General features: G+C 42.9%; 1 protein-coding gene across 2 annotated transcripts; it reads right to left on the bottom strand.

Annotated features, from left to right (window-relative positions):
• Positions 1 to 28,015: 28,015 nt before the first annotated feature.
• Positions 28,016 to 71,123, bottom strand: CEP43 (centrosomal protein 43). 2 transcript variants are annotated; one of them, XM_090042891.1, is made up of 13 exons: positions 70,751 to 71,123; positions 65,988 to 66,041; positions 62,958 to 63,012; positions 62,233 to 62,321; positions 61,601 to 61,735; positions 56,452 to 56,535; positions 51,511 to 51,570; positions 40,822 to 41,042; positions 34,642 to 34,754; positions 33,889 to 33,957; positions 32,171 to 32,210; positions 31,500 to 31,593; positions 28,016 to 30,352 (listed from the first exon to the last, which is right to left on the bottom strand). In XM_090042891.1, exons 1-13 carry the CDS (start codon positions 70,832 to 70,834, stop codon positions 30,278 to 30,280), a joined length of 1,173 nt encoding a protein of 390 aa, XP_089899017.1. In that variant the 5' UTR covers positions 70,835 to 71,123; the 3' UTR covers positions 28,016 to 30,277. The 2 variants fall into 2 exon arrangements, with proteins under 2 accessions (XP_089899017.1, XP_089899009.1); XM_090042883.1 differs by lacking the exon at positions 51,511 to 51,570 and having other exon boundaries at positions 70,751 to 71,111.
• Positions 71,124 to 72,089: the final 966 nt, after the last annotated feature.

The raw sequence follows: 72,089 nt of genomic DNA, 5'->3' as shown, positions 1-72,089 counted from the left end.
ATGCAAATAAAGCCCACGTGTACAGTTTTTGTTCTTAAATTTGAACAACCAAGGCATCTTATTTTCATTTCAGTAATATGGTTAGTGTGGTTTCTCAATCTTACCACATGTTAGTTCTTTGCCACCACCAATTAAGCAAAGAAAATTTTAACGGGAAGAGATAAAATCGTCACGCAGATTAAATCCACTGGTTTAGTCTGCAATGACCCAGGGATTTCTTGCTGTTCTAGGAGAATTTTGTCATGTGTATCCCACTCAGTTGCATTGTTTTTAATGTTTATTCATTTTAATTCAGATTTATTTAATCTTGATTCATAAAATAGATATATTCAAAATGACTTCCTATCATTCCTGATGAGTGCAGAATTTAAATTAATTATGCCAACATATTTAAGGGTTTTTTATATTTAGGTTAACAAATCATGCTGTCACTATAGTTTCTTTCAAATATATATTTTAACCTTTATGTCCCCCTTCACCCACTTTCAAAATTATTGGTTTATGGTGCATATTTCCTTCTTTCTTTTCCCCTCTCATTCCTTACCCTTTTTGTGTTGTGTTCTGTCTGTCTTTTCCTCCTCTTTCATCTTCTCTATCACTTAGTCCAAGTCTTTTCAACCTTTTTTAACAAGTGTACCCTTTCTGCCTCAAAGTTTCAGCTCATGTACCCCTGTATATTTTTTTCTTGTTTTTAAGAGGTGGTGGGGGTAGATCAAGGCCCCCACGGTGAGGGAGGGAATGGGGTTGGGGCTGGAGCAGGAGCTGTACAGCCAGGGCGGAGCACAGGATGAAGCTATGAGAGTCCAGGGGGCACAAGGAAGGGGGGGGGTCAGCTCCCGCCACTGCATGCACCCCAGTGGAGGCCCAGGGAGCATGTGCTCCCCAGATTTGTGTGCGGGGCAGAGGCAGCTGCTGCTTCAGGCTGAACTCTGCATCCTGCTGCCCCAAGAGCCACATGATGCCATGTGCCTGCTGCCACTGGGCAGGCAGGGGACAGACAGGCACACAGACACAGACAACCCCCACAGCAGGTAAGTGTGTGTGGGGGGAATGGGCAGGGTGTGGGGAAAAGGAAAGAGCGGGGAGGACAGATCAAGACCCCCACAATGCAGGAGGAAGTGGCCCAGGCCAGGCCATGGGACAATGCGAGCCCAGCAGTGCATCCAGGACGAAGGGGGAGGGCTTCCACCGCTGCGTGCACCGTGGGGGAGCATGTACGCCCCTTATCTGTGTGTAGGGTAAAGGCGGACTGGGCTCTGCTCTGCCGCTGTGCCTCACTGCCACTGCTTTGAGAGCAGTGCGATGCCATGTGCATCCTGCTGCTGGGCAGCTCACAGCTGGGCTGCTACCCACCCAGCAACAGGACGTGCATGGCCATCACACTGCTCTCGAAACAAGCAGTGGCAGCGAGGTATAAAGGGTCTGAATGGGGGGAGGAAAGAAATGTGTCTCTGTGCCCGCTTCCAGGACCAGGGCTGGGGTGGGGGGTGAGGGGAGTGGTGTCCCTCTGTGGGCTGCACAGCACCACCCAGCCAGCTGGATATGGAGGGAGAAGGAGGCCACATGCAGCAGCCACTGCTACTGCCACCCACCACCCCATGCTGCCACCTGCCACTCTGTGCCACCGCTGCCACCACCACTGCCCAATGATGAGACTGAAGTTGGTTCCTTATTCCCAGTTCCTTATTCCCGGTTCCCTATTCCTTGTTCCTAGTTCCCAGTCCCTTTTTCAAAGCTAATCTAGACCCAATAAAAACTTGTTATTAATGAATGCCACATCCTAAAGAGAGATAATTTTATTAGCTATGCATATGTACTAATTAATATGTAAAATTATATTCAACATCAAGTACAGAGCCCTAAATGAAGGTCAGATTAGGATGGGATTATGGGGTAAAATACTTCTTGGGCCACCCCTAATTTCATTGCGATGCCACAGGGGACTGTCCCAAAGAAGCCTGGCCACAGTCCTGCCTGGCTCAAAGCATGGTTTGGCTGTGCCAGGCGGCCAACTAACAGCCCCCATGCCCACTATACTAAGTATAATGGTTTGAATAAGGAACTGGCTTTCAGACTGGGATTATAGCTAGAAATTATGCATGGGCCACCCATCAGAATACTTCTGTGCCACCAAGAGCCTGTCCTGGACATCTGTTCTCAGAGACTTGCCCAGCCCAAAACACAGTTTAGCCGTGCCAGGTTGCCAACAGATACCAACCCCCAGCCACTGTGCTAAATATCTGGAAATGAATAAGGAACTGGATTATAGGATGGGATTATACCCAGAAATACTTCTTGGGGCACCCCAGACCACACCTCAGTGTCACCAGGCGACGCTCCTGGACATCTTTGAATAGAGACCTGCCCAGCCCAAAGTGTGGTTTGGCCGTACCAAGGTGCCAAAACACAGCACCCCAGCCACTGTGCTAAGTATATGGACCCAAATAAGTAACTGGAATTTGGGCTGGAATTATACCCAGAAATCCTTTTTGAGCCACTACAGACCACATCTTTGTGGCACTGGGGGACTGTCCTGGATATGTCTGACCAGACACTTGTCCAGTTCAAAGGGAGGTTTGGTCGTGCCAGGCTGACAACTGCCAGCACCCCAGCCACTATGCTAAACACACAGAACCGAATAAGAAACTGGATTTTGGACTGGGATTGTACCAAGGAATCCTTCTTAAACCACCCCAGACCATGTCTCTGTGCCACTGAGGGACACTTCTGGACATCTCTGACCAGAGATTTGCCAGGCCCAAAGCACGGTTTGGCCATACCAGGCTACCAACAGGACCCAAGCCACTGTGCTAAGTATATGGACCTGAATAAGGAACCGGGTTATTGGGCTGGGATTATACCCAGAAATCCTTCTTAGGCCACCCCAGAACATGTCTTTGTGCCACCAGGGGACTCTGCTAGACATCCATGACTGGAGATTTGCCCGGCCCAAAACGCAGTTTGGCCGTGCCAGGGTGTCAACTAACAGCACTGTGCTAAATTAATGGACCTGAATAAGGAACTGGTTTTTGGGCTGGGATTATACCCAGAAATCCTTCTTGGGCCACCCCAGACCACACCTCTGTGGCATCGGGGGACTCTCCTGGATATCTCTGAGCAGAGACTTGCCTGGCCCAAAACGTGGTTTAGCCGTGCCAGGCTGCCAACAGACACCACCCCCCAGACATTGTGCTAAGTATTTGGACCCGAATAAGGAACTGGATTTTGGGCTGGGATTATATCCAGAAACCCAGAAATGGCTGGGGTGCTGTGTTTTGGCAGCCTGGTGCAGCCACTTTGCTCTATTCAGAGATGTCCAGAAGCATCCCCTGGTGGCACCAAGATGTGGTCTGGGGTGCCCCAAGAAGAATTTCTGGGTATAATTCCAGCCCATAATCCAGATTCTTATTTGGTTCCAGATACTTAGCACAGTGGCTGGGGGGTGGTGTCTGTTGGCAGCATGGCACGGTTAGACTGTGCTTTGGGCTGGGCAAGTCTCTGGGCACAGATGTCCAGGACAGTATCCCAGTGCCACAGAGGTATTTTGATGGGTGGTCCAAGCAGAATTTCTAGCTATAATCCCAGTCTGAAAGCCAGTTCCGTATTCAAGCCATTATACTTAGTACAGTGGGCATGGGGGTTGTTAGTTGGCAGCCTGGCACAGTCAAACTGGGCTTTGAGTCAGGCGGGACTGTGGTCAAGTTTCTTTGGGATAGTCCCGAAGTGGCATTGCAATGAAATTAGGGGTGGCCCAAGAAGTATTTTGCCCCATAATCCCATCCTAATCTGACCTTCATTTAGGGCTCTGTATTTGATGTGGAATGTTATTTTACATATTAATTAGTACATATGCATAGCTAATAAAATTCTCTTTAGGATGTGGAATTCATTAATAACAAGTTTTTATTGGGTCTAGATTAGCTTTGAAAAAGGAACCGGGAACAAGGAAACGGAATAAGGAATAGGGAACCGGGAATAACGACCTGGGAATAAGGAACCAACTTCAGTCTCATTGCCTATGCTGCTGCACCCTGTTTTCCCACAGCTGGTCACACATGCAGCTCTGTGGGATGCTGACAGACCTTGCGCCTGGCCAATCATGCGCTGCCTGTCAGCAGTCGGTGGAGCTACATATACAACTGGCCATGGGAAAGCGGCATGGGGTGGTGACAGTGGTGGCGGCAACTGCGTGCAGCCTCCTCCCACCCCTCCTGTCGGGCCAGGTGGTGCCTGTGCAGCCCAGAGAGGGGTGCCACTGCCCTCTCCCCGCAAGCTCTGCTCCTTGGCATGAGCATAGAAACACACTTACCCCCTTGCCATTGAGACCCTTGTGACTCTGCAGGAAGGGGATGGCTGCAGCACGTCCTCACCATTGGCTACTGGCTGAGGGCGGTGGCCCACAACCAATCCAGACAGCAAGCTGAGGTGGGGGGCATGGAGGCACCATGATGTGCCACATGGGGCCAGAGCATCTGGCACGCCTCTCCTCAGGGTAAGAGGCAACGTGTGGGAATATAGCAGGGGAGATGCTGCTGCTGCAACCTGGGGCCCACTGTGTCTCCACGCACCTGTGCATACCCCCTATGACCTAAGTACCCCTTGGGGTGTGTGTACCCCTGGCTGACAATCCCTCTCTTAGTCCTACCCTAATTTTCTCAGTACCCCAGACAGTCACAGTACCTGTGTGCTGCCTCTTTATGCCCTATAATTCATTTTTTTCCTTATTCCTATCTGTGACTCATCCACACTCCAGCCCCTATATTCTCTTCTCTCTCTGTCACATACACGCACATGCACATGCAGAGATGATCCTTTGTGCTTCCCATATCTCCCCCAGTACTATGGAATACATAGGGGATGCTCCTTCGGGGTAGGAGACGGTAATAGAGGGCACTTCTAACCCACCAAAGGTGAGGAGGACTATACCAGGTCTCCACGCCTAAGCATTGATTGGGTTTTAGTTCATTGATTTTGATTGAATCTCAAACCAAAAATGGAGACTTGATCCCCAACTAGCTTTTTAGAAGAGGTTTTCTTGGAAAAGGAAGAGAGGGAAGCTGACTTGGCCACGGTTGTAGATAAGATACAGAAGAAGGGGAGAGCCTGCAGAGTCAGACTTGTTCTTAATTTAGGCAATATTTACCACGATTGTGTAATCTTATCACACATCAATTTTCTGTCGCTAATGCATAAATCACTTACCTTGGTAACAAACGAGATAAGATGAAAAACAATGTGGATGGAAAAATAGGTCACTTGCTATGTGATAATGGTAAACAGTCATAGAGAGAGTCTCTTTCTTCTAATATTGAATGAGGAAAGTTTAGAATAAGGGGAAAAATACTATTCCTAAAGCTGTTTTCTTTCAATCTACCTCACTGGAGAACTTTTCAGAATCTTGCCCAGCTTTCACCCACTCTAGTTTCCTAATACTGATTTAAAGAAACAATACATGTATGTTATACTCATAGATATCTTTTTAGCAGAGATGGTAAAAAATGCTTATTTTCCTGCAGAAAAAATTAAAACATCCATTTTTTGTCTAAATTTTGTGCAGAGCATTTTGATTTAATCCTTTTTCTAAGAAAAGCACTTAAAAATTATATTAAGTCAAAAATCCTTTTTTTGCCATTGAAAAAAATGTCAACAGAAAAATATTGACCAGCCGTACTTTTCACCCTAAGAGGCACATTCTTTTGCTATTCTATGAGATACTGGTTAGGATATCAGCAACTTATTTGGGGATAATAAGGTTTAAGAAACTGAACTGGTGAAAGTGGGTAATAGGGCAGTTTAGCCCTTTAACAGTGAATAGTCAGCCCTGTTGAGAGAGCCCAAGTGCAGGGCATTGGGATAGGCAGGAAGTATCCAGCAAGGAGCTTTAAAAAGCTCCCAGAAGAGTATGTGGGAGGGGAAGGAAGTAAGCTATAAACCGAACAGCTTGCTACAATGAGGGGCCAGGCTGGTGTGTCTGAGCTAGAGCAGGGGTGGGCAATTATTTGGGCTGGAGGGCCACATAAGGAGTTTTGGTCAGCTGTTGTGGGCCGGGGGGAGGAGCAGGGATGCTTACCTGGCACAGCATGGGAGGCGGGGTGTGATGCAGCACAGTGGGGAGTGGTGCTGACATGACCCAGTGTGGCAGGGTGGTATGGGGAATTCGTCCTATCCAGCCCTGGGCTGTCTGCCCTGCACCTACCACCGGGGGTGTTGGATACAGTGGGTGGGCAGGCAGGTGGGGACCTCAGAGGGCCAGGTGTGCTCAGCTGGTTGGATGGGATGGGTCCATTGGTGGGTAAGGAGTGATATCTGAGTGTGAGACAGACAGATGGGGCCAGGATCGTGCGGCGGTAATAGCGCAAGGCCAGGGCCCAGGGCAGAGCCACGAGCCACTCCCCATATGTGCTTGTGGTAGTTGCTGGTTCCACAAGCAGGGGCCAGCTGCTGCAAGTGGAACTGGTGCCCAAAGAGACATGCAGAAGCAAATTGCAGCTCTGTCCCAGATCTTGGCCTTATGCTGTCACCACCCCTTCATCCTGGCCCTGGGCCCCACCAGCCCATCCCGCTCCCATGTATTACTCCCTGACTGTCTGAAGTCCCATCCCATCCACCTGGCCAAATGTGCCCTGCCCACTGGGGTCCCCAGCTGGTCTCCATGGAGACCAGACTCACCTGTCCTCTCCATCCGGTACCCCCAGTGGTGGGGATACCAGAGAGTCCGGCTACCATACCACCACTGCCCCTGGCCCCTGTTGGGCGAGGTGGGGATGAGGGACCTGCCGCAGGCTGGATAAAATCCCTTGGTGGGCCGGATCTGACCCACAGGCCATATTTTGCTCACCCTGGGCTAGAGCCAAAGAGCTGAATTCTAGTGGCTGGGACAGGGCAGAAGGATTTGGTTTTGCTTGTTTGATGTTTAAAGACTGTTTAAAGATGGTTTTGTTTGGGAGGACTGGCTAAGGAACTCCTCAGGGAGCAACCCACAATGGCAGAAGCTATCAGGCTAGGCAACCCTCTTACAAAGTATCATCTAGATCAGTGGAGGCCAATGTTTATGGCAGGCAGAATACAGATTAGCGTCATGCTTACCACAAATTAGCCTCACACTGTCCCCAAATGCCACCCTGATCCCCTTCTCCTGCCCAATCTACTGTTTTGTTTTCTGCTTCTTACTCTATCTGCCACTCTGCCGCCTGTTTCCCTCCCTGATCTGCTGTGTGCCACACAGAGGCTCCCCATGCTACTTGTGGCACATGCTTCAGGTTGGTCACCCCATATTTTTTCTGTACTTGCAATTAACTACAGGTTCAAGGTATAATTATTCTGAGTATCAATTACCCACCTTGCCCATAAAGGAGAAGCTAAAATGTAGGAAAAACTCACGTGCTTTATGCTGTCAACCACAAAGAAGATTGACATTAGGGTAAATCCCTCGCCTTTAGCTGCCTCTGCTTTGCCTTGCATGTAGATGTGTACCACACAAGGGATTGGCAAAACTTGCAAAACTACCCACATCCTCTACCTCAGTGGAAAGGGAGTAGTTTCATTGCAAAGGTACCCTCTGCAGCTGCAGTGATGGGGGGTCTGGATTTGTTCCTGTGCACATATGTATCAAAAGCAGCAGTTACAATAAGACTTTGCCCAACATGGGATTGGCTTGATTAGCATCACATTTGGCCCTAGGAATTCATAGAAACAAGACAGCATTATTGAAAGACTCTTATACAGTGTATTTTTTGTAAAAGTTATATTAACCTATCAGACATGAAAATAACATAACAGTAGAAGCTGCACTGCTAAAAAGAAGATAAAATACAGTATTATCAAAAAAAGGACCAAAGTGATTGTTATGATCTGAGCTAAACAGTGAAAGATGAGTCAGTTGAATTGCCATATTTAACTCAACCAAGCATGCCTGAGTAAAAGGGGTAGGAAGTAAATGAGTTTCTATATCATAAATGCTGGGAACACCAGACATAATAAAGTAGTTGCCTGCATTTTATAATTGCAAGTGTTTCATGCCTTAGTAATACCATTCTGCTAATGTTTCTTTCTCTTTCATGCCCCCTTGAAATGTTGACCCAGGTTGTTTCCCAGAGGTTGTCATCATATTTCTGCACATGAAACTGATGACCTTTCTATACAGACATGTTAAATACATTGATCTAATTGCAGCTTAGAGTTGTGCTTTCTTTGTATTACTGCTACTGAGTTTTTACAAGAAAAATAGTGGAATGCCCCATTCTCTGTTTCAACAGCAGCAGCATTAATGGGTAGAATTGCCTGAGCAAAGAATGAAGATCTAAAAAGGGACAGACATGTGAAGGTATTTGTCCTCCTAAAAAGACAGATAATGCCAAAGGAGATTTTTCAGAGACATCTAGGTGCCTTACCCTACTGACATCTCTTAAATCTGAAATGGAATGAATGAACATATCAACTGCAGGCACCAGCCACAGCTCAGGCTGGGAGAACCACAGGTAAAACTGAGAGACACTGTGCTGCAGGAGGCACAAGTCCTTTCTCAGATTTTCAGCGTACTGGATGAGAACATTATATACTGCAGACATAGCCTGGATGACAAAACTTGTTCCCCTCACCCATACAGTTCAGCTCAACAAACAGGTGTTGAGGACCAGCTGAGTCATAACTCTACTTTCTCTCCAACCCACTGGACTAATTTGCAGAAGCAGGGTGCCGGAGACACAGTTCAGCAGACATTGTACAATACACTGGTCTTTCCAAGCTGGTTGTACCAAGTAATGAAGCCATAGCAAATCTTAGGAGACAGCGTGGCAGACACCTGTAATCTGCCCCCCACTTGCCCAAAGGAATATAGAGTGCTTTTTACTCTCACCTGATACCACCTTCCTTGGTAGTAACAGCTGCCAAATAAAAGACTAAGCAGTCCTGCCCAGAGCAGGGGGACCTGGACCTGATGATCTCACAAGGTCCCTTTCAGTCCTAAACTTCTGTCAATCTGTGCACATGCATGCTAAAATCCCATTGACTTTAATGAGATGTTATGCTGCATATCTTTAAAGGTACTTGGGTATCTAACTCACATTGACTGCAGTGGAAATTAGTCCCTTTACATCTAAGTGCTTTTAAGGATCTAAACCTATATAACTTAAGTGCTTTGTTAGATAGAGATGGGTATAGAGAAGCATGTGTTAGGTGCTGAATGGTGGCCAGATGAAGCACTTCCTCCAATTAGGTGTTTCTGCTGTCATCAGCTAATTCAGGTTTTGACAGACAGAATACCTTTCACACCACTTTTAAGAGTGGACTCCTACTGTGACTGATGTTATCTTTTGTTCTCTCATCTTGAATGCACATAGACAGCTACTAGATGTTAGTAGATTAATATAACTGATGTTTCCAGAGTGCTTATTGTTACTTCAAAAACAGATCCAGAAATATGGCCTAAAACATAACAAGCTGCAACATTACTGAGTGATTTCTTGCAAGTCATAGGTTAGCAATTGTTTTATGTTTATTTTACATTGTGCACAGAATTAGAGGAATCATTGAGATGCCTTCTATTCCTGATAGATGCCAGCTGTTCTTTTTTCTTAGCCTTGCCATAAATGATAATACTAAATATAGTCTCTTTCTTTTTTTCTCTCTCTCTCACATACACACACAAATTGGCAAATCCACCCATAAAAGCCACTAAGTAGGTAAGCATGAGACCCTGTGGAGAGATTTGGACCATTACAGAGAGTTAAGAAATGTGGTAAGATTGTTAATAAAAATAAATAAGTATTAGTGTAACCCTTGTACCAGGTTGTGGTGGTGGCACAGAGGGATACAGTTCAGTTAGGTATGGGCTCTTTCTGAAAACTTGTAGCACTACTGACTTGAGCCCCTTCTCCAACACCTGGGAAACTAACTTACTTTACCTGAGTGCTGTTTCACAAACAATACTTCTCTACTCACAGGCCCCGAGTGCAAGGGTTTAAAACAATGATATTATTTTTGATGGGGAAAAGGGGGAATCAGAATAAACTTGGGGCAGTCAGTAATTAATAACCAACAATACTTAACTGGGAAAGACTCCCTTTCCCTTAGGTATCTTCTCTTGACAGTGCAGTTGGAAGTAGCTAATGAAGCAATGTGTTGTACCCTTAGCCTCTTCTCTGCAACCCACTCAGATTGTGTTCAGGGTTGACAGAGTCCAAAATCTGGGCAGGTCAATTTTTCATTCTAAAGAGATGTGCCACTGCCAGGGTTTGTCAACTATCCCAGCAATGATACCTCTTGGTAGGGAGGCCCGCCCTTGTGTCCTCCACAGAGGCTGCTGTTCTCTGACTTCATCTTAAATAATCTTAGCTTTATACACTGCCTTGCTACTACACTGAGTCTTATACGGGGATGAATAATATGCACAGGAGCAGATCCAGGGAGTGCAGTGGTACAGTTGCGCCCCCATTTAATTCCTGCTCCTGCCAAACTTTAAAACCAACTGCCTGGGAGAGGCAGCAGCATTTCAATTCAGACAGGCTGATGGGGTCAATTTTGTTGCCCTGTGGGGCCGGCCAACTCTTAGGGTCTCAATATTGCACTGTTAGACAGGAGGGTGACACAATTGCACATATACAAACACACAAATCAGGGCTTCTGGGTGGATAGGTGGTGTAGCATGGTGCTGGTCCAGATGGAGAAGCCATCGCACTGGGTCTGTCTTCACTGCCCCTTTTTATAGGGGAGGACCTTGTGTGACCCCAGTGACAGGAGGCATGCCCATGCAAGGGTCAGCCCCTGGCGTACTGAGCATGTGTGCTCCATGCAGGGATGTGCAGTTTCAGGTGTCTGTAGTGGTGGGGTACAATGGTAGAGTTGCTGGTTCTGCAGGGTCTTTTGTCTTTCAACTGACAATAAGAGATGTACATTTAACTGTAATGATTACAGGACTAGTGAAATAATATTTTTTGACTATTTTTTGCCTACTTTGTTGTGTTTTTTTTAATGTAATTTATCATTTAGCAAAGTAGTGCACATACCAGTAGTTCCTGGTTTTTGTTTTGATATTAAACTGAACAAGATATTGCTAGGCCCCCCTAGCATATTAGTAAAAATTCTAGTTTCTCTTTAACTGGAAAAAAAATGTGTATTATATTTGATGACACACCATACCATCTGCAACCCCATTTTCAAAATCCTAGATCCACCCTTGTATACACAGCCTTTAACACAGGTCCTTGCACCAGGGAGGCATTCCTGGCAGAATACCTCTTTTCTTTTTCTCTTTCTCCCTCTAAGCCTTGTCCAAGCTCCCTTACTTAACCACTGCAACCTGTGGTTTGTTCAGAGTAACACCTCACTACAGGAACATGTAGTGAAAGTCTCTTGTCCACTCATTACCCAAAGGAATAATAACATTGCTTCCTAACTCCAAAAGTATCAGTTTTTTTAACCAACGTGCAATTGTACCCCAAGCTATCATGCAACTGAAACACAGATGAGGCCTGTCCCTATCTGTCCTTTCCCCTTGCTCACAGATAAGCATTAGCAGACAGCTCCCTCCCTCTTGTCTATCTGAGGCTCTTTGGCAAGCCTGGACCACTCTTCTTCCTGTTCACCTGTGTCAGTAACAAGTTCCTTATTCACTAGGGTTGCAGGACACAGGAGGAAAGAAAGGAGATGACTATGTAGTATCACATTTCTAAAAAAAAAATGGATCCACAACTGCAATCAGTTTCTTAAAGTAATGCTATTACATGAAGTTGCTCTTATCAGTTCCCGTTGCCTGGTTTCTCTGTTTCAGGATAAATAAAACCAATGACTTGACTATGAAGACAATTCTATGGGTAATTTTTAGGTTAGACTAGCGAATGATTCAAATCTATGTGATTTTAGTACTTGAGTAGTGACCAAAGCCCTCGGTCAGGACCATTGTACTAACTGTTGCACAAGCATACAAGAAAAGAACCAGGGGAACTATCAAGGAAAAGTGACAAAGACAGGAAACTAAGATGAAGGGGGTTGGCAGAAGAGGGAGCGGTGTGAGACTGCAGCTTGTGCAAGCATGTTGAGAACACAGGGCGAGGGAAGAGGGAAGCGAAACAAAAGATATTTCATGCTTAGCTTGACATTGGTATCAGAGCTGAGATCCCAGAATCATAGAGGATACACAATAGTCACACATTTTGCAGATAGGATGTTACATCTTGTATGTGACAGATTGTAGTGGATTTATGAGAGGGGTCTGTTTATTTGGTTTCCTACCACTGCCTTACCCACAGCAACTAAGTACCTCATGAGTACTATAAAACAGTAAGAAGAACCACCTTTTCATTTTTTCCATTCTCAGCATTAGGGGAAATAAATGATTTTTTAAAGAAATAATAGTGTATGTGTCTATGTCTCTCTGTCTATACACAAAGAACCTAGTGAAGAAAAACTAATTTAAATAGAAGAGCTTTGCACTGAGTTATGAGGGTGTATGTCTACACTGCAGACTTCAGTGTGGCATACAAACACCCAAATGAGCTTTAAGGCAGCATAATTCAGGTACTGGAAACAGTCCAAACCTGTTGTAGACTAGAGCCCAGTGGGTGCATCTACACATGAATTTTACTGTGATAGTGTCATTGTCTACATGTGCATGGCAAATGGGCTAGTGTAGGCTAATTTACAGTGCCATCAGATAGTCCCATCAGACACAGATACTAGGGGTGTGCAAAATGGGCTGTATTTGGTTTGGATTTGGATTCAGCCTGAACTGGGGACAATGATTCGATTTGTTGTTTCAGATCACTGTCCCCGATTTGATTCAGCCAAATCCAAATTTGAAGATTCGATGCCGATTTGGAGAATCAGTGATTCGGCCATAGACACAGCTTTAAATGTTTTTTCTATATACCTCGAGGTACCAGGTGTGGCTCGTGAACTCTGCGATGCTGGGGTGGATGGAGCTTCCCACAGGACCGTGGGGGGAGACCCCCACGAGCACGGCGGCAAACCCAGAAATAGACCAGAGGTACCTCCAGTCCACTTCCTGGTCTTCCACCCCGGGCTCAGTAATTGGCTGTGGGGGGCTCCAGGGGCCCCCCAGGTGCCTCCCCAGACCCAAGAGGCACCAGTCACTGAGCCAACGGGGTATGGGAGGGGCCCCCCACCATGCTCTACAGTGGACCCGGAAATGGATCAGAAGTGCTTCTAGTCCACTTCTGGGTCTGCTGCCGAGTGCGCTGGGGAGCCCCCCATGCTCCTGTGGGACACTGCATCCACCCCATCATCTCACCATTCATGAGCTGCCTGCTACCTTGAGGTATGTAGAAAAAACATTTAAAGCTGTGTCTATGGCCGAATTGTTGAATCTTTCCGAATCTCTCCGAATCAATTTGGAGGGTTCCAGTTTGATTTGGAGAGACTAAAGGGTCCTCTGATTCAATTTAGATTTGGAAATTCAGCCACCGAATCAGGCTGAATCTCCGCCAAATCAAACCAGGGACCAAAGCTTTGCACAGCCCTAACAGATACTACCTGATGGCAAAGTAAATTACTGTGGTTAAATGAATGTGTTGATGATGACATCTGGATTAGTTTACTTCAGCTCAAATTTCTCCAGAGTTTATTCAGTCATATTAATTGCACATGTAGATGCGCCCAAGGTGAGCAAACTTACAATGTTTTCTGGGAGCAGGGTTTGTTTTGATGGCTAAACTGAGATCTTTGTTGCTGCAGCTAAGCTATATCCAGCATGTGAGCTAGCTTGTTAAAAGAGTGCTGGTTTTGGCACCCGGACACACTCTGCATAGGAGCATCCATGGGCTTGAATGAGATATTTCACAAATGAATCAAATACTTAGTAGATATCTGTAATTAAGGCAACTAGCTACCGATTCAGATGTATCAAATTGTTGGGGGTCATTCTACAGTATAGCTAGGTTAGAGAGGTATGGAAAAGTCTCAAAAGACAGGATTTGGGTTCAACTGAGAGATGTGCCCCAAAATTAAGATACATATCTAAAAATTACCCACAGTTTCTGGGTATGCAAAAGTATTTTAAAATACTGTTGAAACAGGCTTTTTTGTTGCGTTTCAGAACAGGCTCAGTACTATCTTAGCTATATGGTCATGGTAACAAAAATTTATGGAGAAATAGTTGAATATAAACAATTATCAGTGCACCTCTGACACATAGCCTGGCTTGAATTTGGAGCAAATATTCAGGTGGGGAGGAGAGGGTGGTACTTTTTATTGGATTATATTATATAGTATATCTTTACTATTGATCCAGAGTTTTACATGCTAAATCGATAGCATTTACTGAACTAAGCACAAACTAAACCCATTATATACTAGCTATCATGTCTTATACTTCAGCTTTTAACCGCAGAGATCTATTTAGGAAAAGACAATCACATAAACAAGGCAATGTGTTGTTAGGGCCCCCCCAAAAAGAAGAAGATTTAAGGGAGATAAAACCAAATGTTTCTAGATGGAGAACACAGCTATCTATACCAGCATTGTATTACCAAAGGACAACTTCCTTTCCTACTTCCCCGTATTTAAACCACAGGGAAAATATCAATTTTCTAAATTTCACAATAACCCATAATAGAATCATAAGTTCCATTTGTAATCTAAGGCTTGAACATAGGGTTTGGTTCTGCAAAGGCGGATCAGTGCTCTGGCACAAATCTAAATAAGTACCTATGTATGTCTTTAAAACTGACCTTAGCCAGTTAAGAGCCCTACTGATTCCATTGGGACTGCACACCAGATTAATGTTAAGTAGAGGTTTAAATGCTTTGCCAGATTTCATCCTTGATGCTTGTTAAAAGCTGGACTAACACTCCTGATGACAGATGTTCCCCATATTAAGGGTTATATTTTGCACTCACCTACTGCCATTGGTATATATACTTTCATAAAAGCAGTCCTTTTGAAACCAGACTGCTCCAGAGACTAAGTTGTAAGTAGTGGGGAAAAAAACGTTGTATGTTCTAGCCTAGAAGAACGCAGGACTGGAATTCCGCAGACTGCCTCACCCCTATATCTCAGGTCTGATCTGAAGTGACAACTGTCTGCCAGGCTAGGAACAGATGTTGCATTTGTCCCTAGACGAGTTGTGCCTGTGCTTGTTTTTCAACACAAATGTCCTGGGACTGGCATGTGCATACATCTAATCAGGGTTGAGTTGAATAGCTAAATGCACTGTCACTTTTCTGCCATTGATTCAATGATACAATCACAGGATAACTGTTCAGATGCACTTTGTGATGCCCCGTTTTAACTGTTAGTTCTTCTTTTCCTGTGAGTCTTTTTAAGATTTGCCATGTGATAATAGACATGGATGTCTGGATGGTTGCACTTTGTCCTGGGATAAAGTTATCTATTCCAGGACAAATGCAACAACTGATTGTAGCCTCAGAGGGCATTATTTGTGCACATTCACTCCTGGGCCCTTCTATACAGACTGGTGCATGGAGAACCTGGAAAGCTCATCTCCCTAGAACTGACTTCTTCCTAATAAACTGAAAGGGTGTGCTGTTGTTTTAACATAGTGTTTGGTATTAATTAAGCCAGGGGTTTTCAACCTTTTCTGACAAGTGTACCCTTTCTGCCTCAAAGTTTCACTTCATGTGCCTCTTCATATGTTTCTCTTGTTTTTAAGGGGTGAGGGGCAGATCAAGGCCCCCATGGTGAAGGAGGGAGCGGGCCTGGGGCTGGGGAAGGGGCAGGGGCAGGTGCTGCACAGCTGGGCAGAGTGCAGGATGGAGCCGTGAGGGCGGTTTGTCTGTGGGATGGGGGGGGGAAAGGGTGGCTCCCACCGCTGCATGCACCCCAGCAGAGGCCTAGGGAACATGTGTCCCCCAGATCTGTGCATGGGTCAGAGGCAGCTGCTGCTGCAGACTGGACTCTGCACCCTGCTGCTGCTGCCCCAAGAGCTGCACAATGCCATGAGCCTGCTGCCGCTGGGCGGGCAGGGGAGAGACACACACAAAGACATGGACACACACAGAGACAGGCAGACAGGCACACAACAACACACAGACACGTGCAGATGCAGAAACACAGACACTCCCCCCTCCCCGCAGGTAAGTGTGGGGGGGCGGGAAGGGGAGAGGCAGAGCCAGATCAAGAATGGCAGGGTGGCAGGGAGTGCGTCTCTCTGCCCGCTCCTAGGAGCAGGGCTGGGCGGGGGCAAGGGCAATGGTGGCCCTCTGTGGGCCACACACGAGCTGCACTGATGGCCGGATGAGAGGAGCTGCCACCACCACCACCCTGTGCCACTGCCACTGCCGTGCCCTATGCCATTTTCTCACAGCTGGTCACATTTGCAGCTTCATGGGCTGGTCACGGGCCTCATGCCCGACCAATCGCACACCACCCATCACCAGCCCGTGGAGCTGCACGTGTAACCAGCCATGAGCAAGTGGCTCGGTGCGCAGTAGTGGTGATGATGGTGGTGGTGGCAGCCTTCCCCCACCCCTCGCCCCAGCCAGCCAGCCAGGCAGCCCACAGAGGGGCATCTCTGCCCTCGCCCCCCTGGCCCTGCTCCTGGAAGCAGGCACGAAGAGCAAGCTGACGTTGGGGGCAGGGAGGCACTGTGGTGTACTGGGTGGGGCCAGTGGTGTCCAGCACACCCCTGCCCTGGGTAAGAAGCAAAGTATGAGAATGTGTTGGGGGAGACGGGACGGCTCTTGACCAGCACCCTGCTGGGTAAAGAATCCCTGCCTGGAGGCAGCTGGCCCAAAGCTGCAGAAAAACAACAAGTAGGACGGCTGCCAGCTAGCCCCTGGCTGAATGGGGAAGCAAAGAGGTCCCCAGAGCTCCTCACAGGAGCTGGAAGCTGAGCAGCCCCAGGACTAGGGATAGACAACACCCCCATCCCCTGTGGCCCCCTGCTGGATTGGCTGACTGAGGGCAAATATGCTCCTGGTCAGCATCTACATGAGCCCTACTGAGCAGTGATTACTGCAGTTAATCTAGTACCTGTATTTACAGGTACTAGCTAACTGCATAGTAGACTAAATTACTGCTCAGTAAATGCTACACACGTGTAGATGGTGATGCATTACTGCATAGTAATTAGTCTAACACACAGTAGTGTCTTGTGTAGAGGTGCCCACTATTTATTTTCATTCTGATCTGTATAGGTATTTGCATGGCCCTCATCACTGGACTCTCTCTTCCAACATTTTGCTATTTCTAGAATGGGCCATATTTTATGATAGTCAGCAACAGTAGGGAACTGAAATCAGTGACCCAGAAAGTCCCTCCCATTCTTGGGTTGCTCTGGTGATACAAATACAAACATAAACTGGAGTTCAATGGGACATGTCCATTCAGTGCATTGACTCCTGTACTAGTAATTTGGCAGTACGGCGCAATTATCAGCTTCATATTCACTGTGCCCCAAGTGCTGCTGCCAGTTATACAACTGTAATAAAGGATCAACTCCACTGAGCTAAAAGGAATTACCTTTAAATCTCAGTGTGACAGAGCATGAATTACTCAAAAGACAAATTCTACCCACCAGGGTATATTACGATATACTATGCTCATCCTAAGTATCTTACTACCTCAGTACTGGCACATCCTTTTCTGAATCAGCTGCATTTTTAAAAAATTTCCTGCTGTGCCAGATGGTAGTAGATAATAGAACTGGTGAACTCAAGAGTCTGCCTCCTCATTGAAATATATCTTGTCAGGAATCAGTCTGCAACAAGCCTTGCATACAAGTGAGAAACAAACCTAAAAAACAATTAGGAAATTCAGGGGCTGTTGAGATGAACTCCTAAAGGTTTAGGGGCCAAATCCTGAATTTGTGTAAATTAACTCAGATCTTTTCATTTCAGCATTACTCACAATCTGATGTAATACTGGCCCAATACATAACTGCGCTGGAAATACCCTGGGAGAAAACTTCTGTGTAGCATTCTGGGACTTCCTATTTCAGCATCACTACTGAGGGTTAAGGATGTACAAAGTATGAAAGAAGAATGAAGGGTATGTGCGGGACCACGATAAACTTCAGTAAGCAGGTGTTAGGGAAAGCCTGTACTGTCACGGTTCTCATGGAGGTTGTCTTATTGCTTTTAAATAAACTTTCTGACACTAATTCTTGGTTTCCATCACCTTTGAGAATGACAGAAATGGAAAGAGGCCAGACAGAATTTTAAAACAAGAGCAGAGATTTTCAGAAGTGTAGAGAGATTTGTGGTTAAAAAAAACACGTTATCTTGAGCTACCACTGTGAAGATAGTCCAAGCTTTTACTCTACAAAATTATGACAAACTATAAATATAGGTATCATTTGAATAAAAGAGAAAGCAGCTGTGAAAGAGCTATCTTATATTTTTGGAAAGTCACATGGCAGAACTTAGTTTTGTCTATTTCAACTACTTAGGACACTTGCTTGCTAAGCTCAATCCTTGTATCTAATGAACAGGAAATTCTACGCTCTTACCTGTCTTCATAACTAATCCTTGGTTGCATTGTTTAGAGACTGCCCACTTTTATAACAGCCAAGCTTTGGACCCGGGCTGATACTGTCCTTCACTAGGAATCTTCCTTCTGGCTCCTTTGTACACGGTTCGTCTGTCCCAGCATAATGAACATTCTGTAGTATCACAATACCTGAGCACCTCCCAATCACTAATTTGTTTATTCCCACAATGCCCCTATAAGGGAGGGAAATTCTTATAATGAAACCAGGCCAAGCTCCCTTTCTGCTCTCAGGAGGTTCAATTACTGTGTGCTTTAAAGCAGTGGAGCTCAATTTTTTTGTCTGGTGGGCTGGATAAGGCGCTGCCTGATCCATCAGTAGACCAGATCTGGCGCAGTGGGGCCCCATCCAGCTTTGGGAAGGGAAGAAGCATGACCCAGGCCCAATCCAGGCACATGGGGGGAAGGGCAGGGCCCAGCCCTACAGGATAAAGGGTGTGTGGCTCAGTCCCAACTGCGCTGTATGGAAAAAGGAGTGTGACCCAGCTCCAATCCAGCCATGGGGCTTGGGAATTTGGCAGCAGGGAATGGGTGGCAGTATTAATTGCCACCACTTCCCTGCCACCAAATTTCCTAACCTGTGGGGAATCCCATGGACCAGATGCCATGGCTCCCTGGGCTGGATTTGGCCCATGGGCCAGAGGTTAAGCACCCTTGCTTTAGACCCCTGAGGTCTAAACAGAGTCCAAGCACTGCTGGTGTCTTCGGATCTCTAGGCACATCTGCCTTGAAGTGAAGCCATTTGTCTAGCACACCCCTCTGAGCCTTCCCCAGATCTCAGTAGTCTGATTGCCTAGTCTCTAGGTCCAGTACTATTCCTATGATCCCCAGCAAGTTAAACCCACACTTTCCCAGATTCCCACTGAAGATCTGAGTCTTTTTGTGTACACTTTAACTCTGCAGCTACATGGTAGGGGTGAGCCAACAGACACTTAATGGTACAGAAAGACTCTGTGCAGAGTTCCTAAACATACTATTGATTTTTTAAATAGTACAAGAAGCATATTTAGAAAAACAAACATCCTGAATGCAATGCCCTTCATGTTAGTTCACCCTTCCCTTGATGGTTCTTGGAGAGCATGTGTCTGTTTGGATAAATACACAGGCTGTTCATGGTTTGTCTTGTCTGGCACTGAGTGTTTTTATACCTATGGCAGACAACCCTCTCCTCCACTACAAAAGCACGCTTACCTAGCTGCTCCCCAAACTCTTGAAAGCATCCTGTCTCTTTCCGAGGTGCTGGGCACACAGATTAGCCTGTGGCAAGTCAACATGCCCTAATTAAAAACACTTACAAATACACAATGCAACCCCCAAAAGCATTACAGCCCCCCACCCCCAACAGTGGCAAATTACCCCTTGACAAATCAAAGGTCATTTTTCATGCTTTCCAATGCACAGCCTGCTTACTTGTGCACAGGATTCATGATCTGCCTTGAATTTCACTTTTCTGTTTGTGCCCATGACCTTCCCCCTCTACAAGTCCTTGTCAAATGCCAGCATCGCCACCTTAGCATCTTTGCTCTTCCACTCCCCAGACTCCAGGGGCAGCTCACCTGTTGTCCTAAAGTGCTTCACTCTGAGTAGGGCGTTTCTGAGGTCCCTCTACTGCTACCAAGAGTGACAACCTGGGAAATGTGGATTCCACAGTGGCAAAGCAGCATTTTAGTGATACACAGGGTGACCATTTGTCCTGTTTCTGCTAGGACAGCCCCATTTTGAACATTGTCCAAGGCGTCTCATCATTTTGGTCAAATCAACCCTTTGGTCCCCTTTTCTGTGGGACATGCAGGGCAGGTGTTTAAGACAGGAATGTCGGAGCAAAAATGGGACTGTTTAACCCACCTTCCTCCTCGCACCTGCTCTCCTTGCACTCCCCTGCTTTCCAGTGCTTTGCACCCCCTCCACAGGGCTCTGCATTTCACGGCATTCCCCCTGGCACAGGCAGCTGACACTAAAGCATGGAGATAGGCGAACATAACAGAGAGTAACATATCCTCTTCTGACATCAGGGAAATATGGTGACACTAGTGACACAGCAATCTTCATCATATTGATTTCACCCTCAGTCTACCAGTTTTCTAAGTTGCACAGACTGATCTCCCAAATCACCATTCTTCTAGCAACCAGATTTTTACAAATAGGAAATTCATAGAAAAGCTAAATAACTTACTCAAGGATACACAAAGCAAAGCTGGGAATCCAGCAAACCTGGATTTCAGCCCCACAGGAACACCCTCCAGTCTTCTCACTAACACCCTTCCCTTGCCTCTGCTTGAGTGGGAGAGTGCCAACTGGACCTTCAGTGTCATACCACTGCTTCTGCTCTTCACAACTCTGCTTCGCAAGTTTTGGTTTGTAGTTCCACGCCACAGACACCATGCAAGTTTGTAAGATAATGGAAGCTGAGGAGGAGGCAAGTGAATTGAGGGAGGTAACAATGGGAAACAAGAAGAGGAAGGGACAGAAAAGGAACAAAGGGAATAGAAAGCGAGGCTGAAGAGGAAAGGAACAGAGCAGATGCAAAGGAAAGGAGTAAGGAACAAGCTGCCCAGGGACTTTTTGAGCCACCAAATTGTGGCTGCAAAAGGGATGCTTGTCATGTCTGAGTTTTCAGTCGAAGGACCTTGAAAAATAGGGGTGAGAGGCATTTCTAAGAATTACAGCCCTCCCCCAACTAATGGCCAGGACGAAGACAATGGAAACTCTTTCTAAAAGCTATGTAGAAAATAAGGCTCCAGTCCACACAATCCCAAATCTTTGTTGGCCTTGCACTGCTGCTGTGCTGGGAGATGATTGTATAGTGATTATAACATTAGCTAAAGACTACACCAAACATGGAGAACCCTCTATTACCTCTGTGCCCTAGTCTTCTCCATCCTGTGCCTCAGGACTGGCCTTCACACCCAGCTGCATTGGGATAATCTATGGCTTGAGTTTTATTTAAAGGTAACTCCTTTACTGTAATGCTAAACCACTATTAGCCAGATTTAAATAGATGTTAGAACTAGCAACTAGCCTCAAGCAGAGTTGCAGCTGCTCAGCTAAACTGGTTTAGGATCGTGTCTTTAATTAACTTGGTGCAAACCTGTGTGTTGTTCAGGCTCAGGGCTCTTAGTAATCAGAATGAGCAAGGAGCTCACTTCTACGGTGTTTGCGGACTGTGGATGCTGGAGTGCTAAACTCCCCAGTTTCTGTAAAGCCTTGGCCAATTTTCTCTCGTTCTTCACTCCCCCACTTCCCTTGATTTTTCTTTTAAGAGCTGTTTGTGGTGCAGCACTAACAACTCAGAAGTTGTGAGTGCCTCCTCTTATCTGTCCCAGCACACAGTTATAGGGTACGCTTATCATAGTTCAGCATCTCACCATGTCATAACCGAAGAGAAAAAGCTCAAATACACCCAAATTAAATTGGGCTGTGAAAGAGCTCTTGAAAAAATGAGAAGAGATTCAAAAGTTCCTAGATAAGTGACAATACTGTTTTACCACTACTTTTTCCCAAAACTGCGCAAGACAGGAGTATAGGTAAAACTAGTCTCTAGTAGGATCAGCTCTACTCCACAGAGAAGGCAGTTGGCTTTGGGTAGCAGTACATTTGTGACAGCAGAATTAATTTGATTATTAGATGTTATGAGTCCAAAAAGATGACAAAGCCAGTAGGGAAATACAGATCACCCGAGAGAGGGACTGACATTAAGAGGGCCACTACAGTCTGTTCAGCCACTACTACAGCCTGTTCAACACCTGGGGCACTATATAGCTCCTGACAACTCTTCAGTTTGCATTGAATCAATAGTGCTTCCTTCCAACATCCAACTCTGAGCTAGCAACAGGTAAGTGTACAGTTATACAACTGTATGTCAGGATGCATCCTCTCTTATTTAAAGACCACAATAAGCAAACCACAAATGGAAGATGAGCAATGTAAAAGAAGAAAAGGTTCTGCAAGATTTCCTGTTCCATGATGCATAGGTAATTGCCCTATATTTGTGACCCCATTTTACTTTCAGGTCTGTAGCTGCAGTATGAAGATTCATTCCTTTGGCACAAATACCATATCATAACTTACTTACTAGAGAAGAAATGAGTGTCCTTTATCTCAGACAGAAAAAAACAACTGCTTTGTTGGGTAACTGGCATGTGTCCTTTCCTTATTCCCCAAAGGCAGCTGTATAAATAATCACTCTAGCCTGAACTTGAATGGAATATCATACTGTTCTTAACAAAGGGACACAGTACAAATTCTTGTCCAGGCACAGAGAGAAGGGCAGGAAGAGATAAACAACATTTCTCCATCTGAGGTGCTTTAGAAAGAGTCAGTCGCAAAGAAGCTGCCTACACAATCAAGGTCTAAGTAGGCCATAGGCAACTGATGGGGAGGGGGGCACAGGCCCACCCAAGATTGGCTTGGGGTCACTGCTCGCCACCATCCAACCCCACTCCTGGGCTTCTGTGGGCAGTTGCCATTCACCAACCCGCCTGTTTCTACAGGCAGTCACCGCTTGCCACTGTGCCATCGCTGCCACCAGCTTTTGCGGGCAGTCACTGCTCGCCACTCTGCCACCATCGGTGGCTTCCGCGGGCAGTTGCTGCTCACCACTCCGCTGCTGCTGGCTTCTGCGGATGGTTGCCGCTTACCACCCTGGCACTGACACTGCCGCCCACAAGCTATGCCTCTCCCAGTCTCAGGAGGCACCAGTCACCCATAAGTGGGGGATCTGATTAGTACCACATCCAGCGCTGACCAGTCCAAGGTTGGGGTTCTCTACCTGGTTCTACCTGCACTGACTGGCAACTAGCACTCAAGCGTAGTGCTGGGGAGAGGAGAGTAAGCCATATCTTTGTAGTAATTAAATAAGGAAAGCACACTGCCTGTGCATCCTAGGAGACAGCATCCTTGACAGACCCAAAAGGTCTGCTGCTTAGGCCCTGAATGTTCACTGCTCTGTTGTATTCCAGTAGCCAATTTATGTTCTGCAGTCAAAACGTGCTGGAAGACATCTATCTAGATGGTCTCTCTGACATTGCAGCACTGTTTTACATAGTTAGCGCTTTGTCTAGTTATTCATGGCATTTTCCAAATAATGTGCAATCTAGCACTTCCTCCTGCAAAACAATTCTACAAGCAAAACTAGCAAGCATCCTATTCCTGGCCATTCTTCAGCCTAGGGCTAGTTATAGTGATCAGTTCTTCCTATAAGCCTTCAGTGTGTGAAGTGTTATTGTTTTCTCTTAGCCACTGTTTTCTTGTCAATTAATTCCTTCATCTCCCTGTCCCTAAATTGTCTAAATTTCTTGAGAAGTCAGTATTTGGTTATCTGTCAAGTTTGGTAACTTCATGCACAAATGTAAACATAGTAGTGCAAGTGGCCTTTCATTAGAGCAGTATAAAGGGATTTTTCAGCCCTGCAATATGACTCTGCATACTGCCCTTCTATACCTTATTGTATTTCACAATAATATATAACTTATTTTCTATCACCCAGTGTATTTTCAGTTCTTGTCAAGTTTCTCCCTGCCAATGAATGTGTTAATTCTAGATGTTTTCTCTCAGATATACAATATTTGCTTGGATTTTTCAAAGTTGTTTTACTTGTCTGTTCTCTGCCTATATTTGTAATATCTCTGAAGTCTGACTACCCAAGGAAGTCAGTGTGGAACAAGCTAGGAAATGAATTTAAAGCACAGCTAATTTTTAGCATGAACCTCCAGATACTGACTTCAAGTGGAGAGAAGAAACGCACTCATTTCACAGTGCAGGTGCCTTATTGCAGTTTGGTCTAATTCATTTCCATTCTTAGTCTGACTGAGCTTGTAATTCTTGTTAGCTTATTCTTCATAGATTTCATAGACATTAGGGCTGGAAGGGACCTCGGGAGATCATCGAGTCCAGCCCCCTGCCCAGAGGGCAGGAAGTCAGCTGGGGTCATAGGATCTTCATTCTCTCCCTTATGTACACACCCTTTCTTTCCCTTACATTCATTTCCCTGACCTCAGTAGCATTTGCAGCTCCTCCCAATTTAGTACCATGTGTGAATTTCACAGAATTGACATAATGCACTCCAAGAAAAATGGAAGAACAGAATGTAAGTGCACTTGCATTGCCCTAGATTCTTCCTCCTATGTAAGCCTTTGTCATTTATCATGACCGTCTCCCAGTCTTTGATTCAGGTCCCCATTTATTTTTATTATCCATGCCAATTTGAATCAATTAGGGATAAGGTATTGGAAATGTTTTAGTTAATGCTGAAGGTATCTTACAATATTATTTCTACTTAGCTCCATTCTTTTTGAACCTATACAATATAGTCCTCTTACATTTAAGGGATTATGGATGCCAAAATTGATTGCTTCTTTAAAATAAATAAAAAATCAATACTACACATTTGACACCTTAGTTTGCCTGAATGTTTCAAATGGGCTGTCATACAGATCACAGCATTTCCTACATTTATAGGCAACTGATCTTGGTTTCTGTAGCACCTCCTTGAAATTCATGAGATCTTTGCCTTTAAAGAGATAGTAGACTCGTAAGACTCCAAAGCCATCTTCAGTACTTCTAATTTTGTGTGTTATTTTGCATGCAATTATCCCTGCTCTCATACAAGTTTTGTTCAAAGGTAAGCATGCCAAGTTATATGTATAAAGTGGTATTTTGGGTGCTCTGCCATTTATATGCAACTAGTTCAAAAGCAGACTTCAGACCTCACCCACAAAAAAAATTCAAACTGTATAAACCTTCAAACTTACCCTACCTTAGACTGTATACCTCCCCAAAAACAAGACTCAAAGCATGCCCTGAAAGACACAGCAGTATTAACACACTTCTCAACCAAAAGCTACAATAAACAAATGCATAAGCCCAAGGTGGGAGTTTTTCCACTTAAAAGAGCAAAGGCACTGAGGCACATCTCCCCCTGCTACAAGAAAACATGTGGTACTTTTAGAGTTACTGTGTAGATGACCTGATTTTACTGCTAGTATTCGTTGTGGTTTCCTGATTGTATTAGAGCAATTCAAACACAGCAATTTGTGCCAGAGAACAGCTCAAAAACAATCTCTAGAAGTTATTTTATGGTAAATTGTCATTTTTTTTTAACAGGGCCCAGATGTGAAAAGGGATATATGCTCACTGGTTGCTTTAGTTGCATTTTGTGCATCTTTTTGGTCAAGTGCCATACAGCTGAGTCCCACTTAAGGCTGGTACAAATATAAAGTCCCAAGCATATCAGTGAAGATCTATACTTTCTAGTCTTAAGCCAGAATGTACCTGTGTACTTGAAAACATGGCTGGTACACATGGTCAGCAAGTCTTGTTCTTTTGTATGAATGGTATGCTTTAGGGTTAGAATCTGACCTGTGGACCTTTGTTATACAGTAAGTAATTATAAAAAGGTACGGCTGGAAGGGACTTCATGGCCACATTCAGACGAGTGCGGCTGTGCAGTATGTGGAGCCACAGACACGTTCAGGTATTTTCTATGTTGCAAGGAAGCAGCACAAGGGTGTTTTTTGACTCCTGGATATCCAGGAGTCAACCCCCACTCCCCTAAAAAACAAACAAACAGTGCATGCAAGGGCAGATGTACCACTCAAAACTGGAGCCTGGCCAACCAGAGCTGCACTCCAGTTGCTGGCCAGGCTCTGCATGGCAGGATCACCACTGTTGCAAGCCTGGGAGACCCCACAGTAAGCCATCCCAGTGCTGGCCCCAGCCTCTCCTACCCCACCCAGGGTAACCTGCCATGCAGTAGAGCACATGTGGCACAGGTGTTTCCCAGGGACAATTAGTGGCAGCACATGGCACGCTGCTACTAATTGTCCGCAGGGAACTAAACATCCATGTATGCGTGGACGTGGCCCATGGGGTTATCTAATCCAGCCCCTTGCTCAGGGCAGGATCATTCCTGACTAAACCATCCTAGTCCAGTGCGTATCTAACTGCTCTTGATGGAGTTTCTATGACTTCCCTAGGTAGCCTGTTCAAAAACTTAACCATTCTCAGTGAGCAAGTTACTACTATTTTCCAGCCTAAATTTCCTCTGCTGCAGTTTTCTTGTGGCATCTTCTGAGGGCCCTAATCTGTTAGGTGTATGCAGAGTATGCTAGGTGGGGCTGTACAGAGAATAAAGCAGCACAGACCATGAGATTGCTTCTGTGGTTCACAAGCTGGTGTGCGAACCAGCACTGCTGTGCAGAAACAGCATCTCAGACGCGTCTGTCAGGACAGGCTCTTTGAATGCAAGGCTTTAGTTTCTTCAGGACCTTCCCTGAGAGTTTATTACGGCAAGATGAAAAACAAACAAAAAAACCCCATACACCTTCCATGTCCTTGGCTTGCTTAGGAAATACAGTTAGAAAGCATTACTTCCTAACCAACTCATTGTTGGTTAGGAACCAGCCCTTGTTCATCAGTAGGAAAAGACCATTGACTGAGGAGACTGCGCTGAAAGATAGGAGGCATAGCCAGCTTCCTCTCCCTCTAGTCACTGTATTGAAGGTATAATGCAGTGGTGGCCAATCATTTCAACAGGCATGCCACAAATTAGCCCCATACCTCCCTGAATGCCACTCCTTCCCCTTCACTGACCCAACTGGCTAATCTGCTTTCTGTTCCCTTCCTGTCTGCCATTATGTTGTCTGTCACCTCCCCTATCTGCAGCATGCCACACACAGGGGATTTCAGTGTCAATTACGGCACATGGGCTGCAGGTTGACCACCTCTTGTGTAATACGCAAGGCTGTTAACAGGGGAGAGCTGAGTCCCACGCTTGCAGCAGCTTAGCCAGAGAACAATCCACTGGCTAACAGGCAAAGACAGGACGGTCTTCAGCTGTGTTAGTTCTTAAGTGTTGCTCCTCCCAAACACAACCAGATGATACGCATTTTGAACTGCATGGCTAACTTTAATGCGATTAAAATGCCACCTTAATTATCATAAGGTAACTTGATTATGGTACTATAAAAGAGAAACCCATGCCTTTTTTGCTCATTCAGGCATGGCCTGTTCCAGTTTAGTGAACTACAGACTCTGTGTCATACTGAGAATGGTATCTGGTAGACCAGTAAATCTTGTCCTGTACAGATTTTATGAACAACTGTCTAGAAGTGAAGAACGCTGTGGGCTTTAAAAGGAAAAAAAAAAATCAAGTAATTTCCAAACAGAGCTTTTGGTTGACTTTAATTAAATACATTCTTTAATCCCTCCACCCCTCCCTCCCCTGGACCTTAGCTATTTTCTTGCCCTACCCAAGCCTCTAAATTTTGCAGCTGATATTTGATAAGATACTCTAAGAATCCAGCCAATGCAGTAGCTTTATTTTTCAACAAAACTATTATATACATTTGAGTTAAAAAGAAAAAAAAAAAAAAACCACAGGAAAAACAGCAAAGAGCTGTACCCACATTTGGTGTCTGCTTCAATTATAGTCTAAAGTTCTCTATCCCTTATCAACCCCCAGAGGAAGGGGAATAATGCCTATTTTCTCAAATACTAACAGCTAAAATATTTAATTTGGTGTTCAAGGGAGGAAAAAAGGCCACATTCTACAATGCAATTTATAAACATATACCAGTAATTTATTACCTATTAGGATGACAAAAACTACCATATTCAATATAGCTTACAGAGGAACATAAGTGTTCTGTTTTACTGGAGATATGGGAAATGCAAGTGTCTCTAAATGGTTCATGCATGTATTCAAAATGCTGTACAAGCACGTGTTCCCACAAGTTCTTGCAAAAGCATATGCAGCTTCTCTTTTTTCACATATTTTAAACACCCCCTTTTATTGACAGGAGTCTAGGCACAGGCTCTCCCACACTTTAAAACCATCTGATAGGGTGTGTATGATGCTACAAGATCTTTGCTACTTTGTGTCTGTGGCACAGATTTCAGGATGGTCTGAGCAGGGAGAGTCTCCTTTCTCTGCTCAGCTGCTACATGGCAACCCACTGTTGTGGTTCAGTGGGAGAATCCTTGTCTGCCACATGGGAGACCTGGGTTTAATTCCTGGACACACATATAACTACAACCATTGAGGCACTGAACATCTGGACTTGATCTGGCTTTTGGATCCTCAGTAGCCTAAAGAAGGGGGATAAAAGGCCTGTGCAGCCTCCATTCCTCCATACTCCTGCTCAGGTCTGTGTGTTGAAGGTCCTGGTGACTTCTCATGCATATACCACAATACAGGAGAATCAAGTTGTCTACAATATGGCACAAGGTCATGGGAGTTAACTCCATGACTAATTCAGCTGTTTTATGCTGGCTATTTTCAGGTGCACATGAATAAAAAGGCACACTTACCCTCCTCTCTTCTTAAATGAAGACTATACAAGCATAACCTTCCAACACTGCTCCATGCCTGCTGGCTTAGTGCATAAAGGTCTATGGCAGACTCAGCTCATAGTAACAAGTCTATACGCTTAACCAATGGTGGTGCTGTAGGATATTGCTAGTTTTGAGATGGCAATTAAAGAGCTCACCAGAAATAAAATTACAAATCTTTAAGAAAAAGCAGTCAAGTAATCTTTATCCATTTACACATTTCTTTTCCAATGAGCCAGTGTTCATAATGTTAAAAAGTGCACATTTTGAAGGCTTGTTTCAATATTACAAATGTCTCTGACCTATATATTTTAGCAGCGCCATGCATGACAGTATATTTAAAGGAACTCAGTATTTCCATTACTGACCCTGTTTTTCAAGAGTTTATAATGAAAGTACAAAAACTAGCTCTTGACTAAAACTTAGTGTGCATTGTGTCTTAGGCATACTATTTCTTTTTGAATATTTGGATTTAAACCTGTTCAGACAGGTTAGTGATTTCAGACTTTTTGGCGCTCATTTTCAAAACCATATGAATTTTAAACAATGAAAGTGAATCAACAAATAAAGAACCCTCAATAACATGAGCTCCACAAACCATTAACCAGGTCCTCTTGTTGTTAACAATCTATGGATCATTAAGTGAATAACGCATTTATTGCGATTTTAACAACTGTTAACATTAATGAAGATCATCACACAGAACAGTACTTTAGAGTAACCTGAATGGTCTAAGAAACATACTAGAACAAGAAAGTTCAGAGTTAGAAATAAATATTATAGCCAAGTTTTCTAAAGCACCTAGTGAGCATAGGCACTCAATTTTGGGAGCTTTAAGTGAAGACACCTTAAAAGAGCCTGTTTTTCAGAAAATTCAGATATTAGTTTAGCTCCCCAAACCTAGCCACTTTTTAAAAAGTCCTAACCACTGTTTTTATAAAAGTAGGGCTGGAGTAACCAGGAATTACAGCAAATTTACCAGATGTTGTATCACTCAGACTGGGTTCTTTACTACAATAAAGTCAACAGGAGCAAGCTGAAGGGCTACCTCTGAATTTTCTTGCTTTGGTTAGCTAAAAAAGTTAGCCTGTTATCATAACAGCATTAAGTTCATCAGAAAAAAACCACACATTTCTGTGTAGAAGTTCTGCAAGCTTTTTTGATCTCATCCGTTATGCTCTTATATAGACCAGCATTTTGGTATATCCATCGCCAGCAACGGACATCCTGTTGGGAAAATCCAACTCCAGGTGTGAAAGTTATAGCTGAACCAAATGACGAACAAAAGTTCCAATATTCAACTCCAACTGGAATGAACAATTTCATTCAATTCTTGTTATGAATTCGTAAGAGCTCTCTACACCTGCAGTCTTTTTGAAACACAAGGCACATATAAGGAAGTGGACATTTCAGCAAGGAGTGATTGTCTGAAAATAACTGTCCACAAGAATCCTCAATCCAGCACACAAGTATTTCTGCTGTCCCATTATGCCACGTCCTCCAGATAATCTGCACCATCACTTAACTGAGAAATAGTAAGATCCTGTGTTATATCGTCAAGCTAGAAGAGAAAATAAGTACAGAATAAATTTAGAAATCTGACTAAAACATATATGAAGTTATGCAGTCCTACAAAAAGGGTGCTTTTTAGGTTAAGGGCCAAGGGGTCAAGTTCTTTGAAATGTAAAGCCTTCCATCCCCAATGAAGTTGAATAACATACATTTCTGGGATTCAGTTTATAATGACAATGCTTTTACTTTATCAACTAAAACAGTAAATCAGGCCAGGAAAAAAAAAAGCAGATTAAATAGAATAAATTCCAACAAATACATTTTAACAGTTTTAAAAAATTCACAAAGATATAATTTTGGAGAGCAAATCTGCTGTTTGCATGCAGACTGCAATTTTATAAACATAGTAATTCTGCTTGCAATAGCAGCTCTTTGACTAGATATTGAAACTTACAAAAGAATCACCCCAAAAGACCCTATAGTTTCCTAATTTATAAAGGGCAAAAGAAATTAAAGGTGTGGAAATACGACAGCCAGCATCTCTTTCCCCTGTTCCCTTCCCTCAGTTATTCAACTCAATTGGGGACAGTAAAAGAACACTTGCACAGGCAAAGACAATAATTCAACTTCTCAAATGTCAACAAACTTAAATCCTTTTACATGCCTACAAACTAGATCATGGCTGTTTAACTGGCAGCTGTCAGGCCATATGCAGCCTGAAGGATGAAACTGTGGCCCCCAGGCTCCTGGTCCAGGCACCACTCACCCTGCTGCTCAAGTCTCTGGGCTCCCCAGCTCTCCTTCAGCTTCTGCTACCTGTCTCTGCCCCTGGGGACATGGTGGGGCAGCCTGGCCAGTGAGGCTGATGGGTCCTATGGCTGGAGGCTGGGGGAAAGCCAGTGTGCTGGAGCACCAGGGATGGAGGGAAGGGACATAAAAGAGTAGTTCTGTGGACCCAAGCCACTCAATCTAGATAGTCTTGAATGACACAGTAGATCAAGTTGCCTAATGATTAGATCATATGGTTAATTTTATCCAACCTTATATTAAAAGATAATGGTTGCAAGTGACAGTTTAATGGCAAAACTATAACTGCTTGTGCCAAAAGAATCTCTAGCAGTACAATATGACTACAAAAAAGACACAAATCTATGCAACACAAGATTAAAAGCATGACCACACAAATAAAGCCTTACTTTATCACTGGCATTGAGGTCTTCCATCTCCACAGAAATTTCTTCTATATCTTCTCCAATACTGACATCACTTTTCTCTGAACGGTGACTGATACTAACAAAGAGAAAAAAGTATTAGGTAGATAGAACTGGACTTTTTTCTGATGTGTAATAATCTCCTCTACTCTCACACAACTTTAAAAGAAAGACTGTTTGTATTTAAATCACTCAACACTGAATTTTAAAAAGAAAATTAAGTTATAGAATCTATTTTTAAAACTGAATTAAGCTGTAGGAATACTGATTTAGATTCTAGTACTGCCTATGGCTTTATGCTGTGGGATCAGGGCACTGAATGTTATGTTGAATTCCTTACCACTTTAGAAAAAAATGCTAATTATAATGTTAAAAAAAGAAGTTATAACACTGTATTGCTCCCAAAGGGGCATTTTCTCTTAAAATCTTAAAGCTTATCTGTATCCTATAGATAGTAACGTATGAAGTGTTCACGTTCATCCAAAGTTTTCCAACTTTTTAAATAAAGTTGAAAGAAGTTCAAAGACATACAGAAGATAGCACTATCAAACTGAGATATTATTGAGCTATCTCTGTTCTAATAGAAGTGTGTAATTGTGCATCTTTACAATGTATTAAATATTAAGCTAGAACCACCCAAGTATTTTTCTTCTTACCTGTTGAAATCATCAGCATAATCATCTTCATCTCCAGCTCCTAAATAATAAAAAAGTATTTTACTGATGAAAACAGATTCTCTCTGCAAGAAATGCAAAGTTCCAGTTACATTTCTGCATCAAAATACAGGGTTTACTAATAAGCGAGAACTAGCAGTAAATATAGATCTTATCAACACTGGGGGGCAAAAAATCAAGTTCACATAAGAATTAGCTAACCTCAATCTCTTTTCTGAATCTAAACATCAACATCAGTGTTTCTCAAATCACTGTCCATGAACTGCACTGACACCCACGCTTTTCAATTAAAAGTTTGAGGAGAAGGGTACACGGTGATCTGCAAGAAATGTTGATGGTTACAAGTGCTCTACGGTCCAAAAAGTCTGGAAATCACTGCCTTAAGTTAAGGCCAACCTTTTGGGATGTTGGCTACTGAGCTGAAAGTCAAACAATTTATAGTTCTTTTTGGGCACATCTCCAAGATGTTTACTGTGCAGCTAATTAGTCAACTGTGCAGTAAATATCTCAGCTTCTACACATGGGTCCCTATTAGGCCAATGTAAATTAATTTACTCTGCAGTGGGATAGTAGTAAATACAAGTACTATCCTGCTGCAAAGTAAAAAAGTTCTGCAGCAGTCCACATGTAAACACTGACCCAGCTGGCTGGGGCATGAGGCTGCTTCAGTGTGGGGGCTGCCTGCAGGCTAGCCCCATGATGAAGCATCCCTGTGCCCCAGCCAGTCCCTCTGTGGCATGGTGAGCCAAGAGCAGCAGCCCCAGGCTAGGAGGCTGGCCTTTAGGGCCCCCTGCCAGCCAGGGCTGCTCTGAGATGGCTTATGTGCTGTGCATGAATAAGTTATGGAGCTTATTGCTCTGCAGTTAATTGCTCCCAGGCACGTGTTCAAATGGTGTGCCCAGGAGCAATAAACTGTAGAGCAATAAGCTCTGCAGTTTATTCATGCACAGTAATAGCATGTGTAGATGCATCCTATGGCTGTAAATTTGTCGTCAATTAAATTAGGACTTCATCCTATTAAAAATGTCAAAGGCACAAGTGCAATTATGATCCTAATTCCCACTGCAACCCACTAAAATTAATTACCTAATTAATATTTATATTTTGAAACTTTCTCCCCTATATCCTTTTAAAAATGACATTTTCAAATTAATATCCATTTTAGAACACAATTCTGAACTATGAGAACAGTAATTTAATATGTGGATTTGTCACAGAGTAGGGAACAAGGACAACCAGCTACTGTTATGGTATAATGCACACAACTGAAGAATTAAATACTGTACCTGAAATAACACTAACAGCAAAAGGGAACAATATTTCACAGCAGCTCTATGCAGATCCACTGCTTTACAGGACAGATTAGTTGCTCTTACTTCAGGCTCCCCCTGGTGGTTCTAGTTAGCAGCATCATTGTACCAGACTAAGATGTAAAGTTATTACCAAAATTGAAATATCAAATGGCCTGTTTCTGTTTTATATGGCATACAGACATCCTAACAGTATACTGAAATTATGTGCACCATATAACAGACCACACAGTACTGTCGTAACTTAAGGAAGAGTTCCAGTGACAGATAATAGAAGACTAAAGGTTTTGACTGGTTATCACTGTTTCAGAGTCTCAGAATTTCTCTCAGGAGCTGAGCTAGAACTTGCAACTAGGACATTCAAGTTTTCTTGCTCCAACTATTACTTACCCAATTCAAGCGATCCAAGTTTTGCATTGACCAACTGCAGATCTTTCAAAACAGAGTTTCTATTCGAGTCTATAAACAAAAATATCTGAATTATAAATTGAACACGTTATTCTTTGGTATTGAGCCTCTACTTAAACATACCCAATCACCAGCTAAAAGTAGTAACATTTTTCCATATATGCAATAAGCCAACTGTGCAAACACTTAGATATGGTAAATAACTTTATATATGTGGACAGTCCAGTTTAGGGCAGCAAGACTGGTCATTTATTTTCACATTGCAGTACTCAGTCAGTTTCCTTTGATCCACCAAGATAATACCCCCAAATATATTTATTTTTGCATTGTCTGTGAAAAAATATTAAGTCTTATTTTCAATTAAAATGACTGGTGAAGCTTTATGAAGCTGTTTTGTACATAAATCACAGAACATAGCTAAAGTAGGTACTTTGATTTAAAAACAAAACAACACAAAAAACCTCCTTAACAAATCCTGATTGGTATAGGTTGACAGCTAAAAATCCAGGCAAGAGACCCTTCCTACATCATACTGCCTGAAAGAATATGGGATGATGAAATGACCCCCCCACCAAACCAACCAAACAAACAAACATTGTAACATACATTACAGCCACAAGGAGGCAGAGTACTAGCTTATTATTCACCCTTATACCTAAATTTCTTTTATTAAAAAACTGAAAAGTACTCTCTACTTCACTTGAGATAGAAAAGGACTTAAATATCCCCACTTACTGTCATGTTCCTTTAGTGAAGGCGCTCCAGCTAGGGAGCTTAATCCACTTTTCAGAGGTGGTACATCAGAAAGAGATGCTATGTTTCGTCCTTGTTTGTTGGGCTCATTTTTCCTAAAGAGGGAAATAATTAAGACTATACATGTGACTTTTTTCTACTGTCCTTAAATATGCAAACAACTAAAAAGAAATACTGTCTTCACCAAAACACAGGCAGGGACTATTTATTCTACAATCTAAAAAATAAAAAAAGGGTGAAATATTTCTACTGGGTCATTGCTGAGGCAAGTACTGAGCAAGAGATTCACTTCTCACCTATGCAAAGATTGCTGCCTGGCTTTTGTTACAGACAGATCTCCTGCAACATCTTCAGTGTCACTATTGTTATCAGGGGGCCTTTTGTTACCCCCACAAATAAAATGGAGCAGAAAGGGGAGGGGAGGAAAAAAGCAAGCATAAATAAATATATCAACCCATTCCTGCTTTATAACCAAGATGAGATTTGCTTAGCAAAATTTGTATCTCTATGAAATCATGCCCCTGACATTAAAGCAAAATGAATTTATTTCATAACATTAAAATCACTTTACGTGAATTTCATATGTAGGAACAGAAATACTAAATACTAAGCTAACACTTCAATTATGAATATAACATTATGAAAAGTGCAATAAAGCTAAAATTAATCTTCAACATTCCCCAAAGTGTATTCATTTCCAAGCTGTTAGTGACCTTTATATATGGTACCTATTGCTCATCCAACAGGATGATTATGGACAGAATTTTATTTTGCACTTAGGCTTTAAATATGTTGGAAGACTAAGTAGGGTGGGGAGGGAAAGCAGGGGGAAAAGAGGAATGATGCTGGAGGGCAACAACAGACAGAGTAACGAGGGGAGCAACCAAGCAGAAGCCTGGGGGGGGTGCAACTTAACTTCTTCCAAGCCACAGGGCAGCCCATGGGACACCAGCTGGAGAGTCCTATATTCATAGATGCCAGGGTTGGAAGGGACCTCAACAGATCACCGAGTCTAAGCCCCTGCCTAGGCAGGAAAGAGTGCCAGGGTCAGATGACCCCAGCCAGATGCCTATCCAGCCTACTCTTAAAGATCCCCAAGGTAGGGGAGAGCACCACCTCCCTTAGCAGCCCATTCCAAATTTTGGCCACCCTTACTGTGAAGAAGTTCTTCCTCATATCCAGCCTAAACCTGCTCTTCGTCAGTTTGTGACCATTGTTCCTCGCCACCCCAAGAGGTGTCTCGGTGAACAGAACATCCCTGATCCCTTGCTGCATCCCCCTAATGAACCTGTAGGTGGCCACAAGATTACCTCCCAGGCTACTCTTGCGGAGGCTGAAGAGGTCCAGGTCCCCCAGTCTCTCCACAGGGCCCGTCCTGTAAACCCCCAAACATATGAGTGGCTCTCCTCTGGACCCTCCCAAGTCTATCAACATCCTTCCTGAAGTACGGTGGCCCAAAACTGGATGCAGCACTCCAACTGTGGTCCAACCAATGCTGCACAGAGGGGAAGCATCACCTCCCTGAATCCACTTGTCATGCATCTGCTGATGCAGGACAAAGTGCGGTTAGCTTTGCTGATGATTTCGTCACACTAACGACTCATGTTCATCCTGGAGTCCACCATGATTTGGAGATCCCCTTCCGCTGCTGTGCTGCTGAGAGGGTCACTTCCCAGCCAGTAGGTGTGCTAGATATTTTTGTGCCCTAGGTGCAGCACTCTGCACTTGTCCTTGCTGTACTACATCCTACTGTGTACCACCCACTTTTCTAACCCGTCCAGGTCTGCCTGCAATCGTCCCCTACCCTCCAGAGTGTACACTCCACCCCACAATTTAGTACTGTCTGCAAACCTAGACAGAGTACACCTCACACCCACATCCCAATCACTGATGAAGATACCGAAAGTACAGGTCCAAGGACTGAACCCCGCGGGACCCCATTACCCACATCCCTCCAGGTCAATACCGACCCGTCTACTAAACTGCAGATACACCTACACCATAACATTCCTTTTTGAAGGAACGGCCCTGAAAATAATTTCTTTATAGCCTTATTAATTAGCATTTTGCCAATGCATTTACTAAAGTTTAGACAAACAAAAAACACCTTACTTGCTACAAAGGCTGCTAATTATAGAAGTCATATTCTAAAATAATAAAGGGCTTAGTCTGTCCGTCTGTCTATAACATTTTTGGTCAACTACGCATATGCTGCCAAAAGGGCAAACAGCAATCGGCTTTGCAGGCCTGGGTGGGGAGGCAGCCAGGGGGCAGAGGCAGGTGCACACGCACCCACCCAACAGATGGCAGGGAGGGGGAAGCTTTGGGGACAGAGGGGAGGCAGGGAGCCAGAGGGAAGCCCGGCTCCTCAAGGGAGGTGGAGGCGGGCAGTGGCTGGAGGAGGTGGCAGTGGCAGTGCAGGGAGTGTTTACACGGCCAGCCCTGAAGGGTGAAAGGGTGGCGAGGGGAAGCAGGGATTGGCCATGTAAATGCTCCTTTGTTATTTTAAATCTGTCATGCATGATGGACAATTGGCTAGTATTAAAGATAAGAGTCTATGAAGGTATGTGGAATAGATAAGGAAATGATCTGAACTAAAGATATGTAGTTTGGAAAACCCAGTTCACTTGATAGATTAAGATTTATCCTGCATTAGGCAATTCCAACTTTTGCTGCTTAAAGATTATTTTCTTGGATGCTCGTATTTTTATTTTATCAATATTATTTTAATAAGTGGTAGTGACATAAATCTATCTTGATGCCATTTCAGGATGCAATGTTTGATTCAATCTATTGTCTTTCAAGCATTTCCAGGTAGGAAATTAAAAAGTATTTATTATTCAGGGATAAATTCAACTTAAGCTGCTTTTGAATAGCTTATTACATTTTGCCTGCTTGTGTAATCCTGGAGGAGAAATGTTGTTTCCAAAACTTCATTAATAAAAACGGATGAAAAAAGCTAATACCAATCATAGAAAATTAGTGTTTGGAAGGGACCTCAGGAGGTCACCTAGTTCAACCCTCTGCTCAAAGCAGAAACATCCCCAACTAAATCATCCTAGCCAAAGCTTTATTTAGTTGCGTCTTAAAATCCTCCAAGGATGGAGATTTCATCACCTCTCTGGGTAGGCTGTTCCAGTGTTTTACTACCCTCCTTGTGAGAAAATTCTTCCTAATATCTAACCTAAACTCCCCTTGCTGCAACCTGAGACCATTGTTTCTTGTTCTGTCATCTGCCACCACTGAAAACAGTCTGGCTCCGTCCTCTTTCGAACCCCCCTTCAGGTAGTTGAAGGCTGCTATTAAACCCTTCTCAGTCTCCTGTTATCTAGACTAAGTAAGCCCAATTTCCTCAGTCTTTCCTCCCAAGTCATGTCCCCCATCCCCCTCACCATTTTTGTTGCCCTCTGCTGGACTCTCTCCAATTTGTCCACAGCCCAAAAGGGGCCCAAAACTGGACACTGTACTCCAGATGTAGCCTCACCAGTGCTGAAAGGCAGGGAATAATCACTTCCCTTAACCTACTGGCAACACGCCTACCAATGCAGCCCAGTATGCTGTTAACCTTCTGGGCAACAAGAGCACACTGCTAGCTCTTACTCAACTTACTGTCCACTGTAACCTTCAGGTCCTTTCTGCAAAGCTGCTGCCTAGCAGTCAGCCCCCAGCCTGTACATGGGACTGTTTTGTCCTAAGTGCAGGACTCTGCACTTGTCCTTGTTGAACCTCATGGGATTCCTTTTGGCCCAATCCTCCAATCTGTCTAGGTCACTCTGAATCCTACCCTCCAGTGTATCTACTACTCCCTGCAACTTGGTGTCATCTGCAAACTTGCTGAGGGTGCACCATCTTCCAGGTCACTGATGAAGACTGTGGCAGGGCTGGTAAAGGAAAGGAGAGAAAGACCCCGCTTGCACCCCAGCCTGAATCATTCGAGCACCTGAGACTTACCCAGGCACTCAAACCAGCGCAAAGTCGGAAGAGTTGGGGTGAGTACCTCACCTAGACTTGGCTGAACCAGGAAGCTTCACAGGGAGCGAGACTGATGCTGGCAATCTATGCTGACGTAAGTAAGGGTCCAGAGAGGGGGCAGGACCAGAACCTCACACGGGCTCTGCAGTTAAGCCAGGAAATAGCTGATCATGACTTGGTCGTTTCCCGCAAAGGGAGCACAAGCCTCAGCTGTGCAGCTGCAACTGCACCAGTGGTGGGATAGCCCACAAAGCCCTAGGAATTTGGGTTCAGCAGTGAACAGACAACAAAGCAAGCCAAGCATGAGATGGGTGAGGAGCAGCTGAGCTGCTCAACTTTCATTAGTCTTCTAAGCAGGGATCCCAGTTTTCTAATTTCCCAGCACACATTTTCAGGGCGCAAGGGGGACCCATGCCCCCCAGATTTGCACACGGGGCAGAGACAAGGCAGGTGCACACTGGGGGCTCATGCTCCCCTCCCTGGTGCCCTTCCCCAGGGCCTCTGCAATGCAGCATGTGCAGCCTGGTGCAGCAGGGCAGAGTGGGGCTGCTTGCCTCTGCGAGCTCCACGCTGCCCCGGCGACACTTCACCTGCATGGGCGGCAGCAGCGTGGGGTTGTGCCCCTCACTGCTGCATGCCCCTGCAGCGTGCCCCCACCCTGTCTCTGCCCTGCACACAGATCGGGGGGGGGCCCCCCACAGGTCCCCCACTGCCTGCCAGGAGTGCGAGCTGCAACCAGGAGCCAGTCCTACCCCCTCCCAGAGCAGACAGAGCATGGAGCTGGCTTCCCCCCTGCTGCCTTTCTCCTGCAGCAGCCGCTGCCTTCTGTTGGGGACAGGAGGCTGAGGACCTGGGCACCTGGCCCTGTAGCTCTGGCAGATGGGGGCCTCTCTGGCAGGGCTGCGGTCAGGCAATGAGGAGCATCAGTAGGGCTGGGGGGGGGGGGGGGGGGGGGGAAAACAGGGACACTTTAATTTTAATTACAGATTTGGGGGGGGGTTAGTCAGAGAATTTGCAATTTTTTTAATCAGGGAAAAACAGGATTCCTGCTTATAAGGGATGGACTCTCAGGTATCCCATGAGCTAAATATGACACCTACAGCAACAAGGCTGGTTGCAGATATGACTTTAAAGTAATTAAATTACTAGAGGTATGACGTGGTAGTGTAGGGGTTGGAGGAGTTCCAAAAATGGTGCCCTTAAGGCCAGTCCCAAATGACACAGTGCTGTACAAGACTCGGATCATTCTTGCTACTCTTTTCCCACTCAAGGATTGACTGTTCCCAGACCGAACAATACCTCCTATAAATTTGCCATCAAAGTTGTGGCAGGCAAGATTAAGCAAGGACAGGAGCAGTCTCTCCTGGAGCAGAGTGAGCACCAAACCTTTTCCCGGTCAAAGGCCAGGGATTACCCAAGTAACTGAAGCTTACTAGCCTTTCACAGGCAGCAACTGTGACTCGGTGACAAAGACACTGAACAAAATCAGCCCCAAGACCAAGATTATTATGTTAATATATTATTGTTTTTGAACAATAAAAAGGTTACAAATAGATGTTAAAACCGTAGAATTTGCACTTGTGCCATATGTTGTATTTAGTTTTCTGGAACTAATTATTACAGTTAACTGCAATTAATACAGTTAGAAATGGGCAGATTATATTTTTTTTAGTATTTTCAATTATTATCAGATCCTACAAGAACAAGTGCCTGAATGCACAGAACCTTAAAAAATTTCCCCAAGAAAAACAATACACTTCTTAAAACAAACAAAAACACAACCTACAAAGAGAGAAAGTTGAATGTGAACATTGATCCATACAATTCATAAGGGATTTTTTCCCGTAAGCAGGGAAGTATCTTTCCCAAGATATCAATGTTATAATCCTTCTTTGTATATATAGGTTAGATTTTGCTCCATCTTAAGAGGTAAGGCTTCTCTTCGCCCAACTATGCAGCTACTGTAGGTCTGATTACAGCACCAGTACTCAGGCAGCATAGATTTGTACATCATGTTTGGCAAGCAAGTATGCAAAGGCAAGGCTCCATCTTTTCAGTATGCTGGATATGTTAGAGGAATTAAGTGACACTTCATAAGGCTATATGCAAATTTGACTTAACCCTGAATATTCTGCAAGCCTTTTGAGCATGAAAGAAATGTGCATTATCTTGTAAATATTATTTACTTACCAGCCATAAGTTCTCTCTGGTTTGGGTATGGGATCATCAAAAAAAGAATCTCCTTCCACATCATCCTCATCCACACCTGGATCACTTTTCTCTTTGGTATTCAAGTCTTTGTTATGTACTTGCAAATCTAGCTTTGTTTCATTTGGCAGAAAGTGAATGCTACTTTTGCTCTTGGTTTCTCCTGATGAGATGCTTGTATCATTTACACTGGCTTCAGCAACCTAAAGAAAAAAAAATTGCACTTAACAGATATTTTTCTTGAGCAACTGTAATGCAGTTGTTAAGAAAGGACAAATCAGAATATACAGCATTTAGCTTCTCCATGTAATTAATTCCAAGAAAAAAGGGAAAAAGTATTTTTAACCATAACTATCATAGTTATAAATAATCTAGTCCATCATATTGCTAAGGAGAGATCATTCTTTATCTTTTCCCATTCTCTGTTGGACTTGTGCTACTAGTCAAGTCAAACCAGCCAAAATAGCATAATGCAAAACATTTACTACAATTTGATAAGATTTACTAATTTTGTATGACAGTTTTATTTGCAGTCTATAACTAGCCAGATCTTCCACATTTAAATTAATGAAGAGTACATCTTCAACTTCTGTTCCATGCCATCTTACTAAAAGCTGACTAAAAAGGAACACATCATGGGGGGGGGGGGGGCAGGGGGATGAAAAAAACAAACCACACACCAAACATGAATACAAGCCCTGACTATAGCCAAACATAAATATTATTTTCAAAAGCTGTAAGTTCCACCATTTGCTGGAACATACAATTAATAACAATATTTTTAATACTGACAATTTGGGGTGGTCTACATAAAAACAACTGTTGGTTAAACTAAAACTACTTTCAAAGTTAAGTTAGTTACACTAGTACAAACACCCTAATGTGTGTTCATGAAAACTCGCCTTGATAACAGTACTTTAATTCCAGTAACAGACTACAAACTATGTGCGGGCATTATAATTTTCTTGCTTAAAAGAAACTCAAAGAAATAAACAGCAATTTTAGCACTGCTTTAATTTTTTCATTCCTTTTTAGACCTGCTGCTTCTAAAGTTCCCATCTTCACTCTAATTTTATTTCAACTGAATCAGACTGCAGAATACCGAGCTCTAAACGCACAAAACCAGAATATTGCAGAAGTGAGATCAACCACAACTTTCCCTCCAAAACCAAAGTCAATGACTTCAAAATGTAACAGATTTCTTCCAAAACTGATATTATCAGCCTTTGCCCTCTATAATAAAGAGCAACCCACTTCAAGCCCAAGCCCTACAAACACTGAAGTCACGTTTTGTGAAAATACCTCACATGGAAGGTAGTTTTATTCTCAAGCCAGAGAGAACTCCTGAAGAACAGAAAATCTGAAATAAGCAAACAATTTCAATTTCCTTAAATGATCAAATAGTATACACTTTAGCTTTTAAATCTGTAGACAACTACACCTTACAAGATATCAAATTCAGCCATTAACTGCATGTTCACCAAAATTTCACACTAGAAGTAAACTTAACACTTGCATTTATTAAAATTAAAAAAATAACAAGCAAAGAAAAAGTTTTTTTCCTTCATGCCATAATAAAGAAAGGAAGACAGCTTGGCAATAGATTTAAGAAAATCACTCAAACTACATAACTAAAAACCAGGATGGAACCTCTCATATGTTTCTCCATTAGCCTCTCTTTCCTCAGAGTCCCAAATCACTGAATAGAAATATTGCCTGTATGTTAAAATGACACAAAACTGTAGCACACTACATTTTCCTCTTCATATTTCTATTGCTTTTTCAACAAAAGGAAAGAGGGGTATAAGCAGAAAAGGCAGGCTGAGAACTTAGGTTAATCAGAAATAACACATGTACTAAGTCAACTTAAAGTAAGGCAACTTAATTAAGTCGACTTGAGTTAAGCCACATAGAAATGTACACGTGTACAGCTCCTTGACATGGTGGTAGCCATCTTGTAAGTCAACTTAACTAATTATTGTGCTGTATTTACGTCAACTCTGCTTCACATACGTGTGTATGCTGTGACGGTTAAGCTGATTTAAAGTTAAGCTTAAATTTAAAATAAGCAGCAGGGTTCAAGGAACTTTGATCTTAAGTTCCAAATCAATTGCTAGAATTTACATCTCATTTATTTTCCATCAAACCTATGTGCTAAGGGTCAGCGTGCAAATAGCAGATACAATGGGCCTGGTCATAAATACCTGCTGCTGCTTAATGCCAAAGTACATGGCCCTGTTACAGATCTCTGGTTCTGCTATGCCAAACATACACAGACAGCCCAGCATAGATGAGAAAAATATGATCTGATGTATGATCACTTACTCTCCTTTAAGGCTTTTTGCCCAATGTAAAGCAATAGCTATTTGGTAATTTCTTTATTAAAATGCAAAATCTAGAACTCAGTTCCTAGTTAAATGGTACCCAATTACTTAGCACTAGCAAAATAAGCACTGAAATAAAGAAGTGTGTTAACTCAGACCCGATCAGAGAAAGTTGCTATCATTAGGCTAAATCTTGGAGGCATTTTGCATGTTCCACTTGGGAAAGAGTATACAAATAATGTTTTGCACAGACACCACTTTTCTTTATCTTGCATACTTTCATGAATGTCCTAAGATGCCTTTTCTAAGGTAGCGACTGACCCAGAAGCACTCCAGAAGATGGCTGGCTTGTAAATAAAAATTAACCAAATACCACTACGTGCTTTTCTTGCTTTCCCTCATAAAACAGACCACAAACGTGGGTGTCAAACACTGCACAGAACAGATTATCAGATTCAGATGATCACTGTACAAGTTAAAGAACACACTAGAAGATTGGGGAGTTGGGACAGGAAAAAGAAACCAAAAGCTGCTTTTTATATCATACGCCACTCAATAATACAGCAGCTGTGATGACTGAGATGGTCTAGTTTTCCTTGTAAGGCTTGTAATTTTGCCAAACCTTAAATCATCCAAGGTTTGAAGTATGAAGTTACTCCAATTTTATTTATTTTTTTTTATTTTGGAAAATTATATCAAAAGCAGTTCAGCCATTCCTCAGAATAAATTTTAGGGAACAATTGTATAGATTTTGCACATTATACATTCTTGCAGCAGTTTTGTTCAAAAACTCTAGTATAACAATAATTTTGGAATAGTCTCTTAAAAATTCATGGATTTTAGTTTTGATCAATTGGTAAAATTCCAACATAAGTTCTAATGGAACCTTTCTAACCATGTCAACTCAGAAGCTTTTGATTTTTCGGTTCTCTTACAGCAGTCTATGGGTCCAAGGATCTGCATTCTCCTTGGTGCACAGCAGGGATATCTAATATACAGCCAATGGGCCAGATAGGGTCTGTGAAGTCCTATGATTCAGCCAGTGGGTCTCAGGCTGACCTTATACACAGTGCAGAACTGGTATGGCATGAGGGCTGGACCTGGCACTATGGATGCTGCACACAGTACAAGGAGTTGGTCCAGGGTGAGTCAGACTGGCCCCATGCTGGCTCTAGGTTCAGTCTAGAAAGGGCCCCAGGCAGTTTGTGCATGCCACAGCTAGCATGCAGGGCTGCGCTAGCACAGTGCTGCACGCACCACAGATCCAGTGCTGGCTCCCTGTACCACATGCAGGGTGCACAGCTGGCCCAGACCCCTGCACTGTGTGCAGCATGCACCAGCCCCACTTTGGGACTTCCTCTTCATGGGAAGCTCCAAAGAGAGCCAGTGGGGTACACTCTGCATGCGGCATCCTACCAGACTGGCCCTGAGTGTTGCTTCCAGCATGCACAGATGGCCTGGGGCCTTATGTGGACTGGCCACAGAGCCTGTGCCCCAAACCCACTGGTGTTAGGATAGTTTGTCATATCTTATGTTTTAAAGTTACATCTATTTATAGAGTGGTAAAATTGGAGTATTGTTTAAAGTTTTCTTTTATATTTAGCCTTATGTAATCATTGCTTAAAGTTCTAAATAGCCTCATTGTTATCTGAAGTTTTCTGCAATATCAGCTAGCCTTGCCTCTTGCAAACAGCTTGTGACCTTGAGTTGGCTCACATACTGTTTCTTTCCTTTTCTATCATCCCAACCAACAACACACCCTTTGTTTCAGGAGAGCTGATCTTCTGAACACCTGAGTGTCCCAAATCTTGTGCTGCCTGCAAAAGATACTAAAGATCAAGTGGCAGGACAAGTAGAAGTGGTTTAGTTTCTTGGCATGACACTTAAACGGTCTAGGTTTTGCAAGCATAAAGGAGAGTTGGAAGGATGATGCTTTGTAAACCTTCAGTTTTGTGGACATTCTGATGCCTCTGCAGTCCCAGACTACCTTACATAGTTTGCCGAAGGCCACACTAGCTTTTGCTAGTCTTGCATTGACTTCATCATCAGTGTGGACAGCACAGGAAAACATGCTACCTACACAGGCAAACTTAAAGGCCAACAACTGTCAATGATCTACAACTGAGATGTATGGTTCCTGGGGTGCTGTGCCAGGTACAGGTTGAAGCCAAGATGATACTTGTTGTTCTACTAAAGTTAGACTTTGATTTAGGACACTAAGTTGTCTGTGTTTGTATTTCACGTTCCATTTAAGTATTAATTGTGCTTTAATGATCCCTAAGCTCTACCTAGTAGACAGTGGTGCTAACACTGTGCTGCACGCAGACAAGATTCTTTGGGTGAATCTGATATCTTTTATTAGACCAACTTAAAATCTAATAAATGGGTCTAATAAATCCTTAAATTAAAATTAAATTATTAAATTATTTTAATTCAACGGTTCTAACAAAGTCTAATAAATAATTAGTGGGTACACGCAGCACCCATGCAGCCAGGTCCATTCCACATGTTGCATGCAGCACAAGTCCTGGAGCAGGCATAGCAAGCACTGCACACACATGCAGGGCTGGATCAGGCACATATTCTGCATGCAGCACAGGGAGCTAGTGTGGGGTATGCACTGCATGCAGGTCTCCACTGAACTGGCCCTATACTCTAGCTCCATTGCATGGACCTGAGCCAAGCCACAGACCAGCTCAGCCACCCTCCTTCAGCCCTAATGATACCCCTACTGTACAAAATGAAATTATGCAAGAGACTGGGGAACTGGCTGTTTAAAGGTAAGCTTATTCATATGCTATCTTATTAGGCAGTCCAACCAGGAAAACTGTTGGACAAAATACATGCAACCTCCCGAGAAACTCCTGATCCATTGTTTAAAAAAAAAAATTATTTTATATATATATATATATTACACACACACACACACACACACACACACAGAGCCTTTCAGTGGTCTTTACACCTCCAATGTGTTCCATGGTAGCCATAAAATGCTCAGATAAAAGACAAATGGTAGCCTGACAAGAGGATTCTGACAATTCTCACATAGACCTGAATAATGTAAATCTCCAGGCAGATTAACACATAGGCCCATGAGGCCCTGCCAATCAGGGTCCCCGGGTTCCATTGGGAAGTGGCAGGTTTCCTCTTGCAGGCAGGCAACATTCTAGCCTACAAGGGGTCCTGCGTGCATGTGCACGGCTGCACACATGGACGTAGCCAGGAAAACAGCCAGGCAGCGTGCAGAGTAGCTCCCTGCAGATAAGGTAATGGGGGGGGGGGGGAGGAGAAGAGAGGAGGGATGTGGGTAAGCAAACGTGTGGGGGGAAGGGGAGCAGATTGAGGTCCCCATACTGAGGAAGTAGGGCAGAGCCACAGGTGGGAAGGAGCGGGGTAGTGTGGAAGAGAGGAGTGGCTCCCTGCTGTTGCATGTACCCCCAGGGGAGGCATGGGAAAGGGCATGTGCCCCGGTCCCAGATTTCATAATCATAGAAGTAGGGTCAGAAGGGACCTTACAGATCTTCAAGTCTGACCTCCTGCCAGGGCAAGAGAAAAAAAAAAAAAAAAAAATTGGGCTCAAATGATCCCAGCTAGGTAGGCATCAAGCTTCCTCTGAAAGACCCCCAGGGTAGGAGCCAGCACCACTTCCCTTGGAAGTTGGTTCCAGATCCTAGCCACCCTGACTGTGAAGTAGTTCTTACGGATGTCTAATCTAAACCTCCTCTCCAACAACTTGTGGCCGTTATTCCTTGTTATGCCAGGGGGTGCTAGGGGAAACAAGGTCTCTCCCAAACCCTTCTGGTCCCCCACCCCCCTGAGTGAGTTTATAGACAGTCACCAGGTCCCCCCTCAGCCTTCTCTTGTGAGAATTTGTGCATGAGATTAATCCGGGCTGCTCACTGTGGGCTTGGGGCTCTCTGCTCTGGTGCCTTTCCAACTTTCCCTTGGGAGACCTGTGCAGGCCATGCACTTCCTGCCCACCTGACAGCAGTAGGGGCAGTGAGTTGTGCCTCCGGCTGCCAGTCAGTCAAGAGCATATGCATGGTATGGGGCCCTTGGGGCAAAGGATGAAGAGACGTAAGCCCACAGCAGACAGACCATATCTGCCCCTGCCCTGCTCAGCTCTGCTTCGGCTATAGTGGGGGGAGGGAGGGGCAGGGAACAGGGAGGAGAGGTGGGCACATGCCATGCCACCCTCAGCCCAGCCAAGTCCATTCAGCCTCCTCCGTGGAACAGGAAAGCCCACCCTGCCCAGGCTTAGCAGCAGCGCCGAGAGGAGAAGACCTCCTCCCCTGCCGAAGTCCAGCTCCCAGGAGCTGGGGCCCAGTTTTAGGGGAGTTGTGGCCCAGAGACCATCCAGCCCTGGGTAGCCACAAAGCCTCATACTTTCCTCCCACCACCAGCCCTGCTGGGAAGGCTCAGACAGCTGCCCCTTGGCACCTTTGTGTGTGCTCCAGGGTGGGGGTAAATAATGCTTAAATTAGAGTAGCTCTGAGAGCAGCTCTAACTGAAATGCTACACAGTGTCTCATGTATTGGCATCCCTGAGCTTAAAAATGGTGGTGGCAGCACTTAAACTAAATCTCATTTGATGAGCTCTAGTTCAAGCACACCTGCCACCATGTTTAAACATTGGGATGCTGATAATGTGCTGCAGGCAGCTGTTGGACCATGCCCCCCCCCAAAAAGGAGGTTTATGTCAGTAGTTTAAAATTATTTGCATTATTACTAAATAATCGGTACACCCCTAATAAACATGGCCTGTATTTGTATTGAAGTAGTTTACCATAGTGTAGGTACAAGGTACATTTTTAATATAGAAGTCAAACAAAAAAAAAAAAAAAATCTACATGACCACTAAACTAAAACATTATTCCTTTTGTATTATTATACGTTTATGGCAATTTTCCTAGGGCAGTTTTATAGAGTTTTGTGCCTGGCAAAACTGAGTAGTTAATTTCAATATTGCATGTTGGGCTTTATTTATTAATGCACACTGTAAACATTATAATGCATTTATTTATTAATGCTTTTTGATGCATTCATGTTTATAATGGGATGTAGGAGGCCTCCAACTTTCTGTTTGCCCAGGGCCCCAGTAAATCTTAATCCACCACTGTCTAAATCAGGGGCATCAAATTGGTTTGGCTCCCAGAGCCATATCTTGACTTACAGGGGTTCTCAGGGGCCACATTTGGACCCACCTTCAGCAGCAAGGTAAGCAGTTTCAGGGAGGCACCAGGGTTAAAACCTTAACGTGTTCCTTGCCACCAACATCATCCCCAGCAAAGCTCCATATCCCAATTTCAGCAGCAGGCTCTACCCACAAATTCCCAGCTCCTAAGAATCAAACAACAAACAGCTCCATGGGCTGGATCCAACCCATAGACCATATATTTGACACTCCTTACCTAAACTACATGCAGTCCCATTTCTAGAAAATTACACTTTTTTTTTTAAAATGCCAAATAAGTCAAGTCTAATATTCCTGGGCCTTGAGAATCATAGGAGTTTAGAATACAACACAACACTGAACAAGATGGGTGCCCCGCATCATTAGATTCCATGTAAGAAATGCGTAAGTTTTCCATATACATTTTCCAGGCCTAATTTTTGGAGTGTTGTCTTGATTTCATCCCCCTCCCACTGCTATAGCAGGGAAAGCAGTAGCTAGGGTAGGGGAGGGAAGGGGGAGGATCACATAGCCCCCTTGCCCTCTGCCCCTCCCCCCTTCTCTCTGCAGCCTTCCTGCTCTACCCCACTTACTGCCAGGCCCCGTTCAGTCTCTGTTCCTTCCCCAAGCCAAGCACAATGTAGAAGCAAGCTATATGGAAGGGGCAGGGAGAGGGAGGAGAAGGCAGGGAAGCAAAGGGGCAAAGAGAAGGGCAGAAACTGCAGAGGGGAACAGGAGGCTGTTGTTAGCCCAACTCTGGCCTCAACCCCGACAGCTGCAACTTCAGTACAAGTATTCCAAAAAACACACTTCTAAGCACCACTTTTGCACCTACTTATATCATGCACAGTTTGTATTATGTATTAGTCCAGAGATAAAAAATCTCAGGATTTACCATTTAGTTAATCAGGCTCGGCCCCAGTAGAGCCAAACATATTTCAAGCCATGGTGACCCCACAGCTCAGCACTGCTTAGTATGTGTGAGTATTCTAGATACCCTCCACAAAGGATCCACATGCTAATTAGCCCCACGCTCACAGGCTGCAACAAGAGCACCTGGTTCCAATCATGGGACCTCCCAAAAAATTATATGCAGATGAGGCACAGGGCTGCCTGGTTCATCTCCACCCCACAGAGAAGCCACGCTAATCACATGACATGCAGAGAAGGGGAAAGCAGAGCTACTCAGCTACACAGAAGTTTGATGATGTCTACTAGACATTTAAAAGATGGTAAAGAAACAGGAAACTTTGGAAGTGGGAAAGAAAAGGCACAGCTCAGCTGTGGGAGTAGTGAGGAAGTCCAAGTGTACTCAATGCAGTGGCTCACAATGACTTGAAAGAGTTAGTACTGAGGGGGAGTAAGCACAATGGGCACCATCTTTTTCAGATAAACTGCACTAATCTATCTTTGTAGTAGGCTCCTATCAACATTTCAGGCCTTTTCAGTTATCAAATGTTACATTTTATTCTTAGGGGAGGGTGTCTAAGCTGGCTTGGGCCCTTCTGGTACAGGCCCAGTGCCAGGTTCCTGCAGAGGGAACACCTGCCCCCTCCCCCCACACACACACACACCAAGAGGTTCCCATCAGCATGTCTGGCATTAGAGGAGGGTGTTAGAGCTTTCTCCAGCCTCCGAGTGCTGCCCTGTGCTCATTCCCTCCTGGGGGAGCAACTGCCCTTCTTTTTGGTTTTGTTATTTTAAAGGCCACACAAAAACAGTTTCCATCAGTATGTTTGATCAATATAGACCATGTATTATGGGTACGCTTAGCATGGACTGCATTCCCTTAACTTCATTAGTTGGTTTCCATGACTGAGACCATACTGCTTCTAGTACCAATTTGATGATAGCCAATACATTTAAAAGGGGTGGTTTGCTGCATGTGAATAAGAGGAGCTTTCCCCCTCCCCCATGTTGATTATGGGGGGGGGGGGACAAAACAAACAAACAAAACTACCATATTTTATTGAATAAGATGTGTAAGTGTAGCCAAAGGAATTGGTAATTCCTACAGTAATTCTTTACATGCTTCCTGTACCTCATTTTTCCCCTACTTCCTCCTCAGAAACATCTCAAAACATGTCAGAAGATATACTTTTATTCACAGCCCACATTCATGAAGAAACATCTCTGAAGGAACTTAAATGGATTTCCAATATTCCTCTTGAAATTAAATTATGGAGCTAATCTTCCCCATACTGACACCGCTATTCCAGAATACCTGTTAGTGGGGAATTTCAACATGCAACTGAAAACTTCATTGTTTTACAATTATTTGAGGTAGAGATGAGAAGATATCTAGTAGGCATGGCTTTAGCATGCATATTTATTTTAATCCTGACCAGCTTTCCCCCCCCACAAATTAACTATCCTAAAGATTTGACATATTAAAATTTGAAACTGAGAATGATATGCAAGAAGGGCAAGGTATATAGTGGTATTTTATTCTAAAACACATTTGTGTTCTTTCATCCTATAAAGAATGCTATACATGATCCATTTCTCTTTATATTGATAACCGTGATAGATACCTTATAACTAGCCCCAAGAATTTCAGTGAAGTCTAATACTTCACTTCCTAGAACACCACAGCAGAATTTGTCTATCACTTCAGGCAAAATATTGCATATTGCATTAACCTATGAGGAATCATGAGAAAACAGCCATAAAGACATTCTTAACAGGTCTCAAGTGGTTCAATTAAAATAAATAAATAAAAAAAATTATAAAATTTTCTACTTATCCATTGTCACCCAGTTATTCCTTTTCACATTGCATACAAGGAATCTTTAAAGGAGAGGGTAATGGATTCACAGATTAGTTTGTGGAAAGTGTACAAATTAATATATTTAGAAAAAGCCCTGGGAAATTCAAAGCTAAAGTTATACTCTTGGCTCTTATCCCCAACTACATTAGTTAACAATTAAATGACCAAGACCAACATGAATATCCTCATCTTTTAGTAATGATTTCAGCACGCTCTTTTAAACATTTACAATAATTTATGTATGGTGCCTTAAGGTGTTATTTCTATGGCTACATAGTATAGCACTAGTTATAATTTTAGTGTATGCATCAAGTCCACTGTACGGCTTTTTTTTTTTAAGTTTTAGTATAAGCTTTTTTCCTAAAAGAAAAACACCTAAGTGCCTTCTCTTGGGCATTTTACCTGCTCACCAGCCTTGTCCAAGCACTTTTCCTGCTTACGAAGTCCTTTATACCTTGGTATCTGAACATAAGAATGAAATAACAGCACAAAAAGAAATGAAAAACAATTTGAGCAGTTTAAGCTACTCCAGTTTCTATTTATATAGCATGATAATTTAAAACAGCAAAACAAGGCAGCTAAGCCTCTCTTCTTCTAAAGCTATACTCTTCCCCTGACTTGTTGGAAAATTTCAAGAATATTTGAATTCTTCTACCCACGGACAGTTATTGATGTTAAATAGAATCTGTCAGGTAACAGTCGATATAGCGCTAGTTTCTAGGAGCAGAAAGTTTCCACCGCTGCAGATGATTCCTGGAGAGGGAGCAGTACAGTCTGCAACTGTACTCTCCCCCTTGTTCCTTACACCATCCCAAAACCAGGGTGATCTGTCTGGGGAAAGCATAGGGAGCAGCAGCTGATCCAGCCTTCCTGTTCCTAGGAGAACTAAAGCAGTAGGGAAAAACCCCTCCCTGCTCTTTACACAAGAGTTCCCTGGTATAAGAAGCGGGCATGTGGAACTGCTTCTTCCACTTGGCTCCTAGCACCAAAACCATGAAAAGCGTACAAGGATTCACTCTCCTGTGAGAAACTCCCTCAGAAGCACCTTCTACTGGGTTGGAGTTGAGCCATTTTCTTGCCCCAGAATCACCATTTATGGTCCTGGAGAAATAGTGTGAATGTGTATATGCTTGTTGTATTTGTATTGGGAGAATCGCCACTTTCCTAGTAAAAACAACACTTGAACATGGCCAGGGGAGCTAGAGTAAAGAATGCAATTCTTCTTAATGGAGGAACTTGAGGCTTTTTAACTTAATAATATACAAAAGGTATACAACATGAACTGTCAGCTGAGCCTAGCATTCAAACCAGCAAAAATTGTCATTTAATTTCCATTTATTATGGATGTAATATGTTAATTTGCACAAAGTTATCAATAGTGTCTGAATATACAACTAGAGAGATGAACGTTAAAGCCACTCCAGTTATTCCAAAATAGCACCGGCCAACACAACAGTCATCATTTAAGGTTGGGAAAAAAAAAAAAGACAAAAAACCGCCCCAAAACATATTTAGAACAAGCTACAGAAACAATAAAACAAAACAAGAAACACAAAAGAGGAGACAGGCTGCTCTTTTAAGATTTTGGATGCATAAGTATATACCTACAGATAGTTTTATAAGTATTTTTTTCTATAAGCTGTTCCAAGTAATGGAGCTTTCACCATATCCTATAGGAGATTATGCCAAAGTTTAAACTAGTGGAAGGTGATCTTTTTCGCAGGTGTGCTACAAGGTAGAGCCCTACCCCATCCCCTGTCCAATCTGCTGCTCTGCTCTTTCCTCCTTGAGGAACTGCTGCTGTTCTCCCTGCCTGCTGCATACCAAAGAAGCAGTGCATGTCACTTGTGGCATGTGTGCCATAGAGTGCCCCTCCTCCCAATTTAAAAGAAGTTAATTTTTGGAAATTCATCTCAGAATGTTTTTAACCCTTACTCTGAGGCTATGCGGAGACATGCATTTGTAGCACTGCAAGTACTGCAGCACTTTGTGGCACTACAAAAAATACACACAAAAAAACCCCACAGTGCTGGGGGGCAAAAAAAACCTCACAGCCCCCTGGCTAGAAACGTACCAAATAGCTGAAAAGATAATGGCCCTCCAAACAAGGGAATGCTTTTGCTCCCGACACCCAAAGACAGCCTGCTTTCTCCCTTACTAGGGAAAGGAGATCATTGGGCAGGCTGCCAGCCTGTGGAGAAAGTCAGCAACACATTGCGATAGCTTGCTGCCTCAGCATGCCATGACAGAGCTACAGCCAGTGAGCAGACTGGAGCAGCAGCAGGCACTGTGGCAGCTTACCAGCCTCCACAGGAGGATAGTGAGGAGTACTTGCTGCTGCCCCATGGATAGGACCAGCAGTGTACTCTGACATGTTGCCCAGCTGTATATGCAAGCAGCCCCCAGTCCTGGCTGGTCTGCAGTTGGTCCCCAGTAGCCATCATATGGCTTACCATATTTTTGCTCCCCCTTGAGGTGGAAAGGGGAAAGAGTAGAGCACTACAGGGATGCAAGAGACCCCCCCTTTAGAACTACATGCAACTGTATAGATATTACATGCAATGCTACAAAATTTAGCACAGCAGAAGACTCCATTTGACACAAGACTTTTTTTCAGCTTTGAACTTGATTCTGTATTTAGTTAATTAGCCAAATTTATCAGGTACAGATTCAGGGCTTACTGGTAAGCAATTCTCCAAATCACCCATGATCTTTTAATAAAAATTCAAATCGGCTACCCTCCAACTGTGATATACCACTGCTAAAACTTTTGGACAAGAAGAATCACTGGAATGAGGAATCAAAAGTCTCATATCTGGTAAAGACTTTTTTTTTCAGACCAGTTAAAAGTAAATGCAACTAGGGCATATACAATGAAATGTCTTAAGACTGAAATGCAAAAAAAAAAAAAAAAAAAAAAAAAAAAAAAAGGTTAAAGTACACTAACTTTGAGAAATTAAGACTCTTTACTTACAAATAATTATGAAGTTCTCTTCTACTTTGTTTTAGGTATTTTAAATGGAGACCAAACATTATGCTAGAGAAGTTGAATAGAATTAAATAATACTTGTTAGCTGGCCAAAAGTATTAATAATACCTTCAGATACTACAGAAGTGAGAACATTATTATTAGTTTACTAGGTAACCACACACTGTAAAACAAAACTGACACTTTACTAATGTTCCTCTAGCTTTCATGCAAATCAATTGCTACTTGTCATAGGCCAGAGGTTTCCCAAAACCTCTTCTTATTGCATACCCCCTTCCAGATTTACCAGCTGCCCATGTGCCTTCACCAGCATACATTTTATATTTTAACCCTTTAAATTATTATAATTTATAAATTATTATAATGGCAAGGTTCTTTGAGTAGATGTGATAACTTTTATTAGACCAATTGAGTAGTTGAAAAGTTCTACTTCCCCCACCACATCTACTCAAAGAACCTTGCCTGCCTATGTCCTTAAACCAAACAAATACAAATACAACCAAAAACCCAGCAATTATTATAATGAAAATTAAACAACTTTTCCTGCGTACCCCTCCTCGGGTACATGTACCACAGTTTGGGAACCCCTGCCCTAGGCTGATGCTTTTAAGTTTTGTTGTAATGTGTATAGGAATAGCTGAACACCTAACTGAAGGCACTTAAATGGGGCTGAGTAACTGGGGAATCTAACTTCAACTCCTGAAAACAATACTCTACGATAAATGAGTATTTTGTTGCTTTAAAAGGATCATACTTGCTACAACTTGCTTTGCTAGGATGATGTTTGGTCTAAGTACCGCATTAATTACAAATGTTACACAACAGCTAAAAAGTTCATCAATTTGCTTTTGTTTTCTGTTACACAGAACAGCCAGGAAACACTCAGTAATGCAGTTTGTCAACTTTCATCTTTTGACCTTTTAAAATGGGTCCATTTATTACAATTAAATTCTAAACAAGAAGAAAGGATGCAACAAAACCAGGCAACAGAAAAAAAAAACAAACAAACACATACACAGCTTTAAGTGAAACAGCTATTTAATTGGGACATAACTCAAATTGCCCCAGTTATGCAACATCTACTATAATAGTTCTCTTTTTCTACCAGGCTATACTGCTTTTCCTATTCTGCCATATTGCTTTTTTAACCTCCACTGCCTTTTAAAAAAAAAAAAAAAAAAAATCACAAGATGTTTTAACATTCAGTTTTATTATCACATGAAAGACTAATCTGATTTCTGTTGCTCTCAATAACAGTATTTAAAGAAAAGATGATGTATGTGATCCAGCAGCTTTGAATGTAGTAACACAGATAGGAAAGAACAGCAAGCAAAGTATGAAACTACTGCTGCAATACAAACACTGTACACATTCAACTCCTGATGCACATTCCAATTTGGAGAACTGGAATAAAAGGAGAGAAACGAAACCAATCTAGAACTAAAATCAAGAACAACAATCATCTTAAAATGAAGAAAGGATAGCTAGAGCTGGATTAACATAGACAAGAGTATTTTTATCTTCTTTAAACAACTGCACAGGGTCTTATGCAAGTTACTCAAATCAGTGTATGCCTCATGATATAGTACCGCTACCTGCAGCATATCAACCCTTCCCATTTATGCTTAATACATTGCGACATCTATCTCTACCCCCAAAAGGGATATGTGTAACAGCACACTGAAGTTCTTACCAAAAAACCCTTTACAACAACAGTTCCCCAAACTGTGGGCCACGACCCCAAATGAGGTTACAACAAAATCAGCAGATGGGGTCATGCTGAGGGGAAAAAAGTTTGGGAAGAACTGCCTTACAACATCCTGTTACCAAAAAAGCAAACAAAAACACAAAAAACAAACACCACATTTGTCGAAAGTTTAAGTGCAACAATTAACTTGCATACGTAGTAATGAAGTTTTAGCTTTAAAATTTAAAAACATGGATCACAAAGCGCTGCAATTTCCACACACTACAAACTGATGATAACGAGATAATTCCCTTTCACAGCACACCCATATGTATATATGCATTAATGTATCTATTCATATTTGTATATGCATGTACTGACTTGACAACTACTTTCCATTTAAGACTATAAAATTAAAAGAAATGGTTAAATGTTTTAACCCGTTACTGCCGACATGCTTAATATGGTTCTTCCATTTAGATCTGGATAAAGGAAGGAGAGTCCTTTAAACCAGCTGAAAAAAAATGGCTGACAAATTCTTGATAAATACCTGCCAACACTTCTGCAATAAACCATCTTTTTAAAACAGAAAAGTCCTTTCTAGTTTATTTTAACACATATTGGCATATTATTTTAGCCAGCGATTTCTTCTGTGTAGCAAACTTACCTTACTCGGTATTGTATGAGCATTTGATCTCTCATCAGGTGATTTTGGTGGCGAGCGCACAATATCAGACAGAACTGGAGCCACCTAAAAAAAAAAATCAAGATTTCCCAAAGAAATAATGTATTTAAGATTTTGTAAGAATGTATCATGCTACAGTTCAGCATAGGAGGGTATAAAAAAAAACACCAAACACAACACAATTCTCCCTACTTCCATTTCTTCCAAATTGTAGCAATAAGTTCCCATTTTCAGAAATCCGTAACTATTTTGAAGTCAAATTCTCTCAGATTTTATTTATAAATAAGTATTTAAACTAAGGTTGTCAAAACTATTAAAAAAAATTGTGATTAGTTGTGCAATTAAAAAAAAATTAGTGGCAATTAATCACAATTTTACATCACACAGCTAAAAACTCAAAATTATGCACAGAAAAACTCAAAAGTTATGCAGGCACTTTGTATGGTTATGGTTAGGGTGTGCGTGTGTGTGTAGGAGTTTGGAGCCCAGGGGTTAGGGGGTCCCCACATGCCCTGACAGGATGCAGGGTACTGTGGGTCAAGAGTGAGGAGAGGCAGCAGGGCTGGGGAGTGAGGGCCAGAACATGGGCATATCACTGCCACACCCAATCATATTATTCCCCCGCCCCTAAAAGGTGTCCTTTTTAAGACAAAATGTGGTAACCCTACAGAATGCAGCCCAGTGGCTTGTAAAGCAGCACCCGGGAAGTAAGACTATGGAGGGGAATGGGAAAAAAGAAGGAAGGGGCAAGGGGTGCAAATCAAGGCCCCAGAAAGGAGGAAGGGAGTGGGGCAAGGACGGGCCATGGGACAGAGCTGTGGGCAGTTTGTCTGGGGGGAAGGAAGGAGGCATGGCTCCCTGCCACTACACACTTCCATAGGGGAGGCATGTGCTCCCCAGATTTGGGATTTGCGAGTGGGGCAAAGGCAGACTGCCCTCCATGGCCTGGAGCTCTGCACTCTGCTGCCTTTGCCTCGAGAGCCGCACAACACCAATTTGGTCTCCTGCTGCTGGGTGGGCAGGGGACATGCAGCCAGTTTATGGCTCCCAGGGCAAAGACAGCAGGGCACAGAGCCCCATGCCTTCCCCAAGGGTGCACAGAGGCATGGAGTTGCGCTTCTAGATGAGCCACCCACAGCTCCGTCCCACAACTCGCCCCAGCCCCAGAGCCCCATTCACCACAGTCCCTTCCCCACTCTTCCTCACAGTGGGGGCTGCAATCTGCCCCATCTGTATCTGTCTGTGCACACACATCCCTGCCTCCCCACCCAGCCTTCCTGCTGCAGCAGCCTAGAGCCCGTGACCAGACTGCCCTGCAGCTCCTCTGCACTGCCACCACTCCCTGCTGGGTGGCCCAGAGACTGTAATGAGAGAGTGGTGGAGCAGAACCTGGGAAGAGGCTCTAAAACCACATGGGTTGACTAATGTGGTAAAACAAAGTTAATGCACAAGCCAATTAACATATTAATAGCGATTAATATTCATAAAATGTGCTCTCCTACATTTCTTTCATTGTGCTTTTAGCACACATGCCATTAATTTAATTTTACTGCTTCAGTCTGCATGCACACATTCAAATGATCTACAAGAATTCTCCTGGGTTTGTTTTCCTGGTAGAAAAAAACCCAACAACAAAAGAGCCTTACCTAGAGACCCTGAACAGACATTTGAATGATGAGCCCCTAAGAAGCAGAGCTTGCAGTGCTGACACTGCATAGTTAAAAGGGCTTCTATACACACATCCTAGTATGCTCTGCAGATGCCCCGAGTCTGCCCACAGACAGATGACAAAAGTGCACAGCAGTCCCAACTGACTGACCCAGACTGTTCAGGGTCAGCCAATATCTCCCAGCAGCAAAATATAGGGATTGTGTTCTGCTCTCTGCTTGGCTGGAGCAATTCAGTCCAGCAATACATTGTCTCCAGGGGGCAAGAACAAAACACTGTGGATGCTGGGGGACTTTGCTGGAGCTTCTCTCCAAAGAAAAGATGTACAGGAATTCACTCTCCCAGGAGTGTCTTAATCCCGATTGTTCCCTAGTTATTTTTGTCCTGGAGCCGCCATTTTTGCTCCGAGAAAAATCCTGAGCATCCAGTAAAACCTGTGACTGTAGACCTATGTTGCCCCAGTCTCTTCCGTAAGTTAATGTTTTGTAAAACACATTTTAGTGATCTTTCAAAAATACTTCCAATCAAAAAGTGAAGGAAAAAAAAGAAAAGAAAAAAAGCATAAGTCACAAGCGTACCAAAGACCAGCTGAGTACTAAAGTTGGAAGCATTATTTGACCAATCCTCAGTTCAAAGTCAAGGTGTAGGAAGAACAATAAGTTATATTAGTAATAACAAATAATTATGTAATTTATTGTAGTATCCTATTAAGATCTGTTTAATAATTTTCCTATTAACTTACTGTTCCTGTATTTACTTGCCATTCTAACACTTTGAAGCAGCATGAGAAAACACTTGGTCAAAGCTGTACCAGAAATCCATTCCATTTCCAATATTATTATAATCCTAATATTATGGACAGACTTAAGCTTTTATAATGCTTTATTTGTGCTCCGATTGGCTGACGGAAACAGCCAGAGTGCTCCAAGCATGGGGGAGCATCACCACGATTCCAAAGCTGCACTGAGGACTGGACAGAGGATGGGAGAACTGAGGCCAGCAGTGCTGGCCTCAACTCCCCACTCCCCTCCTTGCAAGAGGCAGAATAGTGGCAGCACGGGCCATTAGGTAGCAGCACTCTTTCCTATCCCCCTCTCCAGTGTCCACCTCATTCTTGCCAGGTAATTAGCTAGTTTTCTATAAAAATATTCTGATTCCTGAATTTATTCTAAGGAAAGTCACCTTATAAAAATGAACCGATATACTTGGAAGTGTAGAAGCCCTTACCAAGAACATTCATCTCCTTACGTTGCTTTGTTTTGCAAACATTTCTGGATTATTTTGTAATATGGGTTGCAAGAGACAAGTACCTCAGAAAGATACAAAAAAAAAAAAAAAAAAATCACAACTTTAGGAATTCCTAAACTGGTTCTCAAATAAGAAACAAGTTTGACATTAGGAAATCATAAGAAATGCAGTTGGAACATCTGCCATAAAGGAATCATAGAGGAAAGCAGCCAATCCTCCAACTTGAGGGTTAGAGCTGACAATCAGGGTTATGCAAAACAGCAGCATTCCACTTCGACATAACAGTGCTTTGTTTAGTTTCGAAAGCATTGTGCCATTCTATCAAAACTGTTTTGCCATTTCACCCATAGGCTATAATGGGGAAGCATGAAACAGCCTATAACTTCGTCATTTTTTGCTCGATTCCGCTGAAACTTGCAAGGATCATAGCCCCTTCTGAGGGCATGAAGCCCACCAAGTTCCAAGGAGATAGGTGTAGGGGTTTCTAGGAAACTACACCTCAAGCTGCTGACAAGCAGAAGCCAGGGAGCAGGAGCAGCATCCTGTGATCCAGCAGGCAGATCAGGGGCCTGCACCCCCAGGAGGAATCCAGCAGAGCCCCTGCAGCCCTTCCAGCAGCGGGAGGTGCTTCCCCCAGCTGGGCTTGGTTCTCTAGCACTAGGAATGGAGCCCGGCAGCAGGAGGCACTTCCCCCTGCTGGGCCCAAATCCCAGCAGCTCGCAGCCTTGGGGAACTCAGCCTGGTGGCAGGAGGAGAAGAGTAGCCACGTGGAACTTAGCCCCACCTTCCACCACTGGGCTGAGCAACATGGGGCTGGCAGAGCCAATAGGAGCACAGCCTCATGTCAGGAGGCAGGTAGAGCCAACTGCATCTTATCAGCTCCGCCAGGGCTGCGCTCCCTGCTGGGCTGAGCCACACGTGGCTATGGAGCTGCTCAGACTGCAGCCGTGGCTCTCCCCTGCCTCCCACCACCTGGATGCTGCTTCAAAACATTTTCACTGGCCGCATTTCATTTCGAGTCTGTTTCAATTTCACTGTTTTGAGCTCAAAACAGCATCAAAACAAAACAGCTGGCAAAGCTTTGCACAGCCATAGGCTTTAGCTGGTTGGGGGAGAAAAAAAAATGGGCATAAATACACACTCATATTAGAAAGATTATTTTACTTAAATGTAGCAATATTATTCTGGGCAAAGGTAACCCGAGATCCACAATTCTAATGTAGAGCTTGGCTAGGTAGACTACTTTGTCTTCTTACTTAGTGGTCAAAAGTTGCAAACATATACCAGTACCTCAATAAGCACAGTATAAGTGCTAAACATACAAAGTGTGCATTTGTCTGTACACTGTTTGCAGTGGCTTTCTTACTGATGCTCACTGCAATTCATCCTTCCCCGCCACTTTTCTGATAGCCCCTAAGCAGTTTATACGGAAGTAATTTGTCATTATTTGCATCCCATCCTAGAGCCTTGCACTTGTGTAATAATAATCTGCTTCTCTAAAGATGCCATCTAATGGGACTCTCACTTGCACCACTCAGTTTAAACATGTGTATGGATAGTTTTTAGTTCCTGTAATTTGTTTTTATTTTAAAGTTGAGTCATTTGACTCTGTTAATCATTTTACATTGCTTTATCCTGGAGGTTTTGCCTCACGCCACACATAGTGATGCTTATTCCATATCTATTATCAGGCAATAGGCTTTGAATTCACTAACTTGGCAGTCAAGATACATTCACCAGATATCAAAAAAATCACATCTGCCAAATGACTTTTCATCCTAAAAAGCATGTCATCTTGGCATCTGCACTTTCTTAGTAGTCACTACCTACTCAATAGCTACCTAGCTGTGCAGCACACATGGACTCTATTTTAATAACCAGTAGGAAAATACTTGTAGTGTACAGTGAGAATCTAATGCATGGCAGAAGAGGGCTATAATACAATGCTTCCTGTTTTGTTTTTTGATTGAATTAGAAAACTCGCTTAGATCATACCAAGCGAGATTTTAAATGCATGTTGTTTGTCAATTATTCAATTTTAAGAACTACTGAAGATCCACCAAAACAAACACCAAAAAGCTAAGATTTAAGAGTGAAAATTCTGCACAGATAGTAACTTTGGAGAAAGGTTCCTCATCCACTGTAATTTGTTCAAATAGTTTATTCTTAAAGAATTAAATGGGAAAAAAGCATTACACATCTTAACAATACTTACTTCAGCACTGCTGGAACCCTTTTTCTGATAACATCTTCTAATCACCTCCAACAATAATGGGCCACCTACAGTACCTTCTGCTTCTATAATTCCCAAGTCTCTGGCTAAATTCTCACGACTGTCAAGTCCATTTAGCTGAAAGAGTTATATATAAAGTACATGTCACTTGAGTGTTTATAACATAAATGATAATGTTTAAAAGTTGGAACAGAATAGCCTGACCAGCACAAGTTGATAGACACATGATAAATAAACCAATTTGTAAAATCTGACCTAGATAAGCCCATTCTAGTGAACACACATAGATAGCTCAGACAAAACTTTAAAATAATGACAATTTTAATAAGTGACATACAAAAAGAGACAAAAGAACTGGCAAAGCATTAATTTTCAGCTGAGTCAACTTTCCTAAAAAAAAAAAAAGCCACCAATCACATAAACCTGATTTTTTCCAGTGCTGAACTAGGGCTAGTGTGAACTAACAGGTAGCTCAATAAAAGATCCTATAAAAAAAAAAGTTACCTTATAAACATGAATGGATGTTTTAGACAAATCCAATGCAGATTTTGTATTTTTTATTTCAAGTTCTATCTATCAGTCTAGCATGTGATTAAGAATAGTATCTTCCTTACTGTGCTTGATTCAGGCTCAAAAACAGCTAACGTAAAGTCAAGATTGAAAAACTGAAGAAATTCTACAACAAGACCGGCTACCACACGACCTATAAAGAAAACAGAAAAAGTTATTCAAAATGTTCATCTAAAGTTAATGATCCTGTATCCTATAAAAACTAAGGAGATCCTCAACACAGATTTGTATTTTATACCAGTGATGTCAACATTTGACTATACAAATTTTCAGTTTGAATAAATAACATATCTAAATCAGACTGTTTTCTCCAAAGAACTGCTTGAGCAACAGTTAAGGCAGCTTCCAAGACTCACACCCTAAGAATCATGGAACATCTCCCATTCATACTTTTAGCACTGTACATTTGCACTTTAATTTCACAATTTCAGGCTGTCATTTTCCTGCCCTGGACAGGCTTGACTGAATTGGAATTTTGTCATTTGTTGACTTGTTTTCCAAGCAATTAATTCAAATACTTTACTTATCTCTAAAGAAAAACTGTTCATCCCAATTACAAAAACACAACCATATATTAGCCTTGAAAACTCAAGATCAGAGCTTGCCAATGGTAGCACTAACTTCTCCTTAACAGGAACAGGAATTGACACTATAAACAAGCATCAAAGTTAATATTAGAACAAGAACAGATTCAACTTCCTATTCCTCAAACATGTTTTTAAGAACGTTAAATATTTGAGAGGTGTAAAACTTAATAAACAAAACTTACCATCTTTTGTACTTAAAAACTTTTTCAAGCTTTCATTTACCAAGGGTGTTTTGTTCTGTTAAAAGACAAAACGTAAAAAGGTAATTAATATAAATTCCTTTACACTGCTAAGAAACTCAAGACCTGAGCAAGTGTTTTGGCATATGTAACAGATTACTATTATACCTAGGATATATAAAATTCAGTTTACCAAATAAAAATATACTTTGATATTATATATATTAGTAATAATAGCAAAGTGGCATAGCTACGTGGCCATAATAAATATGGTCATAAAATTTCATTAAAAAAAAAAATTATGAGCCTTTGGGCTCATAATTTCACTGTGAAAAAATCAATTTTAAAAGTTGGAGGAGACTCGGGTTAGATGACATTTTCTTTGCATTTAAAGAAAAGCTTAACTTCATTTTTTATATCACCATATACTATGTTCTGTTTTAATATATGCCATTTTCTGTTTTACAGATGTTGGTTGTAGCAGTGTTCGTCTAAGGCAGAAATGGTTCTTTGGGTTAATCCAATATCTTTTATTAGACCAATAAAAGATATCGGATTTACCCAAAGAACCTTGTCTGCCTATGTTCCGTTTTAAGAAGTTTTAGAACAAATTGATCAGTTAAATACTAATAAGTCACCAGGCCTAGACGGCATTCACCTGAGAGATCTGAAGGAACTAAAAAAGGTAGAACTGCAGAACCACTGGCAATATTATACAGTAGCACCTATCATTTCAAATAGCCTCTGTGCCAGAAGATTGGGAGTATACCAACATAACACCCATCTTTATAAAGGACTCTGCAGGTAATCCTGGGAATTACACACCAGGTAGTCTCACCTCCATCCCTGGCAATTGGGTGGAATCTAATAAAGAATAAAATCAGCAGTCACATGGACAAAAATGATCTGCTGGGGAAGGAGTCAGCAGTCTTTTGTAGTGGGAAATTCTGTCTCACCAATAAGCTGGGGTACTCTGACAATGTTAACAAGCATGTAGGAAGATCCAGAAAGATCAAATTGACATAATATATTTGGATCCCCAAAGTTTTTGACAAGGTCACTCAAAAGTTTTTGAAAAAACAAAACACTGTGTAGCCACAGAATTTGAGGGAAGGTTCTTTTATAGGTTGAGTGCTGGTTAAAAAGACAGAAAGCAAAGGATAGGACTAAGTGCTGTCTCTCCAGGATGGAAGGAAGTCAAAAGTGAAGAAGTTCTGCAGGTATCTGTGGAAGATCTAATTTTATTCAACATTTTCATCAATGATATGGAAATGATGGTGCTCAGTGAAATCTCCAAGGTTGCAGATGATACCAAATTATTCAGGGCAGTCGAATCCCAAAACAGAGAGGAGATGCAGAAAGATTTTACCAAATTGAGTGAGTAAAATGAAGAGGCAGATGAACTTCAAATATCAACAAGTGCAAGGTAATGCACATGGAGGAAAAAAACTGAGCTATAGGTATACAATGCTGTATTTTGAACTAGCTATTACAACTCAGGAAAAAAACTATGGAGTCACTGTACACAGCTCTAAAAATGTCAGTTCAATGTGAAGCAGTGATCAAACACCCAGTAAAATGCTGGGCATCATTAAAGGTAACTGAAAACAAAACAGAGAATATCATCATGCCATTACACAAATCCATGGGAAGCCACATCTTGAATATCAAGTGCCGTTCTGGTTCCTACACTTCAAAAAGGATGTAGCAGAATAACAAAAGATACAGAGAAGGGCGACCAAAATGATTATGGATATTGAGCAGCTGCCATACCAGGCAAAAGTAAAAAGGCTAGGACGCCTCAGTTTTGAAAGAAGAAAGCTAAAAGGGTGGGTGGTGAGAAAAGAGACATCTATATAAAATCATGAGGTATAGGTGAAGCGAACAGGGAATTTATTCATGAAGTCCCAGAATACTAGAACGGGGGGGTCACCCACTGAGATTAGGCAAGTTTAAAAACTAACAAGAGAAAGTACTTTTTTGTGCAATGCATAATTAACTTGTGAAATACACTGCCACATCAGATGGTGGCAGAGGCAGATAACATAGCCAGGTTAACAAAAAAAGAAAAATGCACTACGCTAATTCACAGGTGACAGATCTAACAGCTGCTGAACAGGATGGCTAGGGATGTTTCTTCTGGAGTCTCTAAACCAATCATGGTGGATGGCAGGGAGGGTAATAAATAGAGGACAAGTCACCTATGTGTTTAAATTTTGTGTAAACTGGTAAAACAGATAACCTTATTGTATGCTTTAGCATATATTATATAATGTAATTTCATTATATATACTGTGTACTGAAAACTGTAACTAAACTATTATACCATTTTCGTTAAATTCATATTTAAGATGGAGAGGCTCTAATTTTAGATGCAAATAATTTATCCCTAAGTAAACCAAATCATGTTCCTACAGAAAATACTAGCTTGCACACACAAGCACAAGGGTTGAGTTCTTGGCAAATGAATAATTTTTCTTGAAACTGGCATCATCTTCTATATTTCAGAAGTAATTTATCGTGATTTAGTACAATATTGGTCAAGACAATAGCAAACATGTCAGAAGAAACGTTTCCTAGATTAGAATCTCTTCTTTACAGTCATTCTGGTCAACTGGATATGATGCAGATATTGTTTTGGATAAATATATGAAACTGTTCCAAATGAGATTTTGTAAATCCAAACAGGTCTTACAAGACACAAAGATTTTATGATTCAACAGAAAGTGTTCTTTAAAAATGAAAAAACAAACAAGAACACCCTAGCTTTTCATAACTTTAGTGTGAACCACTATTCAAGAAACAGTAAGTCTCAATACTCCTGTTCTATTATTTTAAAAAGTCTGATTCTAATGCTACTAAAAAAAGAAAGAGGGAAGAAAAACCCCAGACCACAACAATAGATTGAAATGCATCAAAACACCTTAAGGAAATTGGTGAAGAATAATGGAAACTACTACATTGTTTACGTGCATAAATTTTACTCACAAAACAATTATAAAAAGCTGAAAGAGAAGGTATTAGTCTCCTTACCTCTACTTTTTCTTGCTCTTCTAACGCCAAAAATACAGCTGCTCGTAGTTCTGCCTACCAAATAAAAAAAGACAGCATTTCTTCAAGGACTCTTTTTCCCCCCCCGGCAAACAGAACGCAAGCAGCAAACTACCTACCACATATTTGTTTAAACTGAAAGCTGCTTCTTAACAGCTGTACAAGTTGTTCAATATACTCTGGTGTAATTAATATATTTGAAACAATATGCAAATGACTTGGAAAGAAAAATCTAATCTGAAAGTGCAGACGCAACAAGGAAAGAAGGATTTTGAACAGCATGGCCTATTGCATCATTTCTATATTCAGGATGGGACTTTCAAACTGCCAAAAGGTTTGGCCATCTAATTTGTATGCAGGTTTTGAGAGAGCCAAAAAAAAATCAACTCCTTCAGCTGGCCTTGAAACCCCATGCTTAATTTACAATTCTGCCGTGAAATGTAGAGATCAACTTTGATGACCTGTACATCTGTTGTTCAGTAATGGTCCCAACAGCCTTGGGACTGACTTGCCCAAATTGAAATTTAAGTAAAGATTAATTATAAAATCCACAAATTAATCTAGTGGTCAGCACATTTACAAAGGGGGGGGGGGAAAAAAAAATCAAATCTTTCAAGTTTTATCCTTAAATACCGCTATAACAAGAATTTGTTTAATAATTTATGGATGCATTGTAGAAATCTAAGTGGACTATAATTACATGCATCTTTTCTTAAGCATTCAAAATAAAGGCTTGCCTAGAGTGGAATATCTTCCTTTATTATAATTTTATTTTCCCTCGTCTTTCATTCAGTGTTCACATACCCTTCAAATATTTTGTTCTACGCATTTCTGGCTAAGAATTTCACCTCTTTAACAAGTCCTCATCTAGTTAAATGGATCAATAGCTAGCAGGTATATTTAATGAGTTAACTTCAACTGGTATTGCTGTTTCTTATCCCAAACTTTATATTTGGCTAGAGGTGAAAAAGCTTTAAGAAATGGATATTGATTTGTATGATTAAGAGGGACATTCCAGTGTGTAGTGCATTTGATTTTCTCTGGCACCTAAGTGGAAATGGAAGAAATCTAAGCTTAGGTATCACTATTTAAAAAACAAATCTATTGTAGGGGGGAAAATTAAGTCTTTCTATACAGTTACTCCAGTTCAAAGTGAGCAGTCTTTCTGAAATTGCTTCTGTGACAACAGATGAAATAGGCTGATGACTGCATCCTGGCATGTAAAACACACTCATTATGACAGATGACTGGCAATTTTAAAACACTTTTTTTTTTTAAATGATAAAGTACAGTCTGTACTGCAACAAATAGAAGGAAGCTGTAAAAGCAAAATCAGATCTTAAACTTCCTAAATTTTTGAAATCTGTAAGAGACCTCTGAAAGTGTTGTTTTAATAAGTCTTCTGTAAAAATTAATACAGCTTCATTCCTTTTTAATTTGCTCCTGCAATCCAGCTGTCAACTGTCCAGTAAGTTTCCCACACTTTTTAGTGTGAATTGATACAACTGACTTTTCAAAGAGCCTGTTAAGTTTTATACCATCACAGGAAAGGCTTGCTCCACCACTGTTAGAGCTAAAAAGGGTAGCCAGTACAAGAAACTCCTTGTCATTAGCAATACTTCCAACCAATTAAATCAGAGTAAAATGATCTTGAAAGGAGCTCCATCCCATCAGAGACACATTCCTATGTCCAGTACTAGTGGGAAAACATTCAGTATCATTATGTATGCAAAGAACTTACTTTTAAAAAGGAACATGCTTACCAAATCTAAACAGTAGTTAACAGTTTACAGGCCATTTTTGAATGTTGACTAATCCTATTCTCATGGATAATATTTCTGTTAATAATTTAGTTCAGTTGACAAAGAAATAGAAAATTTATCAACTGGAAGTGGACAACATATTGATTTACATGCAGGTAAGTATGCTGTCAACTACCAAATTAAGTTTTACCCCAATTCTGCTGTGCTCAAAGACAAGTAAAATATATTGAGCAGTGTTCAGCAGTTATTAACTGGTTTAAAAAGCAATTGAGACTTTGCATGTTCCAGTTCAATAATCTACAGCTATGCTGGGTACTTTGGCATATATATGCATCTCAAAAAAACAACCCAAAAAAACAAAAAACCTAGTTTCCAAACCACTAATGATTATTACCACCTCATTTAGTCCATGGTAGGACTAAGATCTCACTTAGTTATCACCACAAGTCACCTTAGCAGACCAGCAATGACCCCAAATGCCCTGTATTTCCCTCAGCTGCACTGCTGGAGGCCTGTTACGGGTCCACCTATTGCTTGTTGGTTTATTTCAGTCCCTCCATGTTTTTCTTCTTGACAATTTCACATTGTCTACTTTAGCTAGATCATGGCTATACACAGATAATCTTCTTACATATTTATTCTTGTCAATCTCTAAATAACACTAAACAGATATCCTTCTAGGGCTTGCTTCTTAGTTTCTACCTTCACCCATTCTTAGAAAGTAGTTTGCATTTCATTTGGAGGTACATAAACGACTACTGTCAAGACATAACTTTCTGTCTCAACTTCGGCACCATAATAAAACCTATTAATATGTACTAAAACTAGAGAAAATAATATAATGAGCACCACTGTTTGACATTTGGCAGGACAGAAAAATATTCCTTCTCCTTATACCCATTAAACTGGGTTTCATTTCAAGTTTGGGTTTTAAATGACCAGGTTGCTTTTGAACAGTTCTTAAAACAAAGGTTTACCAAGATCTGTCAAGAGACCAAGAGAAGCAACATCGCTTCACCAGAACTACCAAAAGACTGAGTTTACTCCCAATTCAGATTACAGCTACTAGTTAGCTGGCCATTGAAAAGCTGTGCGTTGGGAAACAAACTGATTGGGAGCAAGAAGACCAATCAGCAGAAGCTACCTGCCACTGTCAAAGGCAGGATATGCAAAGACATTTGCTCTGCTGCAGCATGACAAATCTCATGTTCTTATGAAGTAGGTGCAGGAGGCCTTTCAAGTATGAGAAATAATTCATGCAGTAGGACATGCTATATTTCTATGAAAGTTTCATTAAGTTTGGGGTCAGCCAAGGAATATTTAATTGTGCTGTATTCGTTTTAGCAAGTTTTCGGTGTTGAAGCACACTGCACATTTGAATGAAGCACAAGGAAAGGAAGCACAGGAAACCCACCAGAGGCAGCAGCTGGAATTCAGTAACTTCACTATAATCGATATTACTTGTGTAGGATCTACAAACTGTGCTTTTCACCCACCAATATGATACAAGAAATGAAGCTGAGGATGCAGCAGTTATGTGAAGTGGCATAGGCAGCAATGCATCACCAGGTCACTTCTGCTTAGCAGCATGGCACACAGCACAGCCTGCCAGTGCCCTTTCAGACTAACAACTCCCCTTTGTCCTGACTTGCTTGTCAACTTGAGAGCTGCTGATTTGGAGGGAGGTGGACAGCTAGCAAAAGCTCAACCTTTTTTTAAGCTCAGAGGCAGCTCTCAACACACATAAGGCCATCCCCATCAGAAAAACACCACTTGTTCTTTGACTGAAGAGAAATGACAGGGCAGTTCTTGTACCGCAGGGAGCCCACAACAGGGCAGGACATTTTTACTGGGCGGGAGAAGAATAGTTCCTACTGGAAACTTCTGGATTCACCCCATGCCTCGTGTTGACAGGGCTGTCCCAGTGGATCTGGTGGCACTCTGGGGACGGGAAAGATCACAGCTCTGAACAAGTCCCCTCTCTGACAACTTGGCCCCAGCTCATTTGGCAACGCAAGGTCCCAAGCTGGGCTACAGAGCAGCTCTTTGTCAGTGTTGCCAGTGTACAATAATTATCGTATTTGTACAGTTACAACCCATGTACAACATAGGATCAATAACAGTAAAAGTGTTCAAGTTGTATGATAACTGTTGAGGCAGCTCACTGACGCAGCATGTGCAAAACCAAAGTAACACTTGGGGTTTCTTAACCAACTTCTGGGGTTTTGTTTTTTTTTTGTTTAAATTTTCCATAGTCCAAGCCAAATTGATGAAAACAAATTCCAAAACCAAGAATCAGTCCAGAACTGCAAGTAGCCTTACTACCGGCAAACATCCTCCAACCCCATCTGAGGCTTCAGATGTTTCCAAAAATCTTTGGTGGGCATCCTACTTACTCAGATGCTCTCCTGCATTTTACTTGCCCTCAGCCATAAAGCCCCAGAGGCAAGCCAGGGAGAAGTCTCCCATTTCCATAAAGCGAGCTTGAAGCCAAGACCCTCTCACGCCAGCAGCTAAGCGGGAGGTTTTGGGTCTGCTGTCAGCACTTATGACTGCTCACCTCAAAGAAAGGAAACACCTCAACTTTGATGACCCAGTTCTGACACTCACAGCGAGCAACATAAAGTAAGTAAGAAAATGGTTTATCTGCATACTTACTTGCATTTATTTTTCAGCACACGCCAATTTCTCTGCAAATGAGAGAATCGTGATCTTCCAAGACCACAATTTTATATTTAAGACTTGGCAACGCTGCTCTCTGGGTCGGGCTAGAAAGGGACGGCTCGGACTTGGGGCTAGCTCAGCGCGTTCCCCTGCCCCTACTAGACGCCTCTCCGGCTCCGACTGTGCCAGGACCGGGGCCGCCACAGTCCCTCGCTCGGACCCGGCGGTCGCAGGCCCAGGCGAAGCCGCGCCGGTGCCGCCGGGCCGGGCTCTATTCCCGCCGCAAGGCCCGTCGGCTCCGTGCCCCCCGCCGCGCACCTTGATCTTGTTGAGCACCCCGCTGCTCTCCAGCGTCTGCACCAGCAGGTCCCGCAGCTCCGTGTCCTCCTCCGCCGCCGCCATCTTGTTTCTCCCTGACAACCGCCCAAACCGCGCTAGCGACCGCGCCCGCCCCGCACATTCGCTACAGGCCGGGGAGGCGGGGAACTGCAGAGACAGCCGCGATTGCGGGACGTGGAACCGGCGGCCCAGCTACCGCGTGGCCCAACCGCCCGAGGAGGGGCTGAGCCCCGCCGCAGGGACCAGACGGGACTGAAAGTGCAGATCCAAATGCGTGGCGCAAGTCTAGCGACAGGAGGCGGGAGATTTGAAGGCAGGGGGCGGGGCTGACCAAGAGGCCCCGCCCCCTATAACGCGCCGCGTCAGGCGCGTTCCTCGCCATCAGGCAGTTAGCAAACGCTTCAGTTAGAGCGCGGGATGGGCGGGGAAGGGAGGGCGCTGAGCCACGCCCCCGCCCAGCCCCAGCCAATGGCTCCCAGCTGGGGGCGGAGCAGCATGCAGTTCACTGGTGCCGGTGTTGCCAGGTGGACCGTCGTTATCATCGTCACCAGAGTTTCTACCCTCTCGTGCAGGTTGGTTAATAGTAAAAGTGTACAAACTAGAACTCTTGGTTCCAAAATTGTACCTTTTATTAGACCAACTGGAAAATGGCAAGAAAATTGTCCTTTCCACCCTGAAAAATGTAGGATAATTTTTGAGGCAGCTCACGGATGCAGCAAATGCAAAACCCAAATCACTCTTTGGGAGCCTCGACCGACTTTTGGGTGTGCTCTTTTTTGGGGGGTTGGGGGAATCTACATCTATATATAGATATATCGATATATATACATAGCTGTAGATATATCATATAGATATATTGACATATATAGAGATACATATACATCATCTAACATAAAACTTTCCATCACACACCTTAAACCACATTAAGAAGCAGTGTACCCATCACAACAAGCGACCCCGCGACCCCCCACACACACCCAAAGCCGGGCCAAGGGTAATTGGCGCCCTAGGTGAAGTGTGCACCTCAGTGCCCCCCCCATTTCCAATGTAGAGGAAAATAAGAAGTCTAGAATGAACTTTTACCTCTGAGATCTTTTCAGAGGGCTTTCTCCCCCTACTGAACCAAAGGTCTTAGACCAAGGTGGAGCCGTAGCCAGCCAGGGCTGCTATTTAGAACAATGTTCCTGTTATTTTGTTTTCCATATAATTTTGGCACCTCCTTAAATTTTGGTACCCTAGGTGACCGCCTAGTTTACCTAATGGTTGGACCAGCTCTGCACGCACCCACCCACAGGCCTTTCCTAACCCAATCGCAGTC

This window comes from Crocodylus siamensis, chromosome 1 (assembly GCF_052110815.1).
Source record: "Crocodylus siamensis isolate JL-2025a chromosome 1, ASM5211081v1, whole genome shotgun sequence".
NCBI classification, from domain to species: Eukaryota; Metazoa; Chordata; order Crocodylia; family Crocodylidae; genus Crocodylus; species Crocodylus siamensis.
This window is presented reverse-complemented; position numbering and strand designations above follow the sequence as displayed.

What these genes read in the sequence shown, in the direction of transcription:
- CEP43 (XM_090042891.1), bottom strand. Translation starts at nt 70,834, where the DNA reads ATGGCGGCGGCGGAGGAGGACACGGAGCTGCGGGACCTGCTGGTGCAG. An exon ending in GGGTGCTCAACAAGATCAAG is followed by an intron (nt 66,042 to 70,750) that starts GTGCGCGGCGGG and finishes TTTATTTGGTAG; the next exon opens with GCAGAACTACGAGCAGCTGT. An exon ending in CTCATACAATACCGAGTAAG is followed by an intron (nt 51,571 to 56,451) that starts GTAAGTTTGCTA and finishes TCTTATGTTCAG; the next exon opens with ATACCAAGGTATAAAGGACT.